This window comes from Sprattus sprattus, assembly GCF_963457725.1.
Source record: "Sprattus sprattus genome assembly, chromosome: 16".
Taxonomy (NCBI): Eukaryota; Metazoa; Chordata; class Actinopteri; order Clupeiformes; family Clupeidae; genus Sprattus; species Sprattus sprattus.
The window spans coordinates 24,688,621-24,760,709 of NC_137914.1; the positions used below are offsets into that span (position 1 = coordinate 24,688,621).

The 72,089-nt window shown below is 40.8% G+C and overlaps 1 protein-coding gene across 1 annotated transcript; it reads left to right on the top strand.

Annotated features, from left to right (window-relative positions):
• Positions 1 to 3,858: 3,858 nt before the first annotated feature.
• On the top strand, positions 3,859 to 33,902 carry tamalin (trafficking regulator and scaffold protein tamalin). The gene is made up of 8 exons (XM_080854327.1): positions 3,859 to 4,086; positions 7,716 to 7,768; positions 8,631 to 8,685; positions 12,440 to 12,542; positions 22,712 to 22,805; positions 31,981 to 32,047; positions 32,946 to 33,012; positions 33,206 to 33,902. The coding sequence occupies exons 1-8, from the start codon at positions 3,898 to 3,900 to the stop codon at positions 33,727 to 33,729; spliced, it is 1,152 nt and encodes a 383-aa protein (XP_080710453.1). The 5' UTR covers positions 3,859 to 3,897; the 3' UTR covers positions 33,730 to 33,902.
• Positions 33,903 to 72,089: the final 38,187 nt, after the last annotated feature.

Consider the following 72,089-nt stretch of genomic DNA (forward strand, 5'->3'; position numbering starts at 1 on the left):
ATGTACTACACGCACATGGATGGGCTGCAGAAGCTGTGGGTGAAGACGATGGATATCTTTCTACCTGTTCATACCATCACAGAAGCTCTGGTGGGGAAGCATGATGTCGCAGCTTCAGATCTTGCATCCCTTCTCCTCAGCACCTACATACTTACTGGATGTGACACAGTCAGCTATCTGTACAGAAGAGGAAAAAGGCGGGCCTACACAACTGCTATCAAACACCTGACAGACCTTATGCCACTGTGCAGGTACGGTGACCCTGAGGAAAGCCTGGATGTTCAGGAAGAGGTTATAACAGCAGCACGGCGATACATGGTGTCACTCTATGTCAGAAGTGACTTTGTTGGTACTCTAGATACACTGCGAACCCATCTCTTTGTGAGTATCAAAGGAGACATGCGTTGCCTTCCACCAACTGAAGATGCCTTCCTATTACACCTTCGCCGAGCCCTGCATCAGTTGGCTGTGAGTAAGCGAGCACACATGGTTCAGCCAACCTATCCAGCTGCCACTGATTTTGGGAGACAACTTGTCAATGGCAAATTGGTGGCAACCATGATGATGAAAGAGTCAAAACTTTCTGAAATCAAACACAGCACATACTGACGCTGCAAGAAAAGCATGTGTGCCCGAGGATGCTTCTGTGCAAGAGCCATGGCATTGCATGTCTGTGCACCGGGGACCCAAACAGATGTTCAAGGATTGTGCTTGAAGACAGGGACATGTAAAGCCTAATTTACACTTCTCCAATTCGGTCAGAGAGGGACACTTTGGCACGCCTTGGCAACATCTTCCCCCAGGTGTTAACACCCATCCGAGCTCTCGGAGAGCTGGTCGGAGAGGAATGCTTTTTTCTAACTTTTCGTAGAGAGTCGGAGAGAGTCGGATACCCTCTTGGCTGTGATTGGTCCACTAACGACATTATTTCCCAACGACATCATCACCCACCGAGTCAATGTCTCTCATACTACTGACACATTTACTTACATTTTATATAATAGCCTGCCTTTATTAAACTCCAGCATCAAAAGACAAATTAACTGGCTCACACAAAACAAGCACCTTTAAACGCACAAGCCCGGGCAAGGAGAGGGATAAGCATATTGGAATGTAATTATTCACAGTGGCGTTTTTTTACATTAGGGGCAGTGCCCCACCAGACCCACTAGATGGCGGTGTTGAGCAGAAGGCTCAATCCATTCCTACTTCGTGGCAAACTATATATATATTTTTATATGCAAAGTAGCGTACATATGTGTGTGAATAAACTTGACTCACAAGCATTATAGTCTTGTTTTTGAGTAATTTGATTTGTGTGTTTTACTGCCTGTGTGCTTGCCATAGACATGAATGAACGTTATGTCTATATTTCCGTTTCCTGTTTCCGGAGGGGCAAAGACCCCCGCTGCCCCACCGTTACCATAGAAACACCAATGAGCGCGAACCACACCGGCCAAAGTTAACATTGAGACTAGGGGCAATTTCAAATTTGCCCCTAGACGTTAACTGCGTAATCTACGTATTCTACGTAATGTAGACTGGGATAATGCGAAACCCGCGAGAAATCTACCCCGAGACTAAGCAAAAAAAAACATACAGTGAGAGTTAGATCAGCACATTGTCGCAGGAAGAAAAATTGGAAATAAAACGTTTGGGACCACACAGACCAGACGACTTCATTCTGAACCAGCCAGAAAAGGATAAAGACTTTCACTAGGAACACGAGGGGACAGAAGAGACTGAACGCCCTCTCCATGCTTTCTATTGAAAACACCTTAATTAATGGACTGCTGGATTTTAACGATAAAGTAATCGAGAGGTTTGCTCAAGCAAAGTACCGTCGAGCCAACTTCCTTTTTAAGTGATCGGCATTGGTGAGTCAAAACCTTTTTTTTGTTTTTTTGGAGCTGAAGGAGATCGTCTTTTTGTTTTTACAAAGTTTTGTTTAATAAATTATGGAAGTTATTGAAGCTATGTGTCTGTCTAATTTTTTTACTTTAATGCTATATTATAGTGCGTACCATGTTGGTGCTCTGAGATTCTTTGGAACGAAGAGTGCGTTTAAAATATAATGCAATATTATTATTATTATTATTATTATTATAGGCAACATCTTTGTGTCGTACTGAGCGCTAAAGCATGTGAAATGTATTTGAAATAGGATGTCTGCTCCCTACTGGCACTCCAAATGCAACCCATAGTATACCTGACTGGTCTATATACGTAGGCCTACTCAGAGCCATAGAAAGCCTACTGTTATAATAATCAGCTACCTCTATTTTTGTGACGTAATATGACGTCATATAAATTTGCCCCACAATTTCAGGCTAAAATTATTATTATTATATTATTATTGCCGCGGTAAATTACTTTCAGCACCCACAGCCGTCATAGAAGTGTATAGGGTATGTAAGTACGATCAAATCCTTCTGAATCCGACCGCCGCCTATTTTTTTTCGAGGGCGGAGAAGGTCGGAGAAGGATGCAGAAGTGTATTTCACTTTCGCTTAAGTAGGCCGTGCGCATGCGAGTGTGTGTGTGTGTGTGTGTGTGTTAGAGAAAGAGAGAGGGGGTGGTGCATTTTTTATAGTGCTGCTGTATAAACCCACTCTGCCGGTCTTGTTTGCTGTCTCCTCAGGTGGTGAGGGTGAAGGTCTGTAGTATCTGCTGTGTCCCATCCTCCTGATTATCCCACCTCACAGGGACCTGCATCTAGTTAATTAAGTTATGTTCAATCATTCTGTTCCGTTAAACTTGTAATAGTTGTCATCTGAGGCAATACAATATTTTAAGTCATTTTGCTGCATTATTTTTCTTGTGTGACACAATTCCATTGGGAGAACGGGTTATGTTGAAATAAAAAATATGCCTTGGCCATGGTGTTTAATAATGTGGACATTAACAATCATGTTAAATATTCAACTTGTCTTTCGGAATTTTGAGAGTAGCCTACAATTCTATTAAGGTTCTAGCCTGTTGATCGCCAACTAGTAGTGAAATCATCACAGATCCATTGATTTTGGTTTGATTTTTATAATTTTATCTGTGGAATGAGTACACAGTTTGGTGAAAAGAATGGCATATTGACTGATGTCATAACTTGGGGGAATAGTTGATTGCCAATTAAGTTAAGATGAAAATATTGGAAAAAATGTGTTTGCATTAAATTGATGCTAAATCATGTAGAAATGTGTTTTAAGAGTTATTTTTTCAGTGGATGTTGTCAGCACATGTGTTCTGTGTATCTGGAATGCATTTATTGACAGCCTGACCAACCCACTGAGGATTTGAGTGATTTTTTTAAATTATTTTTCGGATAAAGAATAAAGGGTACATACACTAAAATGTCCCAAAAAAGAAATCCAACAGAGCAGACCCTCCGATTATATATTCTTAGGGTCAAAATGAACAGAATTAAAACACAAATAAATGGCAGACCATGTCAGGTTCAACTCATTTTTGTGACTTCTGAAGAGCCGTATAATAAATCATTTTATAGAACGTGTCATTCTAAATAAAATGGTATACATTCAATTAATGGTATGGAATGTTCGGCACGGGCACTAAAGGGTTAATACATACATTCGCCAGTTAACACAATGCGACGCTAATTTTCTAAATGTCCTATAGCTTACATTTCCTTGAGTTGGTCAAACACGACTGCACAAAGGTTTAGCCAATTTAGTGGAATCCCGTGTGGTTTTCGAACAGCGAACGGCTACATTGAGTTGCCTTGTGACTACCAGCTCCACCTCCAGGCAATTTCCGCTGGAAGAATCTACATCAAGCTAATGGCACGCTTATCGAGTTTTTCTCCAAATCATCAGCACTGGGGTTGAATGCTACAACAATCCTCCTTGATATAAGAATACATTCACGGTTATATAAAAAAACATGACTTTCCGGAGACGGAACAGGCTGAACTCCAGTGAATCCCAGAGTGGAACTTGTGAAAACAGTGGCAGGGAAATATTTCCTTCGAAGTTGTACAGCATTGGACCTCTGGCGTTTGTTTCTAATTCCACTGACGTGTATGAGACGCTTGCATATTCTGGGGGCACCTTGCCGAGAAGTTTTCAAAATGTAAGTTCGCCTTTATTCTTTAGTCTGGTCTTTTAAAATGCCTTTACGCTTTTGAAAATGGTTATTTTTCTAATTGTTGAATCGTTCACACGTTGAAGGCATCTCAAGGCTACATTAGCCTGCTGAAGTGTGTAGGCTACGACGCTCGTCATTAAATGGTTCAAATAAGTGATACTTTCCATAGTTCGTTGTCTTACCCAAGTTCTTATCATGTTGCTCAAAACATGTCAAATGAAGTGTCCACCCATCCAATACTTTTGTAGACCACATTTATTGAATGCTGATGGCTTGGTTTTTCTCCATATAACCTATTGTGGTTGCTTTTATTGTAGAAGTCCACAACAGTTACGTTACATTGTCATCTTAGAAAAGGGTCGCCTATTTGTGTGATAGTATTAAAGTCATGGCTGATTAAAATGACAAGACATAAATAAAAGAACAAAACATAAATAAGAGATTACAAATGACAAGAAAGTATTCAAAAGTATTCGAAAGTAAGAGGGAACAGAGGAGAAGATAGAAGGCAAGTATATTAATTAATACATACAGAATAAAACATTACATTTGATACTTATAATTTATTTAGTATATCAATGCAATGGACTGTATATACATGTTGGATGCAATATTTCATGAATTATACAAGATGGTATATACATGATACATATTATATTTATAGTGGATAAAAATGTGATAAGGTCACTTTTATAACAATCAGCAGAGCAGTGAAGTAGAAAACTGTCAATGATGGCATTCATTTCTATTACCTTTAAATAGGCTGGTATGTAACTATCACAAGCAGAGTGACACCACAGTTTGGTGGGAGGGTTTCTGCAAGTAGACTGCAGCAGCATCCCACAGTGGAGATAGGAGGGGAAGAAAACAGACAAAGTGAGTGAACAGAGCTAGGTTGCCTATATGGGAGAGAAAATACACAGGCTAGTAAACAGAATATCAGTCATACACACACACACACACAGAAAAAATGTAGCACTTCTTTGTGTAGGCAGGTTGGCCTCTAGGAGGTGCACTGCCCTAGCTCACTTGTGGAGTAGCGCCACCTAGGGAATAATGTTCAATGAAAAATTCTACTGCCTCAATACCTTATGATTTAAAGTTTAAAATTGACCCCATGTTTTGGAGGCACGCCTAATTTTGTCCATAGGAGGGTGCTGTAACTGATTTCAATTTCAAATGCTGAGGAACCACTCACAGTAACATTTGGGGAAATGTGTTATGCTACATTTGCTCACATCTCATAAAGTTCAATTAGGCTTGCTCTTCAAAAACGTTACCTATGGCCAATCAAAATTCAGCATGTAATAAACATAGCACAAAAAGTAAGGACATTTGTGTTAAGTAGATTATTTCTTTGTTGCAACAATCTTTCTTGGCAATACATCTCATACCATTGGAAAGCCTGTTTATTTCCCTTTTAAATGGTGCCACATTTGTAAGGAACATGCATTTGTGGGATGAACAGCACAGCTGTTTATGTGGGTAGCGCCCAAGCAACATGTGCCCAAATTCTTTGCCAAGGCTAAACAGTTTATTCTCCTGTTGGTATTCACTCTGGTTTTGAGTTGTTTGGTGGATTGGATGATTGAACTCTCGATCAGTAACAAGGAACAAACAATACATAATGGCAATTTAATACACCATCAGTAGCCTCAGCAGCGAGGTTGTCACCAATCTGGTCACACATTGCTATGGCTTGTTATTGTAGTATCAACGGAGTGTGCACTAAAATTGTGATGAGCACATTTCTACACATATTGCGGCAATAGTGTAAAGATTAGCTTACTGTTTTAAACTGGTTGACTTAGAAGATTGTACATGCCTATCCAATCACTTAAAGATGTGTCTCGACCTAGGATCACACAAGGATGATTATGGGACGTTAAGCTGATTTATGTGCATATGATTTTATGCTGATTTGACTTGTGATCAGATTTATTAAGAGAACTTATTAACACTGTGCATACATTGTCTTTGATAAATCTGACAAAAAAAATCTCTGTACATAAATCATGGGAATCTGTGTACACATGGTCCTACAACAAGTTGTTAGCAAAGATTGATTCATTTGGCCCCTGATTTATACAAACACTCTACTGAAACGTTTCTGGGGTCCTCTTATGAAAACCAGCATTGCATGTTTCTACTATGCTAATCATGAGGGTGTGGGCATGGCATGTAGGCACAAAATGGATGTCTTTGTCCCCACAGTGTCTTGGCAGACAATCAGCTGTGTGTACCATGTGAGCAGAGAGCCTGGCTCAGATCTGGCCATCTTAAGCTTATTGCGCACTGCTTGGCCCTTGCCCGGAAGCCTTACAGACAGTACGGGTCTTTCCTCACTGTCTCAGCCTCTCACAAGTGCACAGGTCACATGTGCCACAATAAGGCTTTGTGTTAGATGGCATGAGCAACATATGTTGTGTAGGATCACACAATCAGAAACTTTAGACATAAATTAAACCATTGAATGCAGCCTTTAACAACTCTTCAAATGATGGCAGGCAGAACCAGCAGAACCAGCACAAAAGGCACTTTCTTGTAGCTTCTCTATGGTCTATTCATAAGAGTTATGTCAGATATGGCTAGATTTAAGTTTTTTTGAATCTTCTAGGGCAGTGGTTCTTAACCTTATTGGAGGTACTGATTCCTGCAAGCTTCATCAGTGCATTCACCGAACCCTTCGTAATTTGAAATGATTTCTTCAAACATAAGTATGTATTAAAACGGCCAGACACTGCTAGTGTGAACCGGGCTATACTGTGTGTGTCTTGACCCCTGCCAAACCCCTGAGAGTGACTCAACAAACCCCTGGGGTTCGATCGAACCCAGGTTAAGAACCACTGTTCTAGGGGTTTGCTCCTAATCAAGACTCTCAGTAAAGTGAATGACATTGATATTTATACAGAAACCCAAGCTTGCATTAAAGTACTGTATATAGACGTGTTGTAATACATTTATATATGCACAAACAAGGAACAAAAACAAGAAAAACAATACAGCTCACTAAACAACGACAACAAGAAAAACAATACAGCTCACTAAAAAGTCTCTAAAGTCAGATTGTGGCAACAGTCACTGGTTTTGTTTATGCAAGGGACAAAAGACTAATCTAAAAGACTAAGCCACTTAATGAAAAGATTTCATAAGATGATACATTGCAGGCATATTTTGGCCCCCCATACTTGGGTAACAAAACGCTTGTTTTTTATTATAAATTTGTATGAAGTTTATTAGTTATTAACTACCACCATGAATAGTGCATCACATTCACTTACATTCACATCTGCATCAGCCAGTGCATAATAAAGATGGGCCAATATTATGAGTAAACGAGCCTGAACTTGCAATCATTGGTTGATTGTTGGCCGATAATGAAAGCCTAATGACAGAGGTGATATAAACTGTAGATGTAGATGTATGTTCTGTATGCCAGAAAAACACATGTACACATTTAACACCAAATACACACAAAGAGCTGGATTGTTCTATGGAATTGTAAACACAGTAATCAGATATATTTTTTAAATATATATTACTTTTGAGAACATGGGGCATGGTTATAAGTAGTACTTACTCTTTTCTCTCCATATATCTCTTTCTGTCTCAAGAATGGACAGCTACAGAAATGGAGACCTTTGACACATTCATCCGAACTAATCAGGTCGGTCTCTCTGATTCTGTGTGCTTCTAGCTTCTACCTACATAAACCCCCTTGCTTACAGCTGCCCACTCCCACCAACCTATTATGTACAAATTCTACTCTGCTTATAATACGAGTATGCAAGCCTATTCACCCATAATATAAACAAATACCATCATTGACATAATGTTCTGCTTCATTGCTATGCTAATCCTAATAAAAGTAACCTTATGGGGACCCTGTTTACCCACTAAGCTATTCTATGTTACCTTGAATGCTGGCGCTCTCCATTTTCATCCACTATTAATTCTGTATATTTCATGTGCAAACCCTCTATTATGATTCATGGATCTCATGTTTATAAGCCACACATGTTCTAACATGTTTAATCCTCCGATACGTGAATGAATCCATCTGCGTGCTCCTGATTCTGTCTTCTCCTTCCTTCCCTTGTGACCCCCCCATCCCCCTCAACTTCCTTTTACTCTCTCTCTACCCGGGCTGCCCAAGCAGATGCCCTCCCCGCCCTCCCCAGCTGAGGTGGTTCTTCCTGTTAAAAGGGAGTTTTTCCTTGAGTGCTTGCTGTATGGGGTTTAGGCTCTGGCCTCTGTAAAGTGCCTAGAGACAATTTCAATTATTATTCGGGCCATGTGAATAAAATCTAACTGTTTGTCTGTCTGTTGTGTGAATCTAATCTGTAAAAACACAGAAAAAGTTTAGACATTCAACCTTGACCCGCTGCCTTCCCGCTTGCTCATATTTTCCACACTGCACACATTACATTATTGGTTAGAGACTGATGTCAGAAGCAGTTATGTTTTCTTGCATGGTGAAGCTGACACCGCAGACAGGTTATTTAGATTTCAAGTTATATCTCTTCTAGGACAAACATGGTCCTGGAGAAGAATGCAGATGAGGCATTTGGCTTTGAAATTCAGGTAAGAGAATTTCCTTGTTCCCTTTAATATTATCTGATGGTGCTGAAATATTTTGTCTTAGTTAAAAAAAGGTCCCTTATGCCTACTAACCAGTGTCTGACTTGCGTAAAACCTGAGGTCTTAATCATCCCTTTGATTGAGGGAGAGGGTTATTTAGGGCCCAGGACCTTGTGTTATTGTGAGCAATAGGAGCCACACCTTTTCCTGGTTGGCCATCATCTGACAGGAAGTTACATCAGAATGACATCAGCGATTATTCTGTGTTCAGTAGCCATTTAGTCTGTCTCAGTTCGTGAAGTTCAAGTATCTAAACATAAGGAGTACAAATGTGATGAGAATGTAAAATATGCATGTTAAATAATGTAAAATAATTTTACAGTTGTAGGAAGTACTTGTCTTCCGTCCTGTCCTATTCCTGGTATGATATTTATTTATTCCATACATATACATCATATATCAAGGTACTTTTCTGAGACATTTCCGCTGGCAATGTGTGTGGAAGCATGTTGGTGTAGTAAGGGATACCTATATATAAAGCCCAGTTTAGTGGTAGGAAATTACCTTAATATGTGTATGTGGTCAATGTGTGGAAAAACTGGAAATAAAGCTGTTGTGTTTAAGGTGTTGTACATTGTGGTTATCAGGTTGACCAATTTAAAGCACACTGATTTGTAAGGCTTCTTTGAATACAACGTGCTTATGGTTTCCCTTTTGCTTTCCGTCAGCCTTAGTGGCAGAGAAGAAACAAGTGCCCTTTGTGCATTAGGCGATTTATACATAAAGCTTGTATGCTCATTATAAATTAAGTCAGTTTTTCTTCAAATTGAAATATTTAGCCACTGATACAGTCAAGTGTGTGTTTACATGTTCCAAAGATGTGAAAAGAATAGGTGTAACCAGCTAATTGACTTCTGCCAGTGAATTGTACTTACAAATAACAATGGAGTTGCAATGTTTGCTTAGCAAGGTTATATTTCAGTTGCATTTTAATTATAGCACCCTGACTGCAGTGCTTCCCTCTAAAGGGATTCAAGAAAAGTAATGTCATCAACAGCACACACTTAAAATGCCTATGGATTCCATCAAGACATTGAATTCTTAGTTCTTTCAGATTACCTACTGGAAACAGTTATTTTAGCATGTTCTCTGCCCTGATTCTAAACATTTCTAAACAGGGTAGGAGGAGCAGTTGTCTGAACATACAAACATACATAGGGCATACAAACTAATCAGAAGGATCAAAGGTCTTAACTAACCCTGTCACCTGAATTTTCATTCAGATCGGTGTCGATTAGACTTGAGCACTGAAGGGCCATTATGTTTCCATAAGGATTATTGGGGGATTGTTTCGGTAAAGATAGTTATTTTTAGGGCTTGAGCACTGGAGGTGCTGGGCCTCCAATGTCCACCGGAGGGCATATGCACCCAAGGGCAATAGTCCAGGCAAAATAGCGTTTTACGTTTTATGATAGAATTTTTTTCAGCATAGATCATTTCTATGAGGTGTCCATAACAACATACTAAAAGTCCTAAGCAATCCAAGTTGATGAAATATGTTTAATTCTCATCAATCTGAAATGTGTGCTAATAAGGCATGGTAAAAATATGCCTCAAAATTTTAATTTTTTCCTTTACTCCTACCACAGTAAAACTTTACATAGTAAAAGTATACATAAAAAGTAACTTTTTTTGTATTACAAGTTTCTTTTGAAATTAATTTGAATATGCACATGAGCTCCACACTTATTGAATATGTCCATAGGCAGAAACACCATTCATATGTATGACAAATACATCGGCCAAATCTTCATCCTGTCATCCTACTGCCAATGGGAGATGGCAATGTTGCTTTTAGACTGGCCTCTAACCTGAAAACTGCCTGGCTTGGTAGTACCTGCCAGGGGTATGGTATTTCTGATGCAATCAGGACATATTCAATAAGTGTGACGCTCATGTGCATATTCAAATTCATTTCAAAAGAAACTTGTAATACAAAAAAAGTTACTTTTTATGTATACTTTTACTATGTAAAGTTTTACTGTGGTAGGAGTAAAGGAAAAAATTAAGCCCATTGGGTGTATTTTGGGCATATTCGATTAGTGTATAGCTCATGTGCATATTCAAATTCATTTTCAAAGAAACTTGTAATACAAAAAATGTAAATGTTCATGGGTACTTTCATTGTGTAAAGTTTTATTTTGATAGGAGTAAAGGAAAAAAATATTTTTTTGAGGTGTATTTTTGCCATGCATTATTAGCACACATCTCAGATTGATGAGAATTAAACATATTTCCTCAACTTGGATTTCTTAGGACTTTAAGTATGTTGTTCTGGACACCTCATAGAAATGATCGATGCTGAAAAAAATTCTATTACAATTTATTCCATTTTTGGCTCCAAAATGGGCTATTTTGCCTGGACTACAAAGGGCCTATTGTTTCCAAACAGATTATTTATTAGAGGTCGAACATTGAATTGAATTGACGTTCTTACTGCTTTCAGATTATTGTTGCAAAATTTCTGCTAAATAACTGCATGTGTAGCACTTTGAGATCAATGTTTGTAGATGGTTTGTAGATATAACAATGTCAAGGCATGTCAAACGACCTCAAAGTGTTGACAGCGCACTGTGGCGCAACCATTAGCCCCGACCACATTAAGGCTTTACGCTCATGGAGGGCACAGGTCCGGTATGATGTCATTTCTCCTCCACTCCCCACCTCTTCTCCCTCTCATTTCCTGTTCCACTCTTAATTGCACTATCAATTAAAGACATTAAAGCCCAAAATACATTTAAAAAAAAACAGGCCTCAGATTTCCTGGTGTAAATGCAGACAATTTGAATGCTGGCAGACTGCAGGGGCTGAAACGGAGACAGTGCATTCAGGACCAACAATAGATCCCAGGCTGGAGGAAGAGTAGGTCAGGAAACCCTGAGGTCCCTAACTACCTTTATACAACATGATACCAGAGGGGGTGAACCTGGACTAGCACCCAATGCTAAAATGACAAGCTGGAAGGCCCCAAGGTGCCCCAACTGCCAGATGGCAAAGGTTCACAAATGGCTGGGTGGACCATCTTAGGGCAATCAGAATCAATGTTCCGCGTTCCTCTCTCAGCAAGGCCAGTAGGGGTGGGAGTAGAGCCAGTGGGGCAACACATTCAGCTGTGCCCTGGGAAGAACCAGTGAGGGCAATGGTGCAAATAGGGCAGTGAAATTCATGAAAGGCAGAAGAAATAGTTTGCTCTCTGCCAGGGGCGTGCTGTGGGTGGACTGACAGATTCATCAGTGTTTTGGCGTGATTGATTATAAGTTTGATGAAATTATCTTACGATCAGGTCGCCCTAAGCCGTAGTTCACAGCTCCTGCAAAAGGGAACTAGATGTTTTTCTGGTGTTATGTTTGTGTGCCTTTGTGTGCCTTGTAGAGTTGAAGTGAATTCAAGTTTATAAAATGTAAGTGTAGTGAAGTTTATTAAATAATTTTAAGATTAAATCCAAAAAGTTACTTATTACTTTTATAATTACAACTTATTTTAGAAAAGAACAAAGCAGCAACAGAGGTGAACCCCACTGTTATGACCATGAGAGAATGAAGGATGTACACTTGCTTTCAAAGGTGTCATCTGTTGGCAATGTGCAGTGGGTTTCGAACAAGCATATATTTCTATTGATCTGTCATCATGAAAACATCTTTGTTGTTGTATAATCCAAGCAGTATGCTGCAAATAAATCATCTTTTTCATCTTGCAGACTTATGGCCTTCACCATCAGGATGAACACTCAGTGGAGATGTGTACGTTTGTTTGTAGAGTGCACGATCACAGCCCAGCCAAACTGGCAGGTCTGAAAGTTGGTGAGTACTGAGCTGGAGTGGTAGATAAAGATCAAGTTCATGTTCAAGTTTATTTATATAGCACATTTCATATGTTATACATAGACACAATGTGCTTTGAGTGCAGAGAAGACGTTCAATTATCTAAAATAAACAAACAAACAAACACACACACTAAGCAAAATAAAATATATATATATATACAGTACTGTGCAAAAGTTTTAGGCAGGTGTGAAAAAATGCTGTAAACTAAGAATGCTTTCAAAAATGGAAGTGTTAACAGTTTATTTTCATCAATTCTTCATAAATTAACAAAATGCAGTGAAGGAACAGAAGAAAATTCTAAATTAAATCAATATTTGGTGTGACCACCCTTTGCCTTCAAAATAGCATCAATTCTTCCAGATACACTTGCGCAGTTTTTGAAGGAACACGGCTGGTAAATTGTTCCAAACATCTTAGAGAACTAACCACAGATCTTCTGTGGATGTAGGCTTCCTAAAATTCTTCTGTCTCTTCATGTAAACCCAGACAGACTCGATGATGTAGAGATTAGGGCTCTGTGGGGGTCATACCATCACTTGCAGGACTTTCTGTTCTTCTTTAAGCTGAAGATAGTTGTTAATGACATTGGCTGTATGTTTGGGGTTATGTTCCTGCTGCAGAATACATTTGGTGCCAATCATACGCCTCCCTGATGGTATTGCATGATGGATTAGTATCTGCCTGTATTTCTCAGCATTGAGGACACCATTCATCCTGACCAAATCTCCAACTCCACTTGCAGAAATGCAGCCCCAAACTGGAAAGGAACCTCTACCATGCTTCACTGTTGCCTGCAGACTCTCATTATTGTACCTCTCTCCAGCCTCCAGCGAACAAACTGCCTTCTTCTACAGCCAAATATTTCTAATTTTGACTCATCAGTCCAGAGCACCTTCTGCCATGTTTCTGCACCCTAGTTTCTATGTTTACGTGCTTAGTTCAGTCACTTGGCCTTGTTTCCTTGTCGGGGTAGAGCTTTTTGGCTGCAACTCTTCCATGAAGACCACTTCTGGCCAGACTTCCCCGGACAGTAAATGTCTGTACCTGGGTACCACTGGTTTCTGCCAGTTCTGAGCTGATGCCACTGCTTGAAATCTTCCGATTTCGAAGGTAAATAAGCTTGATGTGTTTTTCATCAGCTGCATTAAGTTTCCTTGGCTGAACACTGCGTCTACGATCCTCAACGTCTTCTTCAAAAGAGCTGGAATTGCACATTTTGAAACCCCTGTCTGCTTTGAAATCTTTGTCTGGGAGAGACCCTGCTGATGCAGTATAACTACGTTGTGTCTTGTTGCTGCGCTCAGTCTTACCATGTAAATGGATAAAAAATAAACATTTATTGTTTACATTTTTCAAAGCATTCTTAGTTCATAGCATTTTTTCACACCTGCCTAAAACTTTTGCACAGTACTGTATATATACAGTGCCCTCCGCAATTATTGGCACCCTTCAGCGGGTAAAAAATCTTACCTTTTCATTGAAATAAAATTATTGAAAGAAAACATTTTAATTTTACATTAAATAAATATTATTCTCCTTAACAGGTGTGCCACAATTATTGGCACCCCTTAATTTAATGTTTGAGCAGCCTCCCTTTGCCAAGATAACAGCTCCAAGTCTTCTCCTATAATGCGTGATGAGGTTGGTGAACACATGGCACGGATCTGAGACCATTCCTACATACAATATCTCTCCAGATCCTTCAGATTCTTAGGTCGACGCTGGTAAAATAGGTTTCAGCTCTTTCCACAGATTTTCTATGGGGTTAAGGTCTGGGGACTGTGATGGCCATGGTAAAGCCTTTATTCTGCTGTCGGTGAACCATTTTTGTGTTGATTTTGAGGTGTGCTTCGGATTATTGTCCTGCTGGGAGGTCCAACCACGGCCCATTTTAAGCTTCCTAGAGGGGGCTGTTAGGTTTTCATTTAATATCTGCTGGTATGTGATGGAGTCCATGATACCAGGTATCCTAACAAGATGTCGAGGGCTTTTGGAAGTAAAACAGCCCCCCAACATCAGAGATCCGCCACCATACTTCAAAGTGGGTATGGGGTGCTCTTCTGTATGGCTATCTTTCTGTCTATGCCAAACCCACCTTTGATGTTTGTTGCCAAGAAGCCTTATTTTGGTCTCATCTGACCATATAACTCTAATATAAAAGTCTGACTTACATTTGGCAAACTGTAGGCACTTTAGTTTGTTGTTGATTGACAGCAGAGGCTTTTTTCTGACAACCCTCAAAAACAACTTATGGTGATGTAGGTGCAGTCTGATGGTAGTTCTGGAGACTTTCCGACCCTAGGACTTAACTAACCTCTGCAATTATCCAGCTGTGATCCTTGGAGATTCTTTTGCCAGTCGAACCATCCTCCTCACGGTGTGAGGGGTCAATTTACAGATAGGTCCTCTTCCAGGCTGATTCCTTACATCTCCTGTCACTTTTAACTTTTTAGCTATTGCCCTGATTGTGGAAGTGGGTATTTCCAACTGTATAGATATTTTCTTATATCCCTAAATCCGGGTTCCAGCAGCTCAACAACTTTTTGGCGCACTTTGACACTGAGTTCTTTTGTCTTTCCAGTCTTGATGAATGAAGGGTAGGGTATTTCGCCTGTGTCACCTCATATTTATACCTCTGTGCATCAGGAAGCCATGTTTGACCTCTTAAGAGTTCCTAATCAAACAGGTGAACTCAAAAATAAAAAAAATTACTGCTAATATACTTCAGTTAGATTTTAATTATAGGATTTTCTTGGGGTGCCAATAATTGTGGCACCCATGTTTTGGAGAAAAATATTTTATGTAATGTCAAAAAAATACATTCTTTCAAGAATTTTACTTCAATGAAAAGGTAAGATTTTTGTGAATATTTTGAGGGAAAGACCAAGAAGATAAACAGCAAAGATATATTTTTTCATAGCCTGATAATTAAAACAATAAAATGAAGTGTTTAAAACAAAGACCTATAGTCATGAATAGGCTGAAGAAAATAAAAAAGTTTTAATTCCCTTTTTAAAAGAGAGAACTGAGTCTCTTTCTTTATTTCCTTAACTCCAGTGGTAGGCTATTCCACAGGGTTGGGGAACAGTAACTAAAGGCACCTTGTGCAGCATTGGTGTTTATTCTTGGGGTCGTGAGAAGACATTTATTGGAAGACCTTAGGCAACGCGATGGATCACTAAAAGAAATCAAGTCCGAAATATAGAGTGGGGCAAGGCCGTTAAGTAATTTATAGACAAGACGGAGTATTTTAAACTCAATTATTTGTTGTACAGGGGGCCAGTGAAGTGATTTAAGAACAGGGGTGATATGATTGCATTTTGAAGTTCTAGTGACTATTCTAGCAGCTGCATTTTGGATAAGTTGAAGTTTGTTCAACATCTGTTTTGTAAGACCAGCATAGAGTGCGTTGCAGTAATCTAACCGACTGAGATAAATGCATGAACTAATTTTTCAGAATCCTGTAAAGTCAGGAAGCCACGGACTTTAGAAATATTTCTCAGGTGGTAAAAGGCTGTCTTAGTAATGTTAGATATATGCTTTTGAAAATTAAGATCTGCATCGAGTCACTCCTAAATTTTTAACATTATCACATGGTTTTGCCAAGAGGGAGGTTAGAATTGGTTGAAAGTGATTTCTCAGGGCCTTAGAGCCTACAACCAGAATCTCAGTCTTGGCATCATTTAGCCTTAGAAAATTTTACAACGAGTGAGGTTATTTACTGGACTAAAGATACAACAAGTGAGGTAATTTACCGGACTGGGGTCATCAGAGGAGATGGATAAAGTAAAGTTGGGTATCATCGGCATATGAATGGTAGGAGATGTTGTGTTGCCGAATTGACCCCTGAGGAACCCCATATAAGATGGGCCTTAGATCAGAAGAGAGGCTATTGATAGAAACAGAAAAGGATCTCCCGTTTAAATAGGATGAGATCCAATCGCAAGCTGCACCCTGGAGGCCAACAGAGTGCTGAAGATGTTGAAGAAGAATAGCATGATCAATTGTATCAAATGCAGCGCTTAAATCAAGGAGAACGAGAATCGATATTTTTCAAAGTCAAGTCAAAGTCAAAGTGTTTATTGTCGCATACACCAAATTGCTTCAGCACAGCGAAATTCTTAAGACTTGGCCAGCATCATCATCTACCACTGCACGCAAACTAAGATTATCGGGCCCGTACACGCTGTGATACAGCCGCGAATAATCAGCATTCCTGGTCGATCGCGGACATTCACGCCGAAATATGATTGTCGTTGGACTAGCCTACCACATGAGGTCGGAAGGATTCCCTTGCGGATTTCATCTGGCTTCACAGGTTTTACAGCAGATCAATGAAAAAACTGGATAACCATATACTCCTTGTTTTGTCTGAAGGGGCTTATTCCACACCATTTGGGCTTCCACGGCAATACTGTCGGCGACTGTCGTAAAATCCACATTTCATGCAATGTACGCAGTAAACGTCATACAGATAACAAAGTAACATATATCAAAAATAACATATAACTCTATAACACTTTAACAATAAAACATATATCATATAACATTAACATACAACAATTTAAAGGACAAGAAGGGCAAGCAGCAGTGTAAAGTGTGAAGAAGTGAGGAATCGTAAATTAAGTTAAAAATTTAAAATTGTGCAAATATATGTAGGAAGTGTATTGTATGAGTGGGGGAGCAGGGAGTAAATGGTGGTGGAGACTGTTCAGTGGATCAGTGTTGCTGATTTTGAAGCCTTATAGCCTGGGGGGAAAAGCTGTTTGTAAATCTACCAGATGGCAGCAATGAGAATATACCATAGCCTGGGTGGCTGTGGTCCTTTACAATCTTCTGTGCTTTCTAGGCATCTAGTGTTATAAATGCCTTGCATGGAGGGGAGATGGCTGCCGGTGCTGATTTTTGAAGATATGCCAAACTTCTTGAGTCTCCTCAAGAAGTATAGCCGCTTTTGGGCAGTTTTGACTGCGAGCCTGCTTGCATGGACCAGGTTAGGTTAGGACTCTCTCCACTTCAGCTCCCTTGATGTGTATGGGGTCGTGACCCCCCCTCTGCAGCCTCCTGAAATCCACTATCATCTCCTTTGTTTTGCAGACGTTGAGAGACAGGTTGTTGTCTTGGCACCAAACTACCAAGCCCCTTACCTCATCTCTATAGGAGGTCTCATCGTTGTTAGAAATGAGACCCAGGATGGTAGTGTCGTCTGCAAACTTAAGGATGATGTTTGAACTGTGTGTTGCCACACAGTCCTGCGTGTACAGGGAGTACAAGAGGAGACTGAGTACGCAGCCCAGGGGGGCCCGGTACTCAGGGTCAGTGAGGAGGAGGTGTGGTTGCCCATTCTCATTCTCTCTTGATTGTCAGTCGCAACTCAAAGGTCATTTACAACTCTGACTAGAGCAGTCTCTGTGCTATTTTTTACCCTAAACCCAGATTGAAAGGCATCAAATATGGAATTTTGAGACAGAAAGGTGCAAAGTTGCCTATAAACAACATGCTCTAGAATTTTGCCTAAGAAAGGCAAGATAGGCCTATAACTCTCATAAGCCAAGGGGTCAAGCGTAGGTTTTTTTTAGAAGTGGTGTAACAATGGCATGTTTGAGGCAACCAGGGAATGTTCCAGATAGCAGGGAGGTATTGACAATATGAAGTATGTCAGCCGCCAAGCAGCTGAAGACTTGTTTGAACAGTTTAGTAGGTACAGGGTCGAGGGAGCAAGTAGCTGAACCTAACTTTTGGACGACTTCTTCCACTTTGTGGAAAGTAACCATATTATCGGGGAGAGGTGGGCTAAGAGATTGAGGATTGAAGCCATTAGTGAAAGATGATGTGATACTGCTCCTGATAGTTGACATTTTTTCACTGAAAAATGTAGAAAACTGATTGCAGTTCTCTTCAGTGTGGAGCTCATAGGGTATCAAACGCGGAGGATTGATTAGTCTGTCAATGGTATTAAACAGGACTTTATAATTATTTGAACTATCTGATATAATCTGAGAGAAGTACTGTTGTCAAGCTTTTTTCTTTTTTCACCCTAGATAATACTTTCCTCCCATAAATGACAGCTAGGATTATCGTTGGTGCTTTTCCTGTTATTCTTTGTAGTACAATAGGTCTGTAATAAAAACAGTTTTGCTGTGATAATACCTGAATTTTAACCATGTGTCACTTGCCTACCTAGCTTACAAGCTACCAGCATTGCTTTTATGACACTTGTAGGCTTTCGTATAGGAACAGACCACTTGAGGCAAAATGACTCGAGACAAAAAATGCCATTGTTCAAAAGTTGCAACAATAACTTATTTGTTGCTTAGCCTCTTGTAATAGTCGTATAAAAACTAAAAAGTTGAGGTTGTGTGTCATTGGAAACACTGTCATGGCATAATGATCAATTCATTTTAATGACCCTCTTTCTGATATTTTGTGTCCTGAATAATTCTTATATAGAAGCCTTCAGTGAATTAAAATAGGCCATAAAAGCTGCTGACATAAAAGGCAATATATTGTTTGGCCTTGTAGTGGTGCTTAACTCACTCCAGCCCTCAGATATGTGTAGATGTAGTGCACTTGAGTGACTCCAGCCCTCAGAAGTGTGTAGATGCAGTGCACTTTACTGAATCCAGCCCTCAAAAGTGTGTAGATGTAGTGCACTTAAGTGACTCCAACCTTCAGAAGTGTGTAGATGTAGTGCACTTTACTGAATCCGGCCCTCAAAGGTGTGTAGATGTAGTGCACTTACAGCGGGTAAAATAAGTATTGAACATGTTAACATTTTTCTCAGTAAATATATTTCCAAAGGTGTTATTGACTTGACATTTTCACCAGATGTTGGTAACAACCCAGGTAATCCAAACATACAAAGAAACCAAAACAAATTTGTTCAGAAATCAAGTTATGTCTAATAAAATGAAAAGACACAGGGAAAAAGTATTGAACACGCTTACTGTTGATTATTGAATACTTTGTAGCTTCAAGACGCTTCCTTTATGGAGAAACTACTTGCATTGCTCAGATGTGAGTTTGGCCCATTCTTCCACACAAACAGTCTTCAAATCTTGAAAGTTCTGTGGGCCTCTTCTATGAACTCTGATCTTCAGTTCTTTCCATAGATTTTCAAATGGATTCAAGTCAGGTGATTGGCTGGGCTATTCTAGCAGCTTTATTTTCTTTCTCTGAAACCAATTGAGAGTGTCCTTGGCTGTTCATTGCCTTGCTGAAATGTCCACCCTTGTTTCATCTTCATCATCCTGATGGCAGCACATTTTTATCAAGGATGTCTCGGTACATTTTTCCATTCATCCTTGCTTCAATTGTGTGACGTTTGCCAGTACCCTATGCTGAAAAGCAGTCCCACACCATGATGTTCCCACCTCCAAACTTCACTGTCTCCACGAGTGGTCCTTGGCTCTTTGACAACTCTTCTGATAATTCTTTTCACTCCTCTGTCAGAAATCTTGCGAGGAGCACCTGGTCGTGGCTAGCTTATGGTGAAATGATGTTCTTTCCACTTCCTGATTATGGCCCGAACAGTGCTCACTGGAATATTCAGAAGTTTAGAAATGCGTCTGTAACCAATGCCATCAGTATGTTTTGCAACAATAAGGTTGCAAAGGTCTAGAGAAAGCTCTTAGCTTTTAACCATCATGAGATGCTTCTTGTGTGACACCTTGGTAATGAGACACCTTTTTATAGGCCATCAGTTGGGATTAATTTGCAATGACTAGGGGCCGGATTGCTTACTAAATACTGAAGGATTCCAGCTGTTTTCTTAGCTTTCCATGCCTTTTTGCACCTCCCTTTCTTCATGTGTTCAATACTTTTTTCCTGTGTTATTTCACATTAATACACATTACTTAATTTCTGAATGTATTTGTTTTTTTTCTTTGTATGTATGGATTACTTGGGTTGTTACCAACATGCGGTGAAAGTTTCATGTTAATAGCACCTTTGTAAATATATTCACTGAGAAAAATGGTGACGTGTTCAATACTTATTTCACCCGCTGTAAGTGACTCCAGCCCTCAGAAGTGTGTAGATGTAGTGCACTTAAGTGACTCCAGCCCTCAGAAGTGTGCAGATGTAGTGGCGCTTAACTGACTGCAGCCCTCAGAAGTGTGTAGATGTAACTACTTCACTTATAATAATATTCTATAAACAAACAGTTTTATATCTAGGCTTTGAAATTCCAGGTAAACAATGCTTTATATGTTATTAATAGGGCAGGGACTCGATAAAAAAATGTAATCTAATTAATTAGAGGCTTTGTAATTAATTAATCGAAATTAATCACATGTAAATATTTGACCTGAGAGCAGTGAGAAGTAATTTTTTTCACATGGATTTTTAGTATGCCATTGAATAATGACTGAATACATAAGCTTAAGCAACAAAAATATTGTTTATTTGTGTTCAAGTCCAACAGACCAGTGCAATTTTTGCCAATAAGTGTAGCAATACCATATTTAGAAATATAGTACATTTCAGAAATTCAGGTAGCCTATAGATAGGTAGACCTTCTGTAAAGAATAATACTTTGGGGTTTTTAAGTAAAACACAATACTTTCAAGTACATTCAGAACATTGGAAACCCTAACTGTTAGAAAACATCCCTCTGTTGCTTCACAAGCCATAACAGACTTTGTTGATTTACCAACAGCTGGTTTAAAAAAATTAAATTAATTTCATTGCAACTCTCTCAATAACCTTGACCAAAACAATAAAGAGTTCAACCTAAAGTGCCAGTTGCACCAACAACGTAATACATAGTTCAACATAAAGTGTACAATTTAAAATAAATAAAAACCGAACTAATGCGCGTTAGTTGGTGCTCCAGTATAATCGGTCCGTCTGAAACTCATCCAGTGAGAAACGTTCCGCGGTGCAAAAATAAATAGGATTATTATACGGCTCTTCAGAATGTTCCAAAAAGTACCGTTGATTTGAATGGGCCATCCCTACGTCATACCCATACATTAATTCCTGCTAACAGACCTCTGCGAAAGATAATCACCGCTGTCATTGGCAACGGGTTTTGTACTTCTAATTCACATCTTTCATATCATTCCGCCAGAAGTCCAGTCATTTTAACGCAACAGTAGAGAGTAATTTGAAGTCAGCAAGTAATGGGTTGCTATGCAACACCTGAAACTTCAAAGTTCTATTTGCTTGAAGAACTATTTATTTCTAAACGGGACACATGAAACGGCACCTAAATCATTAAAAAGAGATATGTTGGAGGAATGTCTTCTATCGTTTTTGGCAAGTACCCGTATAATAAGCGGGTCGGGTGTTGTTCGCCCCGTCGGGAATTATTTTTGTAGAATGACCTCCGGACAATACATTATCCCTTACTTATTATAGGGCTCTTCAGAATGTTCCAAAAAGTACCGTTGATTTGAATGGGCCATCCCAACGTTCTACCATACATTAATTCCTGCTAACAGACCGCTGCGAAAAGATTATGACCGCTGTCCTTGGCAACGGTTTTGTGCTTCTAATTCACATCTTTCATATCATTCCGCAAGAAGTTCAGTAATTTTAACTCGGGGTGTTGTTCGCCCCGTCGGGATTTATTTTTGGCTAATGATCTCCGGACAATACATTATCCCTTACTTAAAATGCGTCCATTTTTTTTAATTTTTGTGTAATTAATTCATCTTAATTAACGCGTTAAAGTCCCGGCCCTAGTTATTAATAATAATAAGAAGAAGGTAGGTTAATAAGTGATTGAAACTACATTTAAAAGAAAACAGATGTTAAACTCCGACACAAGAGGTACTCCCACTGATAAACTTGGCTGCTTTGTGAATACATTAACTGAAAACCAGTTGATTCACAATTAAATATTGTTGTTTTTCCAGAATAGTCCAGGTGTAATTTAAATTTCTGTTCAGTCCATTTATGACCAGTTGGTCAGCAGTAAGTGTTTGTGTCCGTGTCAGTTTCAACTGCTTGCAGTCATCGCATCCTCCACGAGGTGGTGATCTACACTGATGAGATAAGATATGTGTGACTGAATCATGTATCAAAAGCAAGAACGGTACCCATAAAAAGGCACACTGAACTATTATAGCGCCTATGTCTCAACTTAGTCATGGGTCTAGTTTCTTTAAAAACGACATGTATGTCATATTTGTATGCAGGGTATACCATTGCATGTGTAAACGACACCTCAGTGGGGGGTTTCCAACACAAGGAGATTGTTCAGCTGATCAGGTCTTCAGGAAACATTCTCAGGTAAGCACCCTGATTCTACCCAATCAAGACTAAATTTACTGAAGCCCAGAGCTAGCAAACATATGTGCTGGAATCTCAAGCCTTACCCGTGGAACCCCCAATCCCAATGTGAACCCTCAGCTTACTTCTGCCCTTTCCCACCAAACTATTAAGCAGAGTTTTCTACTCTGCTCATGACATACTGTATCTTATATAAGTACATACTGGAAATCAGCCTGTTTGGCTGCAATTATACAAACGAACACCATTGACAAACGAACACCATCACAGATGTCATCACTGCCATGGTTCCCTGCTTCATAGCTCCACGTATCCTGAAAATAGTAACCTTATGAACACACTATACCCACTATGTTATAATGGTAATCTTATGAACACACTATATGTACCATTATGAACAAGCTATGTAAAATGATGAACACACTTTGAATGCTGGTTAATTACATTTTAATCACATCACTCTTGTATGTACTTAAGTGATACGACATGTATGCTAATATTTTTTTTGACTGCTGTATGATTGAATTCATCTGCTTTCTTCTGCACTATACAGTTATCTGATGGCTGCTTCTTCTTCTGCAATGCAATGCCCTGTACTGTTATCCGCTGGCTTCTTATTACAGTGCATGCTATGCCCTGTACTTTTATTCCTAAGCTTCTTCTTATTAGAGATCTGCGTCTGTTCACTCACTCTATTCCATCTCTTTTTGTCTTTTTTTTCCTGTCTTTCACTCACTTTATCTATTTTTCTTTCTTTCTTTCTCTCTCCATATGTTGTGTCCTTATCAAAGACATTACTGTCTCATATGCCTTAATTCACTTATCAATCAATCCATCAGTCTATCAATCAATCAATATATCAGTCTTTAGACACCTTTTACTTTTAGTCTTTCTGTGCATGCATTTAATTGCCTAAATTGTTCTAATCTTTTACTTTATATTTATTTATATTTTTTTGTTTTGCATAGACTGGTATTTTTATTTCAGGAAAAGCAAATCTTGTTCTTCTCATACTGTTCATCTCTCTGTCTGAAATAATCTTTTTAAGATATTTAAGATAAACAATTGACTGATCGCGAAACTCCTCCCTAGAACGGCCCTTGTCCAATCATACCTTAGCAACCGCTACTAAGAGAAGAGAGTCCGACAACTTTGAGGTCTGAGCAGCATGGTTACACAGTGTGCCTATGGGACTTGTAGGTATGACATAAAGTACCCTGAGAGATTAGAGGGACACGTAGTTTTTTCCCGCTTCCCTGAAGCCCAAAACAGAGGCGCAAAGGTGCCAGCTGTCGATTAAACAGTGTGGTCACCCCACGCCCAACTCAATATATCGCAAAATACACATATGTCTGCTCCAAAGTAAATTAAGCTGCTTGCTGCCAGCTAGCTATCGCTAGGTATGATGGTTAACTATGTAGTTGAGAGAACATCCCCACACAGTTATGGTTCATGGCAACAAGTATTATTACCATCGGAACTATAAAACTTGTTTGTCCAACCAATGTGTTAATGTTTAAATCAAATTGTTAATGTTACCGTCAAAATGCGAATGTTACCGCCTGTAAAATTGCATTGATCTCGCACCATTTTATTCATTCACATTGCTCATTTTATAAAGTTGCCATTAAAATAACAAAAACGACAATGGGACACTAGATAGCTACCGCCCGAGAGTGAATACATAATAATAATACAGAATCTTTGTAGGTTATTAGCTAGCTTGAAATAGTATGACTTGAAATAGTATATACAGATCTTACCCAGTGGTGAAAGAACGTGACTAGTCAACAAGGTTGTGTTGGTTGCATTTCATGAAGAGGTTGTGGGGGTTTCTAATTTTTATTGAGACCTGTATGCTTTTGCTTCGATTATTGTTGTGTTCCCCTTCGTTGTTAATCTTAATATTTGGATATATCTTTCCACTGCATATTGCATTCCCTTTTGCCTTGATCAGGAGGATATTGCGGAGGTATTACTGCAAAAATCATGACTCACACTGACGGCTATAGCGCTTGTACCCGTACTCGCCATGTCTTTTAGGTTGAGAGTTCTGGGAATTGTGGCAGACGTAGCAACAATAACTAGGGGGCGGAGCCCTGGCGATAGGTCAATTACAAATTGTCCATTGAAACAAATGGTGGAATCTTGGCAAATTCTATAACTGTCAATTTGAACTGTCTTACTCCTCATTTATAACACGTGTAGATGAAATCAAGCATTCTGATTGGTTTTGAGTGAGCTCCGGGGTGTGCTTTAATCAGCAATAAAGGTACTGTACGACCTGTTTACATTTACCTGAGCGTTCCATATCAGTGCGCACTAAAAAATAACAGTAGATTCGAAATTGAACCAAGATGGCGGCGTGTTGGGAGCCTGTTAGTGGGAAATATTTTATGTGAATTAAGCTATCTGCACAACTTTTTATAGGTCTACATTGACTCGGTTAGTTGTTTATGTGCTACACGAATGTTGCAGAGTATTGCAAGTCTTAACTAAAGCTCTCAAATATTATTTGTAGGTGGCTGCTAAGGCTTGGACCAAAAATCCATTGAAACACATAGTAGCTAGCTAGCCTCGCTGCTAATAAGTATAACGAGTCTCTGGGCTTCTTCACTGCCGTTTTATGTAAGGTCAGCCATTCTACATAGGTAATGGATTGAGAGCAACGCTCCCATCATTACTTCATAGCAAATTACTTTAGTTATCATTTCAAGCTTGCTGGAGAAGGCACTTCCAACACCGAGCCACCAGCAGAGAGCAACAGTGGTAGGAAGCAAGATCATCAGAGACGAAGGGGACATGAGAAACGTTTTCCACGGATGCACAATTAGTGGCGATATCCAAATCAATATAAACAAATATTAACAAAGTTGAAAGTGTCCCATTGTCGTTTTTGTTATTTTAATGGCAACTTTATAAAATGAGCAATGTGAATGAATAAAATGGTGCGAGATCAATATCAATCTCCCAGCTAATCATCAACAAACCTTTGGTTCTAGGCATAGCAACAGCCACACAGGGGGACTATTTTCTCTAGGCTACTAAAATGCGTTACACAATGTTTGGTGGCTACAACTTTTTTGTGCTGAAAGGCAGCTTACTATTTATAATTTAATTTTACTTAAAATGTATAATGCCGCTGGCAACCGTGTTATTTAAGCAATAAGGTACTCGAGTCAGTACTGTATCGTCAATAATACTTTATTGAGGTGACCAGATTTTTGAGACAAAATCCAGGGACATTTTCAGTTCAGACACGTTAACACCTCCAAAACATGTAATGTTTTTGTCTTTGTAATCAAAAAAACGGGAACACTGTCTGGGCCCTTATTCTTGTATATCGCAAGGGGAGTTTCAATCAAATATTTTTTTTCTTTAAACTAATCACAAAGTGGCTGAAATGAAGAGTAGTAAAGATAACAACCTTCTGCCAGATAATAAAAAAAACAATATCAGTGATAAGAGCTTTATTGACGTCATGCTCAAGCTTCCTTGCAGTGGGCCTAACCTCTGTGTTTGGCTGATAAGTGACTGGTCTGCACGGATGGGTGACAGGTGTAGGTTTATCCAGCATAGAAAAGGCTATTGAGGCCACTGAATGCATTGAATTAATATATTCTGTGAGAAAATCAGCTGGAACTACGAACATACAAATACGGCCCATATACTCCAGGATCTTTGGAATAGCTTTGTAGGTATGTCTATACCAAAAGTGATTTAGGAAACAAACAAACTACAAAATACAATTTAAGTAAAAATGTAATTAAATCCAAGCAAAGACAAGGTGATGGAGGGAGATCTGAACAATCTAAATAATAACAAGTTCTGTGACACACTACCAGTTGAGACTTTTTTGATACAGAATACGTGAAGTTAATGTGGTAAAAACACATTTCATTAGAGTCTTTTTAAGAGACCACCACAAGACCTAAAGTCCCTTATTCTAGGCTACCTGTAATTGTCTGCCTAGGCACATGACTATTTTATAGATTTTAGCACATTCAAACCAACTGCTTAAAATTTAACAGGTGAGATTGTTGTTGTTTCCTCATCTTGAACGCAACCCACTGCCATAGCATCAGCAGTTTTAAATTAACTTGACCGTGAACAAATAAAATAATCTTCAGATTTCGAGTGTAATGTTAGCTATAGTGATACAATAGACAACTGCCAGCCTGGTCCAGGGCTATTTTAAAACGTACTGTATGTTAATGGAATATCAAAAGAAAACTTTTGTGTTCAACGAGGCTGTATCGTAAGCCTACAACACAATTAATGGAAGGGAAGAGTGTTTGCGCGTTCCCGGGGCCACCTAACCAGAGATAGCCGTGGCTGGCTACCTCATATGGTTTGTGATGAATGTACACTACCGTTCAAAAGTTTGGGGTCACCCAGACAATTTCATGTTTTCCATGAAAAACACTCACACTCAAATGAGTTGCAAAATGAATAGAAAATATAGTCAAGACATCTACAATGTTGGAAATAATGATTTTTATTTGAAATATTAATTTTGTTCTTCAAACTTTGTTTTCGTCAAAAAAGGGTCCATTTGCAGCAATTACAGCATTGGAGACCTTTGGCATTCTAGCTGTTAATTTGTTGAGGTAATCTGTAGAAATGTCACCCCACGCTTCCTGAAGCACCTCCCACAAGTTGGATTGGCTTGATGGGCACTTCTTGCGTACCATATGGCCAAGCTGCTCCCACAACAGCTCAATGGGGTTGAGATCTGGTGACCTGCGCTGGCCACTCTATTACAGACAGCATACGAGCTGCCTGCTTCTTCCCTATATAGTTCTTGCATAATTTGGAAATGCGCTTTGGGTCATTGTCCTGTTGTAGGAGGAAATTGGCTCCAATCAAGCGCTCTACACAGGGTATGACATGGCGTTGCAAAATGGAGTGATAGCCTTCCCTATTTAAAATCCCTTTTACCTTGTACAAATCTCTCACTTTACCAGCACCAAAGCAGCCCCAGACCATCACATTACCTCCACCATGCATGACAGATGGCTTCAGGCACTCTTCCAGCATCTTTTCACCTGTTCTGCGTCTCACAAATGTTCTTCTGTATGATCCAAAAACCTCAAACTTTAAATTCGTCCAGAACACTTTTTTCCAATCTTCCTCTGTCCAATGTCTGTGTTCTTTTGCCCATATCAATCTTTTCTTTTTATTGGCCAGTCTCAGATATAGCTTTTTCTTTGCCACTCAGCCTATAAGGCCAGCATCCCAGAGTCGCCTCTTCACTGTAGAAGGTGACACTGGCGTTTTGCGGGTACCATTTAAAAAGCTGCCAGTTGAGAACCTTTGAGGCGTCTATTTCTTATACTAGACACTCTAATATACTTGTCTTCTTGCTGAGTTGTGCACCTGGGCCTCCCACTTCTCTTTCTACTCTGGTTGGAGCCCGTTTCTGCTGTTCTCTGAAGAGCGTAGTACACACTGTTGTAGGAAAAGTTCAGTTTCTTCGCAATTTCTCGCATGGAATAGCCTTCATTTCTAAGAACAAAAAAAAGACTGGCGAGTTTCACATGAAAGTTATCTTTTTCGAGCCATTTTGAGAGTATAACCGAACCCACAAATGTGATGCTCCAGATACTCAACTAGCTCAAATGAATGCCAGTTTTATAGCTTCTCTCACCAGCAAAACCGTTTTCAGCTGTGCTAACATAATTGCACAAGGGTTTTCAAGGGTTTTCTAGTCATCCATGAGTCTTCTAAGGCGATTAGCAAACACAATGTACCATTAGAACACCGGAGTGATAGTTGCTGGAAATGGGCCTCTATACACCTTTGTAGATATTTCATTAAAAACCAGATATTTCCACCTAGAATAGTCATTTACCACATTAACAATGTATAGAGTGTATTTCTGATTAATTTAATGTCATCTTCTTTGAAAAAAGTAGTGCTTTTCTTTGAAAAATAAGGACATTTCTAAGTGACCCCAAACTTTTGAACGGTAGTGTAAGTCCGCACTCTTCGGATTTCAAGTTGCCAACTACCTCAAAATAGTAACCCAGACTGGTGAAACTGAAATGCCAAGTACTGTAGTTAGAATGACTGCTAATGTTAAAAAGTCAACAAAGATAGTAAGTAGAGCTGTGGCACCTGACCAACAGATAGCTGCTGCTTAACACACACATTGCTGCAAATTGTAGATCAAAGGCTACATACATATTATAGGTTAAATAATATATGACATAGATGATGGCACTAACAAGAAACACCGTTCGCTAATCTCCGATCCTAATACTATCCTGTCTTGTTGTAATCGATTTGTCAGAGCTAGCCGGCTGATCTCTCTCTAAATAAAAAAAGAAAAGAAGCTAAGGGCAAATATTCCACGCGCCGCATATTCCACCAATGAAAATACTACAAAGACGGGCATTCTAGAACATCTTTTAGCTCTGAGCTAGAGCTTGCCCCCTGTATGTTGCCATCAGTGGCGGCTCCTGAAAAAATTCTCAGGGGGGGGCAATTTTTTTGATAATGATTAAGGTGACCCATTCAGTAGGTACATTAAGTTAGCCGATTTCCTCATACAGCAATACCTTTTTGTCCACTATTGGCAGCAACCAACAGTAATATTTCCCCTCTTTCTACATAGCTTGAGTAGTTACAAGTTACAGGTGGAACGCTATGGAAGAAAGTTACATTTAGGAGCCTTCATAAGCAAACATGATGTGGCTCCACATTAAATGAACCCACTTTTTTCATTATCCACACGTCTCAAATGTTGTATGATGTAACATAACAGGACACATGATATGTCCACTAACAACATAAAGAAGGGGGCAGCATACGTCAAAGCCAACGATATTTATTGACTGATCTTGAAAGTATTGGCTTACAAAAGCAAAATAAGTCATCACTTAAAAAATTATTCCTAATTAGTTCACACTGTGAACCTATGAAAAGTGACAGTGGTACTGTATATAGAAATACAGACTGCGTTATTCTTTTGTTCCAATTTCCCTCCCTTTGTAGAAACCTGTTGGATACATTTGGTCAAGGAAGTCATAATTGTTTTTTTGGTCAATTTATCTTCATTAGTACGCTGATTAAAAAGAAGTTTATGTCAAAGAGCGGATGGAGTTGTTGTACTGAACAGGTGCCATCTTGACATGTCTAAGTCGAAGCTGTGTGACGTCCTTATTGGCTTTTACCATAGGCTTTTACGTCCATTACTTATGACACGACATGGAGGGGCGAGCCGTCCCGGAAGCCATAGAGAATGCATTGAGAGCTCTGTTTTCTGAAAAAAAAATGGATTTAACATGGGAGTCAATGGGAGAGGTCTTGGGCGATATTCATTTCGCCCAAAATCGCCCCGAGGGGGCAGGGCCATTTGAAGCACGACTTTTTCCCTGACTGCCTGGCTGTTACCTGATTGGACAATGACTTTCAAAGGCATATCAGACGGTCTAGTGGTAGAATCCGACAGAAAAAAATATGAAATTTACATTTACGTTTAGCCGTTTAGCAGACGGATTAATCCAAAGCGTTTTACAAGGAAATTTAATCAGGATTTTTTCCATAGAGCCCTTATGGACGAGCCACCCCTGGTTGGCATGAAAAAAACCTAAAAGTTTGGTCATTGTTTTCTTTCTTTCTTTTTTAAATTTGTATCCGGGACTGTTGTTGGTCACAGTGAAAACCGATACATTTCCAGGGACAGCTCCAGCCAGGGACAGGCCACCAAAAATGGGGACTGTCCCCGGAAACCGGGGACGTCTGGTCACCTTATACTATATCTTTCTCTCAATCTTAAAGCAGCATTACGGAGTTATGTTCCAAAACTAGTAAGCTAACTACCTAAAAGGCATGCAAAAACCTTGCAAACACCACCAACAGCCCAGCTGACACTGATTGAAGCTTGCCAACACACTTTCTGGTGTCTTTTGGCAGTTTAGCTGGCAATGTCATGCATGTGACAGCATTTTTATCCATTTTTGCAGGGGGTACCAGCCCGTTACACAGAACTACATAGGGCATATCCTTGATGGCTAGTGGGAAAGACACAGGTGTTTATTTATCCTTTACATGACCATACGCTATCATAATGAATTTGAGGATGGTACCAAAACTAATATCCAATAAAACCATACCTCAAAAAGCGTTTAATTGTTACATAGTGTTACTTTAAAGGCACCCAGTGCAACTTTCGAGGCTTAAAAATAAACATTCAATTTATAGTCTTTTTTTACACATAGTAAGTTTCAATAACTCCATACGATTACATATCGACATTCAAGGAGCAAAGATAAGACGTCGTTGTGTGGTGAGAACTGATAGAAAATCGATAACAACAACAATCGCTGTCATTTTCTTTATTTTTTGTAACCTACAATAAATAAAGCAGGATTCCAGTCAATGGAAAAATGGCCTCTCCCCACCGGCGATTGTTGTTGTTTACGATTTTCTATCAGTTCTCACCACACAACGACGTCTCATCTTTGCTCCTTGAATGTCGATATGTAATGGTATGGAGTTATTGAAACTTACTACGTGTAAAAAAGACTAGAAATTGAATGTTTATTTTTCACTGAATGTTTATATAAAGTTGCACTGGGTGCCTTTAATATCTATCTTCCCCAATCCGTATTTCATTTCCTCACACTCATCTCACTCTATCAATTACTCGATCTTTCTATTTCTTAGTTTTTTTCTTTAATACCTATATAACTCTCTCCGTATCACTTCATCACTCTCACTGTATCACTGGCTGTCTGTTTGTGTATTTATTTATATCTATCTTCATATCTAACATTTCAATCTGTTTCATTTTTTTAGACTTTCTTTCACTCTTTATTTTTCTTTAGCGGCCATCTCAACTACCATACAAATACCAAAGATAAGGGGAACATGACTTTCTCTCCCTCTCTATCTATGTATCTTTCTCCATTTGTTCATATCTCTCTATGTCCGTCTTCATCACCTTCCCCATCTCAACAACCCTCACACCCCTTTGCTTTTCCTCACCTTCCCCTCTCTCTATGCCTTAAATATATTTTCAACTTTTAATTGTTTTACTTTCTATTTGTTTTAAATTTCTTTTTCTTTGCAAGCACTGGTATTTCCGTCAGGAAATTCACATGTTGTTGTTGTATCAAATGTTCTAAACCCCTGCTAGAATTGAATTCACTTTTTGTGGGTTCTGCAGACTTGAGACGCTCTACAGTGATTCAATACGAAAGGCTGAGCTCGGTGCTAGACTGCAATACTTGAGGGTGAGTTTTTTTTTATCTCATTAATACATTTTTTTTACTCATAAATTCAAACCACTTACACACAATTGTTTTTTCTTTTGGGAAATGGTTGAACTCTTATTACCCTTAGCCCAGCTGCATTTCCAGTTTTCTGAATGTAGAGCCACCTGCATGCTCCCACCTTCATTTTAATGACACAAGCAGAAATGTATTCTTACCCATTGTCAGATTTCTGATTTTATTTCTTTGCTCTGTGATCTGATTTCTGATCCTAATTTGACAAGTTCAAGCACACATGATGTATTTATCAGAAGGACTACTGTGTGCTCATTGTTATTTTCCCCTTCCCATTGAATGGAGACTGGTCCTGTACCGCATGCCTAGCCCTACTGTAGAAGTAGACTACTGTTTCAAATTTTGGACATTTTTTGAAAGAAGTCACCATAAAAGAGTTGATCAGAAATGTAGATTAGACATTGTTTACATTTTAAATGAGTATTGTGGCTGGAAATGGACAATGTCTACATACAATTTAGTTTCTGCAACCATCGCCCTGTTCTGTTCCAATGCCACATGAGATACTCCTAAATTATTATGTTTAAAGACCACTGTTAACATAAATATTAAATCCTAAAAACGTTGATCAGAAATGTAGACAGTGGTTGTTTCTGAAATTAAGGCTACACATTAGCTAGAAACTTAATATATCTGACATTAGCTAGACACTTAAGATATCTCACATTAGCCTTCACAGAACAGGGCACATAGGCTACAACCTGGATAGGAAGTCGGCCAACTTCCTTAAGATGTCTCCCAGTTAGCTGGCAGCTTAATGTACAGTAATAGTACCGATAAGCCATTTCTATGAGTGGCCAATAAAAGGAAATTAATAAAATGTGCTTGTGTATATTTCCTACAGCAAACCTTGCATGAGAAGTGGGATGAATACCGTTCCCTGATGGTGCAGGAACAAAGACTAACCCACGGTGAGGACAGTACCAGCACTCATAGTGACGACAATCATAACATCCCTATTCAGAGCACTCTCACATGTATGGGGATGTTTTTTTGTGTCTTCTGAATACCTTTTTTGTATTTGCCTTCACAATAAATTTAGCTATGTGCCAAAAGTTCACTATTCCACTTTCCTTCATAGCCTCTCTCTCACTCTCTTCTCAGGCATAGTAATGAATGATGCAGCTATCTATGAGTCCCTGGAGTCAGCAGGAGTGTATGGGAGTCTTGGTCGTCCCAGTCCTGTTACCCTTCGTGCTCAACATCTCTGGCACGGGAGCACCTGCAGCAGTGTCAGCCACCTGAGCGCTGCCACAGATGAAGACTCTGTGTACCAGAACTGTCTGGACCAGGGCATGCCCTCCATATCTCACTCTGAGACCTTTTGCAAACTGTCTCTGCAGCTCTCTGCCCAGTGTCTCTTTCGTCCAGCCAGGGAGCTTCTTGCTTCAGCCCGAAGTTCACTCACACGCAGTGCTTCACTCACACGCAGTGCTTCACTCACACGTAGTACCAGCACACGTAGTTACTTGCGAGAGTCAGGGAACACTGCTTGTTCATCAGGCAGTAAGCAAGGACGGTTTGGCATAATGCTGCCCAATCCCAAACAGATGAGCTTTCCCAGGAGACTATTGAAGTTCATCCCTGGTTTAAACCATGCACTGGAAGAGGAGGAAAGCAAACTATGAGTAAATCAGGCTTTGGTTAATAAAGGCAGTCACGGTAGTTCATGTCGAGGGACTGTTTGGATCAGAATCTGGTTCTAGTCACACCAAACCTTATAAATACTGTTTGTCAGTGTGTTTAAATGTATTTATTTTATTGCATTTTATAGTATTTTACAGGTTTTTCTAGTAATTATGTTCGTCATCAACACCAAATTCATAAGAGAAGGATGTGATTGCCACTTTAATATACATTTTGTGCTTTTCTTACTTTTTGTTACAGATGCAATTTTTGTGGTGATGCTAGAATTCTATAAAAAAAGTACAAATCAGTTATTTTTATTGATTAAATTCTGTTTAAAATAAATAAGCGTACGCATTTCTTTTTAGACATGTTATCATGTTGAGTAAAGTTATTTTCATGGATTATAAACACTGCACGAAAAGCAAGATTATCGGGCCCGTAAACGCTGTGATACAGCCGCGAATGATCACCATTCCTGGCTGATCGCGGACATTCCCCCGAAATATCCGTCTGCCGCATACGAACGGAAATTCCCGGGAAGGAACCTGCGAGTGGAGGGGGGCCGATATGTTTAGCATTCTCACCTCCCGCTGACAGAGGTGCGAAATGCTCTTATTAGCATATTGACTGTCAGCAGTCTAGCCACACACACCCTGCTGCAGCCATTGGTTGAAAACGAGAAGGAATTGAATTAAAACATCTTGTGATGAGACGGAATGAGATTCTGTCTATAGGTCAGCTTTCAACTGACAAAACGTATCCCCTCCCATTAACAGCCATTGCCCCATAAAAACGAAATTAAAATGTACACGATAATAATTTAATTAATATTCTGTCTTTGGGGTTTGCTCCGGGGTTATCACATTTCTTGATTTGCTCACCGTTTTCAGAGTTCTGTCTTTAGGGTTTTGATTTCGGGGATTTCACGATTCTTGCTTTGCCTTTCATTTTCAGAGTTCGGGGGTTGCAATGTACTTTCGAGGCTGTTCCACTCATATTCCGAAGCTTCCTCTCTGTAATGTTCTTGAGATTCACTTTTGGCATGTGATTATACAGAGTCGGGCTTACTCTGATATCGAGATAGTCATTTCGCAACTTGGGACATGTTTGCCACTCGTAAATATCTAACCTGTGACTTTTCAGGTAGATTTTACGCGAGCTTCGCGAGATTTGAACCTGCCCTCTTCAGGTTAGTGGTACTTTGTACCTAATAGTGCTGTTGCTAACCGCTTAGCCACCTTTGCTGGTAAAGTTTTAGCTCGTCGGTGCGACCAAGTACCTGGTTTATCATTCCTCCCTCCTCTGGGGTATTTCTCTTCTGTTACTGGAGCGTGCGAATCGGGAATTGTTTAGTGGACTTATGTGACATTTTAATTATGTTCACGTAAAGGCGCCCGAGGCAACATTAGAAACTTTAGACTCGAGTCAGAAACAGAAACAGATTTATTGTCACGTAGGTATGCGCCTACCTGAAATAATAAACGTTCAATTTCTAGTCTTTTTTACACGTAGTAAGTTTCAATAACACCATACCATTACATATCGACATTCATAGTGGTGTAGTGGTCCCTGGAGAAGTGGGTATACTCTTTATTTATTCATACAGCACAGGATAAACACCCTGTTTTGAGAAGTGGGTATACCCAATGCTGACTGAAAAATAAGTGGGTATACTCCGTATACCTGCGTATACACTGGACTACACCACTGGACATTCAAGGAGCAAAGATGCGACGTCGTTGTGTGGTGAGAACTGATTAAAAAAAAAATCGCCTGCCTTCTGTTTTCCACGGTAGATCGCATATTATGCTAGAAATGGCTTAGCATGGGTGGGATGGGGAAAGATAACACCTTTCCATCCAGACGCAAATTTAGCTAATCGGAATCTGTAAGTGGTTTCCAGATATATATAGTTGATCTCTCTTATTTGAGAGGTTGTTGTGTTCAATTCAGGTCAATTCAATTAACATAACAAAACCTAGGCCTGGCCAAGGGGAAGGGGTGGGGGGGCTTTCACACCAATGTGGGCTTCTACGGCAATACACAGGGTCGGAGACTGTCGTAAATCCCACATTTCATGCAGTGAAATGTCCAACAGCTTCGAGTGTGCTCAACCTCTTGTCCTGCAGCACAGTATTTGTGTTGATGTTGTATTGCACAACAAATGATTGGAGGAAAATGAAGGAGGTAATGCACAAGTCATGCACTTGGTGTGGTTGGTGCATAGGACATGAAACATATAACATACTAACAAAATAGCAAAATAGTTAGCGCTACAGTCATCAAAAGCTTGTTTGAAGTAGAGATGGGCATTTCACCCCCTTCCTGCACGCATTTACACCAGTAGCGAAGCGTGACGCATTATTTTCTTCTTCATGTACTCACCATGATAATTAGGTGTTTAATATAAATCCGTGTATCATTCGTTCATTTGTTTTTCCGATTTAGACGAGAATTGAAAAAAATGAAAGCAACGTTTGATTTCTCGTTTTTCCCTTTTCAAAACCAAAACCAGAAATCGGATTACGGTTCGTTTTCTCGTTTTTTCCATTCTGCACCCCCAAACGGAAAATGGAAAATGAAACATTCAAATAACAAATCCACACTGCTTTTTTTTGTGGGACCCGGCCCGTCTCGCCCGCTCTGTCGGGGAGGTGGAGCAAGAGCGCACGCGAGGACCCGAAAGATGGTGAACTATGGGCGAAGCCAGAGGAAACTCTGGTGGAGGCCCGTAGCGGTCCTGACGTGCAACTCGGTCGTCCGACCTGGGTGGGCCTAGAAGCTCGTAGAGTCCGTTGATGGTGCATCTTTCTCGGACACATATTTTTGACATCCCTGTGCCTGTGGAGGTTGAAAACAAGGGCCTAGAAGCTCGTAGAGAGTCCGTTGATGGTGCACTGTCCTCGGACACATTATGTTCACATCCTGGTGCCTGTGGAGGATGGAACCAGGGGTGTAGCTGCTCAGGGCCAGTCCGCTGATGGTCTACTATTCTCGGACACCTGTTGCTCTCATCCTGATCCCTCTGGAGGATGGAACCAGGGGTGTAGCTGCTCATGGCCAGTCCGCTGATGGTGTACTATTCTCGGACACCTGTTCCCATGGTTAACCAGTTTGGACTTAGAAATATTTTGAAACATGACAACCAATACGGCCAGGATTTGTTATTCGAATGTTTCATTTTCCATTTTCCGTTTGGGGGTGCAGAATGGAAAAAACGAGAAAACGAACCGTAATCCGATTTCTGGTTTTGGTTTTGAAAAGGGAAAAACGAGAAATCAAACGTTGTTTTCATTTTTTCAATTCTCGTCTAAATCGGAAAAACAAATGAACGAATGATACACGGATTAATATAATATCAGTTTCATTGTTGAAAAATCACTTATTATAAAACAAAGACAATTCCAAATATAGCTGGAAGCAGCGATGTGGTGGCCAAGCAGGTCAGATGACCCAGAAGAAGCCTTCGATACACTCAGAAGAGGCTTTTGATATACTCAGCAGAGGCTGGATTCGAACCGATGAGGCTGCCAACGACACGACACCAATCATCAACACACTTTCCTAGTGAGTTTTGTCGGTGATGGAAATCAGAGTTCAGTTACTGTGTCAAAATAGAAGCAGTTTTTCATGTGGCAATGGTTGTAAAATGTGGACCAAGTTCAAACTGTTTAAACAGCTGTAATTCAGTCCTATTTTGACAAGTCGAGGTGATTGTGGTCTGAAGATATTCTGTGCCAAATTTGATGAATATTTAATATTCACCCAAAACGTTATATTCATTCATTCAAAATGGTGGCCAAATAAATTCAGCCACATTAATTTGATTGATTGACTGTAACTAACAAACGGTTGTGAAAATCAAAACGTCACGGGATAACCTTTGTGAGGCTTGGTCTGAAGATGATGTGTGGGAATTTTGAAGAAGATTAGACAAAAATTGTAGGAGGAGTAGCAAAAAAAACCTTTTCCTTAACATTGGACTTAGCAGAGAATCTATGTAACTGTTTATTATGTCATAGGGTGCGTTGAACTTGTCTTGATCCAGGGAATCCAACGATACCTCATTTGGGAAAATGCGGCAAAAGTAACATGTGTAAACACTTCTTCAACTTTGACCCATTGGTGGCGCTAGAGGGTTGGAGTGGGAGACATGAAACTTGGTGAAATTGATGAGGGGACTGGTCCCAATAAGTGTGCCAAATTTCACAACTTTTGACCATGCGGTTCTAGGGGCTGCCATAGACTCCCATGGCAAAAGAAGATGATGCGTAAATATGGCTGCAAGCAGCGACGTGGTGGCCAAGCAGGTCAAATGACCCAGAAGAAGCCTTCGATACACTTAGAAGAGGCTTTTAATATACTCAGCAGAGGCTGTATTCGAACCGATGAGGCTGCCAAAGACATGACACCAATCACCAACTCACTTACCTAGTGAGCTATTTGTCAGTGATGGAAATCACAGAGTTCAGTTACTGTGTCAAATTAGAAGCGTTTTTTTACCGTGGCAATGGTTGTAAAATTTGGACCAAGTTCAAACAGTTTAAACAGCTGTAATTCAGTCCTATTTTGACAAGTCGAGGTGATTGCGGTCTGAAGATAATCTGTGCCAAATTTGGTGAAAATTTGATATTCACCAAAAACTTTATATTCATTCAGTCAAAATGGCAGCCACATCAATTTGATTGACTGTAACTAACAAACGGTTGCCAAATTCAAAACGACAGGGGATAACTTTTGTGAGGCTTGGTCTGAAGATGATGTGTGGCAATTTTGAAGAATATTCGACAAGAATTGTAGCCTGGATACCAGCCCAAACCCCGCCCACAACATTTTTGGTCAGGGAGATTTGGTCTGGCTCTGGGCTAATTGGGAGAGAGTTTCATCGGTCGGATAAAACCGGACCAATCAAATTGTCAGGGCGGGCTTTATACGTTAATGGACAGATACCAACGCTTGAGTTGAATTAACCGGTAGATTCGAACTCCGACCAAGATGGCCGCGTCTCGGGTGCTTAGTGGGGAATATTTTATGTGAATTAAGCTATCTACACGACTTTTTAATGTCTACATTGACTCGGTTAGTTGTGCATGTGCAACACGAATGTTGCAGAGTATTGTTTGTCTTAACTAAAGCTCTCTAGACCATTATTGTTAGATCATTGCTAACGCGTACACAAAAAACCCATTGAAACAAACTGTAGCTTGTAGCCTTAATGCTAATTAATTAACGTGAGCAGGCATATCTCAACAGCCATTGACAGCGCATTCATTTTGAAAGAGGAACAGAGAAACGCGATCGAGGCATTTGTCGATTGAAAAGATGTTTTTGCCGTCCTTCCTACGGGATCAGGTAAAAGTTTAATCTATCAGATGGTAAAACTACGTTGCTCTGATTGGTTCTAGGTATCCAATTCAGCGAATAGGCGTTTTCTTTCCTGGTTCGTTGAAACACGCCCCATAATCACAGCCCAATGGTTCGGTATCAGACTCATATTCTGACTAGAATCATGAGTATGACATCGTCAGGCTACAAGAATTGTAGGAGTAGCAAAAAAAAAAAAAACGCTTTTCCTTAACATTCAAAATAGCAGAGCATCTATATAACTGGGTATGATGTCATATAGTGCGTTGAACTCGTCTTGATCCAGGGAATCCAACAATACCTCAAGGTGTCCCCTATTGCCCACCAAGATCACTTCGTTCCTAGAGTGAAGTTCTCCTTGTAATTCCAAGAATATCAAAAAGCACAATAGGAGGCAGAGCCTTCTGCTATCGAGCCCCCCTCCTGTGGAATAATCTTCCTGCTTCCATCCCAGATGCAGACACCCTTTCCATATTCAAATTGAGACTAAATTCATTCCTCTTTAGTGCATCCCATATTAATGGATAATGCATCAAAAACCTGTCACCTGTCGCAACATGCTTCACTTTTTCTTGCTGGCCATGTTGTTGTGTGTTGCATCAGTTGGCTACAGGCAGCACATGTTGTACTGTGAAGGAGGGCCTGTGAATCCCGGGAACAGCATGCGATGCGTGTTGCGGCCATTGGCAGCCAGTTGGGTACTGTTGTGAATCTTGCCACCCTTGCTATCCTAACTAAAATTGGCATGTACCATAACTAAACATTACTCATCAAAGCTAAACATAAACAAAATGCTAATACTGATCAAGTTCCCATAATACCTACTGTTATCTCCTTATCTGTTTATCAAACTGATATCAATTTACCAAATTTCGTGACCTTTGCTCCCAAATGCTGATCGCTGTTGAAAGATTCCTCCTCATCACCATATCCATAACATATACGAGTATTGGAGGTCAAGCTCTACTCACTCAATGTGTCCCTTTCTTCCCCTTCTAGTTAAGACCATCCTTACTGTGTGATCTACCCACTCCACCACACTGCCATGCATTTCATTCCCCCGTTTTTTTTTTTTTTGTTGCCACTATCAACATAGTTTTCTGTTCCATTACTCTACTTACCCTTGTAATAATAACCTTACGAGAACAATGTATACCCACTAAACTGTTCTACAATACTTGAATTCTCTCTCCCCACCTTATCATCTACCAATTTTGTATGCATCATGTTTATAACCTGTTATGTATTGTGTACATTTACCGCATGTATGCTTTGTACATTTACCACATGTATGCTCATCATTACACGTGTATGATTCCATCTGCAACGTTTCAGATTGTTTCCCCTCTCCTTCTGCCACAACGATATGACATTTTAAAACTTTCAGGTTACCATAATCACCATCAAATATAAGGCTGGCTACTTAATTCAAATTGGAATATAATCACAGGAAATATTTCATTAAAATGTCTCTATCGGGGCCCCCCTTATGTGCCGTGGTTCTGCTTAATGTTTCTTCAAGGAGTTTTTTCTTGCCCCTGTCGCCATTGTGCTTGCTCTAAAGGGGTCCAGGCACTGGGTTCTGTAAAGTGCCTTTAGACAATTGTATTGTTTTGCCACAATATAAATAAAATTGAACTGAATGTCTCAAGTAGTTTTATTCTTACGGTGCGGGCTTCCCCTGGTGTCCTCTAGGAGTCACCACTGGTACACACACACACACACACACACAATTACAAAGGGTACCTCATTCCCACTCACACCCTTTATTGTGGCATACAACACGATTTCGCACGGATCCACTTTGACGAGGGTAGAAAGCTGTTCAGAACGCGTGACTTTTCGAGTTTCAGATTTTATTATATAGAACTTAGGGTTTACACAATAAACACGATCACGACCACGGTCAAAAACTGTGTCCTTCTACACCCGCCAACTCATTCAAACAACCCACCACCTGTTACCTGTAAGTAAAGGTGAATCACCAAAAAGGGCGGGGCTTAGACACCCAATCAGTGCCCAACACTAAGCACCCTGTGACACAGGCTACACCAAACATCACATCAGAGTCTAGATCGCGATACTTACAATATTCCAAAATAACAGAAATGACCAAACAATATAAATATCACAAATAATAAATCATAAGCAGCAGAAATGGCTCAAACATCCCGGCCCCTAATTGTCCATATCATCAAATTGACAATTATACAATGATAAACATGGAGCATTTCGTAATTCTTAAATGTTAAGAGTTCATACATTTTACATGATAAAGTCCAATGAAAAATGGTTCATTCTTCTTCGAAAAAAGGTTTTCAAAATCCAAAAATAATGGGCCTCATTCTCGACCTTTTTCTGTAATTCTTCAGAAATGTTTCTTACACGACTTCGCAAAAACAACGTAAGAGAAACGCTTCCGCTGCATTCCCGCACTCTTGAAAATGTGTTCCTAAGCAGCCGAAGTCTTCTCAGCTGGGTTCCTTCCGATTAGTTTCTTAGGTTGATGCGCGTTCTCGTGAAAGTGGATTTGCATACATACACGCCCTGCCAGCTCCTTATTAGGAGACGCAATTTTAGAAACGTGTGCTGTCGCAATCTCCCGAATCCACCTCGTAACAGGTGTTCATTATTTATTAAGGTGGAGATATTGTATTACGTTGAACGTCCGAAGTCCGTAAAGCACATTTAATTAGTCACTTTTTTTTTTTTAATCGAAATAGTCACCATAGGTGTGAAGACCGGTCTCTAGTAGGAGTATAAATTAAAATGAATTCATACTTCAGCACTTGGAGATTGGGTTTAGTGTATATTTATTTTATTCACTTACATTTGCAGTGTTCATGTCGTTCACATTCAGTCACTTAGCAGACGCAGCTTTTGTCCAAAGTGACGTAGCCTACAAGGGAGAGAACAGTCAAGCTACGAGCCATGTAGACCTAGTGTAACAATAAATACTACCTCGTATAATTATGACTATAAATGTGAAACGTAATTGTTAATGATACAAATATTCTCGTATTTATTATTATCATAATTATTTTAATCCGAGGATGTCTGTAGAGCTGACGTGAACGCAATCACCAACGGGTTCTCATAAATTCAACCGTTAACCCTTTTACTGTAATACGGAGTTTTTTCAAATGTCAACATTCAACGCGATTCCTCAAATAACCACAAGATGGCCCGTGGAATCCCATTTGAGAAGATTCCGGTAGAGTTACGACTGCTATTTCGAGTTCTGAAAGTTGTCTGAAGTTCAGAAGAAAGCACAGAAGAAAAAAATAACGAGAATGCAAATGTTTTCATAAATGTTTCCGAAGTGGAGTTCCTTCTGAAATCCTTCGGAAAGTCTTCCCAACTGCTGTCGAGAATGAGGCCCAATGTTCTTTTCCTGTAAAGTGTAAAGAAAAGATTAAGTGTCAATGTCAACGTAAGGGTCAGTCAGAGTCAAGTCAAGTCACACCTCTGGAGAAGGCATAGATAGTGACAGGCCTCTCCAGGATGTTGCTCCTTGTTCTGACTCGTCTGACATGTCCGCAAGTGAATAAGACGCCGTACTTTTCCATCACACTCCGGCCCCTCTTTGCTTCTATTGGGCCAGAGTAATCAATGCCCACGTAGGTGAAGGGAGGGTGGTCCAGCAGTGTGCGGCTGAGAAGCAAGTCGGACATCTTCTGCACACTAGGGGGAGTGTGCCAACGTCTGCAGAATATGCAATTTTTCATGATTGTTCTGGTGGCAGAATTGGCTTTTATGACCAAGTATTTTTGGCAAAGTTTTGAAAGCAACTTGTTTCTGCCGCCATGGCCTACTGAACTGTGGATGTGATGGAGGAGCAGTCTGGTCAGATTGAGGTCTTTGGGTAGAATGGCCAGATGCTTGGATTCTTGTGGTATTGCCATCCTACTCAGTCTTCCACCTACTCTCAGTACTCCATCCTGGAGGTAAGGGTTGAGTGTTAAAAGTTTGTCCTTAGTTTTAACAATCTTTCCTGCTTTCAGTGCTGAGATCTCCTCCCGGAACAGCGCAAGAGGGTCTCTTCAGCAGGTGCGAGATCTTCAACAGACAGATGTTCCTGTGTCTGTACCTTTGGGTCTTTTCCAGATACCGCAGACTGTTTGTGAGCGAGTGCTGCAGCCTTCTGATGCGGACATCTTCTGATGTTTAGGCTGGTCAACTGGTTCAGACCACTGATCCATGTCTCCCATCTCTTGGCAACGGCGGGCGGAATCTCTGAGTCCCGTCCATAGCTTCTTCTGCAGAGTTCTTGCATTATCCTCTTTGCTGGAAGGACCATAGGTGCAAGAAATCCGAGAGGATCGAAAACAAAGTTAGCGACTGAGAATATGCCCCGCCGTGTGGAAGGCTGTTGTTTAAGAGAGAGATTAAAACAAAAGGTGTCTGACGCAACGTTCAACTGCACACCAAGAGCGCGCTCTAATGGCAGTTCACTCTTCTCCAGGTTGACATTTGCAATTTCTTTTAAGGCTCTGTCTTCAAAGGACAGTTCGGGTTGCTCCTCACAAGCCTTTTTCGGGAAGTCCAGGTTGTACTGCTTGACCGGCAGTTCCTCTAATCTTGCCACAGAGATTCTGTTGGAAAAGACACATGGTCGGCCACGTTCATCAGTAAGTGCACCACCACTCAATGGTCCGTTGATGATCCATCCTAAGTGGGTCTTGACAGCATAAGGCCCATCTCCTTGGCTGTGAATGATTCTCCAAGGCTCCAGTGCCCATGGGGCATTGGCTCCGATAAGCAGACCTATATCTGCTTTAATGGCTGCAAGTTGAACGTCTTTTAAGTATGGCCACTTCTGCAAGTCCTTCTGTGCAACAATGTTCTCATGGCTCACTGGGATTCTGGATTGCGTGAATACTTCAGGTAAGTGCATAAAGTCTGTTCCATCAATGCTGCTCACCTCTAATCCATTCACATGGTAAGTATTCACAACTCTTTCTTGTCCCATTGTTCGTAGTAGGATCTCAGTTCTTCTGCCCTCAACATGCAGATCTTCCATCAGCTTCTCTGTGAAGAAGCATGCATTGCTTCAAGGATCGAGGAATGCGTAGGTTTCTATGAATTGGTTGCTTTTCACACTCTTTACCTTCACAGGCACAATGGCAAGCTTACAGTCAGACACACCGGCCCCAGTATGCTTCGTAGCCAATGCAACCGCAACTGAATTACCTCTGGTTTTGGTGATGGTGGACTGCTCCACTTGGCCACTATGGCTAGTGTGGCCCTGATATGCAGAAGGCCTTTGGATTGAGGCTTGTTGTATATGGATATGCAGAATTGTCGGGTGTTTTTTCTGACATGTTTGGCAGGTCAGACGTTTCTTGCATGCGCTGCTTGTGTGACCTTTAATAAGACAAGCAAAGCACATTCCATTTTCTTTTAAGAACTGAACCTTTTCTTTATTTTGCTTTGCTGCAATCTGGTGGCAGGAGTCCATGAAGTGGTCTCCTTTGCAGAAGATGCATGGCTTTGTGAACGCCACTCTTGAGAGGTTCTCTGGTTGTCCAGTTCTCTCCTCACTCAGCGGCGCATGAGTTACTAATGGAGTAATTGTGGTTACTTTTCCTGCTCACAGTCCTCCTCTGTTCAGGTGTTTTTATGCTTCTAGCAGGTGACTGTTGGAGAGAGCCGAACACTGGGTCTAACAACATTCTCGACTGCCTTTCAACAAATTCCACCACATGATAAAATCTTGCTCTTCTCTGTGTGTCTTCCTGTATGTTCCATGCTTTGACTCTCCATCTTCCCTGTAGCTTAAATGGTAATTTTGACAGGATCAGCTTTAAGTTGGATGGGGTGTCAAGCTCAGACATCTCCGACAAATCTCTGGCTACGTTACAACAGCTTCTTAAATACAGGGCATAGCTGTGCAGCTCTTTTCCGTCCTCAGCTCTAATGATATTCCATGCCAGGGCCTTCTCAATGTAGGCATTTGTGAGGCGATACGGATCTCCAAAGTGAGCATTCAGCAGACGCTTAGCTTCTACGTATCCATAATTTGCATCCATATGTAAACAGCTACGAACAAGCTCTCTTGGCTGACCAGATGTGTATTGCTCCAGGAAATAAAGACGGTCAAGGTCACTGTCTGTCTTTCTTTCCACACAATGTTCAAAAGCCTGAATAAATGGACGGTAGTTTAAAAGATCGCCATTAAAAACAGGTATTTCTCTTATTGGCAGAGAGGCTTGTCTTTGTTGTTGAACGATTACATTTGCAAGATAATTCTGTATGTGGCAGTCCAGGTTGCAGATCGAGAGGGGGGGTCACATGTTCATGTTCTATCTGATAACGAATCCTTGCTGGCTGGTCCACATTAACGGTGGTTGAAGTCTGTGCTTGTGCTTGAACCTTTAATCCAGTATTGAGATAAATTGTTTTCGGTGCCTCTTCAATCATTCTCTGGAGAGGTGTTTTAGGAACAGCACCCAATCATGTGAATTCAGCTGGAGATTTCTCCACATAGCTTTCCAAATATGCATTCATTCCGTCACCTGGAATATGTGATGTAAAGTCACTAGTGGATTGAAGGTGAACACTTGAATCGTAACTTTCTAAAACTTTCAATTTGGCATCAGCTGCAGCCATTTTAGTTTGAAGATCGATCATCTCCATCCTGGTTTGGAGTTGTGCTTGCTCAAGTTCGAGAGCATGCTTTTGCTGCAGCCCTGCTGCACTGGCCGCAAGGGCTGCTTTCTCCGCAGCTGCTTGTGCGCGCATGGATGAGAGAAAGGTGGAGGAGGCCTTTGATCCAATCTTAGACGCACTGTCTCCGGGAGTAATTTCACTTTGCAGAGCGGTTTCTATTTGTAAATCCAATCGTTGCGGTTCTACTTTAGAATGTGTCCACTCATCCATATGATTTACGTAGCATTCAAACTCATTTCTTTTAGGTTCATACCATTCAGTTTGATCCGTCTCCTTTTCTTCCTCGGACATCAAAGCTTGAACGGATGCGTGCGCCTCCTTAAATCCACTCATTGCACATTTTAACGCAGCAATGCTTTCGCTTATTATTTCAACACTTGAGTGTCCATCAAAAATAACCTTTGTTTCCTTCGTTTTTCTGGTGCCTATTCCCAGCTTTGCACGTCGGGACGCAATTAATTCCTTTAGTTGCTTCATTTTTCCAATCCACGTCTTTTTTCCAGGTTAAAGTTCCACAGTTAGATTTAACTCCATTTTAGTTATTATTTCTCCGTAACAAACGTTTTACTCACGGACTGCTGTAGGATGCGTCAAACAATCCTTCCTTTGTTTGCGAAAGTTTCCTTGGCTCAAATCCACAGACTGACACGGAGGCTTGTTGATTGATTCGGACAGTTTTTGACTTATATTGTGGCATCCAACGCGATTTCGCACGGATCCACTTTGACGAGGGCAGAAAGCTGTTCAGAACGCTTGACTTTTCGAGTTTCAGATTTTATTATATAGAACTTAGGGTTTACACAATAAACACGATCACGACCACGGTCAAAAACTGTGTCCTTCTACACCCGCCAACTCATTCAAACAACCCACCACCTGTTACCTGTAAGTAAAGGTGAATCACCAAAAAGGGCGGGGCTTAGACACCCAATCAGTGCCCAACACTAATTCAATTCAATTCAATTCAATTTTATTTGTATAGCGCCATAACAATACAATTGCCTCTCGGCGCTTAACAGAGCCCAGAGCCTGAACCCCCTTAGTGCATGCACAACGGCAACAGGGGCAAGAAAAAACTCCCTGTTAGGCAGGAAGAAACCTTAAGCAGAACCACGGCACATAAGGGGGGACCCATCTGCTTGAGGTCGGCCGGGTGGAGACAGGAAGGTGGGACGGGGGGAAGGGGGGAAGGGGAAGGGTAGTGTGGCAGAAGGGGAAAGGAAGCAACAGGGGCAATACACAGCCAGCATTTGGTCACTGGACATATGTGTACATACATCTGGTGGTAAATACATGATACAGACAAGACCAGATTACTGTGGCAATAGGGTTACTGTTACAGGGGTAGGGGATGTAGGGACAGAGAAACATTTCGGTGGAGGCAATAATGTATATTGTACATAAATGCTAGCATAGGGTATTGGGTAGAGTAGGTGTACGGCAATGCAGTGGCAGTGGGTGCGGTTGGCCGAGGGTTTCTCTAGGTAGACCAGGTAGAGAGACTACGTGCAGAGTGGTGGGGGTGGGGAGGGAAAGTTCCACATCCATCAGCGATTGGAACACGCCTGGCTCCGGGGAGGCAGTGGACCTTGCAGGGGCCGCTTGTTGAAGGGGGGGGTGTGGACATCTCGGACCATGGAGCTGCCGATGACCAGAGTGGGGGTCGTCACATCCAGCGGGAGAAGTCGTCAAGGGGATGATGACTGAGTTGAGGGCCCAGGATGGGGAGCAGGGCGGCGTGGGCGATGCTGGTGTTGCTCTGGAGCCGGTCTGCAGGGGCGTTTCGGGGCGGGCTGAGGAGGGGAGTGATCAGGCCCAGGAGGCTCCTCCTGATCCATCTAACAAACAGGAAATGACGAATCAGTCTGCAGGTCTGTCAGTCGGGAATCAGCACGAACAAACACACAGATGAATCATTTCACCAACCAGGGACATGTCACCTGTGTGTCGGTTTGCCTGTTGCATATTGCAATACTTAGATATGTTTAGTTTTTCTGGCATTGAACATTTTGTTTTTTGTTGTGATCTGTTTGCCGGGGCCGTACATGCATCCACTCGGCAAACAGGAAACACATTTGATGTTGCGGTACTAAATTACAAGTAGTAATTTAATTTGTTTTTTGTTGTGATCTGTTTGCCGGGGCCGTACATGCATCCACTCGGCAAACAGGAAACACATTTGATGTTGCGGTACTAAATTACAAGTAGTAATTTAATTTGTTTTTTGTTGTGATCTGTTTGCCGGGGCCGTACATGCATCCACTCGGCAAACAGGAAACACATATGATGTTGCGGTACTAAATTACAAGTAGTAATTTAATTTGTTTTTTGTTGTGATCTGTTTGCCGGGGCCGTACATGCATCCACTCGGCAAACAGGAAACACATTTGATGTTGCGGTACTAAATGCAAGTAATATTTGAATTTGTGTTCGGATATGTCTGGGTGGCTGGTACAGCAGGTGATTGGTTTGTTGGCGCGGTTACTTTTGGCTATATGATGCACTAAAGAGGAATGTCTTAAGTCTTGATTTGAATATAGGCACGGTGTCTGCAGCTCTGATGGAGGCAGGGAGATTGTTCCAGAGGAGAGGGGCTTGGTAGCTAAATGCTCTCCCTCCTATTGTGGTCTTTGATATTCTTGGAATTACCAGGAGGCCTGCACTCTGGGAACGGAGCAGCCTTGGAGGGCAATAGGGGACGACTAATTCCTTGAGGTAGTTTGGAGCCAGATCGTTTAGGGCTTTATATGTTAGCAGGAGTACTTTGAAGTCGATTCTACTTTTAACGGGGAGCCAGTGCAAAGAAGCGAGTACCGGTGAGGTGTGTTCATATTTTTTAGTTCTGGTGAGTGTACGAGCAGCAGCGTTCTGTATAAGTTGGAGGCTCTTTATTGTGTTGATGCTGCATCCGGACAGGAGAGCATTACAATAATCGAGGCGGGAAGTAATAAATGCGTGGATTAGTTTTTCTGCATCTTGGAGGGATAGGACCTTTCTAATTTTGGCAATATTGCGTTTTATGTGTGAGTCAAGTAGGAGGTCTTGGTTGATAGTTACACCAAGGTTTTTGATGTTAGTGTTGGGTGTTGGGAAGCCATTGAGTGTGGGTAAATGGGTAGATAGTGTAGTTCTCAGTTGATCGGGGCCTACAAGCATAACCTCAGTTTTATCAGAGTTGAGGAGCAGGAAGTTGCTAGTCATCCAAGATTTTACATCATGGAGGCAAGCTTCTATCTTGGGTAGATGTACAATTTCATCAGGTTTCATTGATAGGTAGAGTTGGGTGTCGTCAGCATAGCAATGGAAGTTAATGCCATGTTTCCTTATGACAGCACCTAAGGGTAGCATATAGAGGGAAAAAAGCAGTGGTCCAAGGACAGAGCCTTGTGGGACACCGTAGCTTACTCTGGTGTGATTTGACGACTTCTCATGGACATGAACAAATTGATGGCGATCAGAGAGGTAAGATCTAAGCCAAGATAGGGCACAACCTTTGATGCCAACGTGATGTTCAAGTCTCTGTAACAGGATCAGATGATCTATAGTGTCGAAAGCAGCACTAAGGTCTAGGAGAACTAATATTGAGGTGCACCCATGATCAGATGCGATTAGTAGGTCATTTAAGACTTTGACTAAGGCCGTTTCAGTACTGTGGTGGGCCCTAAAACCGGATTGGAGGGTTTCTTCAATTTTATTTTGTTGTAGAAAAGAAGTAAGTCGCTTAGCAACTAGTTTTTCAAGTATTTTTGACAAAAAAAGGAAGGTTAGATATGGGTCTATAGTTAGCGAGATTATCGGGATCAAGGTTAGGTTTTTTAAGAGATGGTTTTATCACTGCTATTTTGAAAGATTGTGGGACGTAGCCTGAGATAAGTGAGTTATTCATTACATTGAGCAATGTCTCACTTAGTAAGGGAAGTGCATGTTTAAGTAATTTTGTGGGGATAGGATCTAGTAGGCACGTTGATGATTTAGATGAGAGGATCAAGGAGTTTAATTCAGGGAGGTCGGTGGGTGCGAAGAATTCAAGGATAGCACCCGGTTGAAGTGGTGTTACCTTGGCGCATGTTGGAAGGGGTGTAGGGTCACAGAGGGGGAGAAAGCTTTGGATTTGTTCTCTTATTTTAAGGATTTTATTATTGAAAAAGGTCATGAAATCATTACCACTAAAGATGATGGGAACCGAATGTTCGATTGTGTTATGGTTTTTTGTTAGCCTAGAAATAGTGTTAAATAAGAACTTTGGGTTGTTTTTATTACTATCAATCAATGAAGAATAGTAAGCTGATTTCGCCTCAGAGAGTACACGTTTATATCTTAGGAGACTATCCTTCCACGCCATGAGAAATACCTCAAGTTTGGTGGAGTACCATTTTTTTTCTAGTTTTCGTGTGGTTCGTTTGAGTGAACGAGTCTGATCAGTGTACCATGGGGCTAGTTTTTTCAGTTTTCTTAATCTCTTTTTCAGTGGTGCAACAGCGTCGAGGGTTGAATGCAACGCATGCGTGACGCCTTCAGTAAATAGGTCGATATAAGGTGGGGAAGTGCATATGCCATTTACTTTGCCAGCGGTAGGAGCTGAAGTGAGGGCGACGGGTAGTTTTGATATAAATTCCGCAGTAGTCCTGTCGGATAAACAACGGCTGTAGAAGTGTGTAATTTCCGATGTTGGACGGAGTTCTAATTTCATATTAAATGTAATTAGGTGGTGGTCCGAGAGGGTAGTATTTTGGGGTAGAGCTATAGACAAGTTTACGCGTCATACCCTGGGCGCCGCCATTACCCTACACCAATGCATTTCATTTCCGCCGGAAGTGGTTTCACAGCGGTTGCCAATGTAAACAGACGCTTTGACAGCCAACTGTCAGATCGCTATCGTAAGCTAATAATGTCCATACAATGGCAACACAGTTTAAATGATCTTACTGGAGATGGCATTACTATCCCCCACCCGAATTCAGTGCAGAACTGGGTGGATAACATGGCGACGTGGCCAAACATAACGTACAGTAAGATTTGCGCCTATTTCGTGGACTCCATAGCAACGGATGGGAAAGCGATGGACAGTCTGAAAGCCTCCGAGGCATATCAATATTTGCATAGCGACAAAGTCGGTTGTGTCATGTCATACAAACATGATCGTTTCGTTTATTTGAAAGCAAATGTAGAGCCTAGTCAATCTTTGAATAACGCGTGGCATAATGCTTGGGTGCTGGTAACTGAAGCTGGAGAAGTCAAAACGGCTGGATGTACGTGTGTCGCTGGACCAGGGAGATCTTGTTCCCATGCAGCTGCGATCCTGTGGAAGGTAACTCATTATTTGACCATTGTACTCTAGCCTATATGCCTATATGTCTTTTTTATTCATATTAGTAAATTCTATTATAGTATATTTTTTAAATATATATTTATTTATTTATATAGTATCCGAACTACATCATAGAGGTTAGAGTGTGCAAGTGTGTGTACCAAGATCATAATAATAACACATTTTCTATTACTGAAATCCCAGTGCAAACTATATCATATGGCATGTTTGCAGTGAACTCATTATTATAATATCATTATCAATGCACTGTTTTTACTATAATCTTTCTAGGTAGAAAATGCTGTGAGACAGGGGAAAACCGGGCTTGCCTGCACAGACGGACAGAACCAGTGGAATGCTGGGTCTAAAAGAAATGCTGGTCAGAGGAAGATGAAGAATGTATGCTTCAAGCGACACAATAGGAAGGACCTCTACCAGCTGCCATCAACTGCACAGCCATCCTCTACCACTCCAGAACCAGCACAGGAGGTGAGACTCTTTGGAAATCATGCAGAGTGGAGGAAGAACGCACTTGCCTCACCAATGGCAGAACTTTTCAATTGCCCTGGGAATAGCCTCCTACAACTCTGCCTTAATGCTGATACCTCCAACATCACCGATCCAATACCATGCCCACACCTCCATCTCCTAACCCATGATGAGCACCACACACCACTGGCTTGTGTAAAATGCAGAACCTTCTACAATCAATACATTGATATGTCCACACCCCAGCTTGAGGAGATTGAGAAGGTTACAAAAGCACAGAGCAAAGAACAGGTCTGGCACGATGCACGGAGAGTGCGAATTACAGCAAGCACGGCTAAAAAGGTGCCCATTCGCTTAACCACGGCGCCTGAGAAGTTTTTGTCAGAGCACTTACATCCATCCTTCCGTGGCAATGCCGCAACTCGTCAAGGAGCAGAGGGGGAGGAACTTGCAAGGGACTATTTGGAAACTCTGGGCAACAACATCGAAACCAAAGGGTTAGTGGTGTGCAAAAAGGAACCGTGGCTTGCAGCATCACCCGATGGAGTGATAAACAAAGACACTCTTTTAGAAATCAAAACACCTGTGATGGGAAAAAAGTCAATTAAAGAATTTTTGGCAACAAAGAGCTGTGAAATCACAACTGTGGCAAATGGCGATAGGGTAGAATACCATATTGCCTGCAATGGTCCAAAAGGCTACTACATGCAGGTTCAACTTGGGATGCACTATACAGGGCTTCAGCACGCCAAGTTGGTCATCTGGAACAAAACTGAGCACCTAGAAATAGAAGTACCCTATGACCAAGGCTTTGTTCAGGAGCAAATCACAAGGCTGCGCACATTCTACTTTTCCCACATGCTCCCAAAAAACGTTGATTATTTTGTCGAGGGAAGGTTACAGTTCTGCAGTAAATACCTCAGCATTTTAAAACCAAAAAAATTAAATTAAAAAAAAAACTGCCTTATGTTGGTGCCCAAGGGTGCCAGCAGATGTCTGTTGTTTACATAATGTAATATAATGATGAATTTAATGTTGAATATAATACAAAGTTGAAAATAAAGGTTGATGTATTTTCATTTCATTATTGCACTGAACTTCGATCATGATGCCCCATCTTCTTTAGAGTGTTACAATTTCTTTTAACACAATTCGTTCATAGTAAACTCATACATTAATAACACTGGATGAATTAATTGTTTTGAGGAAATGAAACAAATGGCTTCAACATGGCAGCAAGATCATGTATTTAATCCTTACATGTATTAAAAAGTGAAATACAAAACAAGCCCACACAATAACATCAATAACAATATTATTTACAACATTAACCAATACTAGTATTCACACAGGGACACAAGGCAAGATTCTAAACCTCATGAGGCATTCTGATCAGTGGACTTCTTAGGTTAACTAGGCCAGCACAGATGGTCAAGATGTTGTCCAGTTTAGGTGCCATGCTGATGGGAACGGTCTGGGATAAAATCTTAAAGACCTTCAGTCTCTGGATTGCTCTTTCCACATGTATGCGGACATTGGCTACTCGCCTGGTTCGTGTTATCTCCTCATTTGTCAACTGATTGTGCCTGTTGGTGAATGCAGGGATGTTCAAACTGACCTTTCTTTCATTAAGCAGGTCCTGAATGGTGAACCCACGGTCCGCCATGACCTCATCACCAGCCCTTAGATAGTCAAGAAACCCACTGTCCATGGTGATAAACTTATCGCTGCTTCTGCCAGCATATGCGTCAGATATAAACATGATTAGTCCATTAGGGGCCACAGCGACAAGATATTTCACAGTGTTGCGTGATTTATACTGACTGAAAGTGTCACTCCTTGAATCTGGGTTTGTGGCTCTCTGCATGGCACTTTCGGCACAGTCATTGATGCAGGTGGTTCGAGGGTAGTTCCTCTTAAACGGTAAGGGCATGGTGGCACGAATGGTTTCTCTTGGAAGCCAGGGGATCAAGACTTTGAATTGTTCACCCATCACGCCAATCCAGTGACTAATCACAATGCTCGCTATGGATGTAGACACATTGAAACGGTGAGAAATATCTCCTAATATAAGATTTAGTTTTAGCTTCATCAAGGTCATCAGGATTTGGTCAACAACAGGAAGGGTAATTGATGGCTTAGCGAAAGGCAACAACGCCGTCACCATGGTGAAAAATTGAACCATGCGCACTCCTGTATACAGCCGAGACCTAGAATCATCCATGACTGTGGTGCTAGTCACAGTAGGATCCTCGCATTGTGTGGCCTTATCTACTTTAACAGACTGTGTTGCTGAAAAGTATCTGTGGTCAGTCAGTGACGGATCCTCCCACTGGGTCTGGGCATCTCGAAATTTTGGTGTGGCAGGCTCGGCCTCACAGACAGGCTGACACGTTTCGGGAGCATCTAAAAAGGGGAAGAAAACACATAGATGGAGCAAAATTAATGCAGGCATAGTAGAGTCCTCTCACTAAAAACTTCACAGTCGCATAAATTGTACTACAACATTACACTCACTCTCTCTCTCTCTCTCTCTCACACTCACACTCACACTCACACTCACACTCACACACACACACACACACACAGCACTGTATCTCACAACCCAACGTACGTACAAGCAATGATGTAACGTTAGCTCTACTGTCTATGAACATTATAGTAACGCGACCTATTATCCCGCGGGCCACCAAAAAATCCGCTTAACACATATGTTTTTATGAATATAAATACGGTTTAATGAGTCAACCTTACATATTTCAGAAGTGACAGGTGTGTAGACAATGCACGAAGTCTTGTTTGACTCTCAGCAGGAACATTTCTGACCGTATTTTCCAATTTGTTTTGTACAGTCGCGAAACGGCAACAAAGTTGGCGACGACCTATTATCCCGCATTGATTTAAAATGCCGTTGGAAATAAAGCTCAACAAGAAAAAGAATTTACACCGAACGTCGCGAAATCATAATTCTACTATATGTATCAGGCTGGTTTGTACACGCAGTATTACAACACTATCTTATACACTTCAATACGCTGTATATGTGCCATTTTTGCTACAAAGCTAATTTAAATACCCTTTTTGGGCAGGGACTTAAGTTTTCGAAATCCGCGATCCTGGATGACACCAAAATCAATATTAAGTAACGTGTACCAGCGCTTGCGGGATAATAGGTCGGGCTACGATAGCCTAGCTATGGTGAACATAGTTTGTCCCATCTCTAAAACAACCAGCTGTTTTAGCAAAACACCGGTAGCAATGTAAGTGTATGATAACTTCTTCACAGTTAACAGTATTGCCAGTTTCATAGCTAAAGTTGCTGAACTTACCATCAGATTGAAGTCTACGCTTCTTTGGGGAGGCAGTGGTCCGCCCGGTGACTCGGCTCCTCTTTGGCTGGGTAAAGCGTGTGTATCCCAACCACAACTCTGGAAAGGGGTTATTTCTCGTTGGTCTCTTGTCCACAAAATGATGTGAACACACAAAAACGGTGCAGGGTGGATTTTTTAAATTCAATGCCTTCAGCCAGGCCCGCGATTCCGAGTCGGCATCAGGCTTGCGAAAAAACTGAAACAACGGAGGACATAAACATTGTCTCTTCGTGGCTGGTTTGTGGTCAAAACACTCTCTATTTAACCACTCGTTCAGGTGTTTCCTTGAGTTGGTACAGCCAACTACTGCACACGTAGTTCCCGAACCACTTTTCCTAGATACATTTTCCATTCTTTTGGAAACTTTGTCTCTGCGTCGATATCGGCGATGCCTAGCAACATAAACCTGAGCCCGCCAGAACGGAAGTGGAATGCATACACGGAAGCAGTTAAGGAAATAGAGCGGAAACGGGTCAATAACTTGTCTATAGGGCGGTCAATTTCTAGGCCATGTGTTAATACAAGGTCAATGGTGTGATTATGGTAGTGAGTTGGTGTGTTTACATGCTGTGAGAACCCGATAGAGTCTATCAGTGATTGGAATGCAATTGTAAGGCTATTATTTTCATTATCCATGTGGATATTAAAATCTCCCACTATCAGGATTTTATCCGAATTAACAATCAGGGTGGATAGGAAATCGGAAAATTCGGATAAGAATTCAGTGTAGGGACCTGGTGGTCTATATAGTGTCACAAGAGTGACCGGGTTAGTGGCTTTTGAGTTGGGATGCATAAGATGAAGTACGAGGACTTCAAATGATGCAAATTTAAATTTAGGTCTTGGGGAAATGCATAGATTAGCGAGGGAAATAACACACAGGCTACACCAAACATCACATCAGAGTCTAGATCGCGATACTTACAATATTCCAAAATAACAGAAATGACCAAACAATATAAATATCACAAATAATAAATCATAAGCAGCAGAAATGGCTCCAACACCCTTTTTTGGTTAGCTGATTTTGAGAAATTAAACTTTGCTTCTGGCTATGCAGCGTAAGTTTCTTGGTTGCTATGGCTGTCTAGTTACTATGCTAGCTAACTAGCTAAGGAAACATTTAAATAACCTTTAAATAACGGTTTAAATGGCAGTTCCATTTGGAAGCAATCATAGCTAGTTATCTAGCTAATGTTACTGTCTCCAAAATTGAACTTATAAAATTAGAATAGGAGAATGAACAAACCATCAGAGTGCCTGGCCAGCTTCATATTAGCATAGATGAATATTCACACATACGCTAAGCATAAATCCAGCTCATGAGCAGCTGCCAACTGTTAATTGTTCCCTAAGCTAAAGATAGCTGTCATAATATAGTTTAAAAGCTACAATAGGTAGAAACCCTCTGGGTGCCTATGCAGCTTCATAAAAAATTATTGCTTTATTTAGGGTGACCAGACGTCCTCTTTTGCCCGCACATATCCTCTTTTTGAGACCTAAAAAATGCGTCAGGCAGGGATTCCAAAATCGTCAGGGATTTTGCCTTGTTGGATATTTGTGTTCCTTTTTCTGGGTCTTTCATGCAGGAGTTAATACACTCCCCCTCCCCCTGCTCACTTCCACTCGCTTTGTATTCACATGGTCATGGTGCCGCATGCTATACCAGCGGTGTAACTATAGACAGTGCAGGAAGTGCGGTTGCACTTGCACTGGCGCCCGTGGGCAAAGCGGGCCCACCGACATACGTTTCTCAGAAGTATTAGTCTCTCAGTGTCACTATGTAAACATGCCTGTGATCAAATATTAATTATAATATAGTAAAAGAGTTCCTTATGCTATACAGTATATGCCCTAGAAATGACAAACCTTCCTCTGTCATGGTTTTTATTATTTTGGGGGAGGGAAATAGTCAGTAGCAATCTATCTCACAGTTATAGGCATATCCTACATAAACTATGTGTGGCAGAGTGGGCTACGCCTCCTCAGTCCATCCCCAGAGGTAATATTGAACACTGATTACTGGGCGGGCTAGTATTTTGATATATATAGCTCAGCATAGGTAGCAGCGTTCACTGAGCGACGATAGTCAAATGAGCTCGAGCAACTTCCAGTTATGATTTTTCAAAATTAAAGTCCCTTAAAAGCCCTGTGTTTCTTTAACTGTCAGAAATAATAATTTCATAGTAACATCAAAATGGGTTAAAAACGATTCACTGATGTTACTAAAGTATGATGTTCTTGTTTAAATATAGGGAACACTGACTAAACAGGCAATTTTGCAAATATTGTAGTAAGAAATGGTAAAACACACCACAATCTGCTGATACAAGGATTATGTTTTCATTAAAGTTGGTTGAACTTGTCAGAACATTGTAAAGAAAGGGTAAAAATGTTTAGCAGCAATTATTCTGGTCATTCACTGTGTAAAAACACTTGACACAGATCACACAGGTGAAAAAGGATCATCTCCAATGCCAGGGTATTGCCATGTGACACATATCAAACTTTGCTGATGAAACTAAAGATTGTGTCTCAATAAAAGGGGGGTGAAATATGTTCAGGACACTCCAAACATTAAATAAAATGTGAGAAGTAGTTGAGATTTACGTCCCTGAATGCTCCACAATACTTTAAACATAGGCCTACACTTAGGCGAAAATGCGTTATTTTCAATGGCAGGGTCATGTGGCACGTTTCACACTTTGTTGAAGAAACTAAATATTGTGTCTCAATAAAAGGGGGTTGGAATATGTTCAGGACACTCCAAACATCACATTAAATGTGTGAAGTAGTTGAGATTTACGTCCCTAAATGCTCCACCATGCTTTAAACATAGGCCTACAAACAGGCGAAAATGCATTATCTTTAATGGTAGGGCCATATGACACATATCACACTTTGCTGAAGAAACTAAAGATTGTGTCTCAATAAAAGTGGGGTGGAATATGTTCAGGACACTCCAAACAGTAAATAAGATGTGAGAAGTAGTTGAGATTTACGTCCCTGAATGCTCCACAGTACTTTAAACATAGGCCTACAAACAGGCGAAAATGCATTATCTTCAATGGCAGGGCCATATGACACATATCACACTTTGCTGAATAAACTAAAGATTGTGTCTCAATAAAAGTGGGGTGGAATATGTCCAGGACACTCCAAACATTAAATAAAATGTGAGAAGTAGTTGAGAATTACATCAATGAATGATCCACCATGCTTTAAACATTGGCCTAAACACAGGCAAAAATGCATTATTTTCATTTGCAGGACCATATGACACATATCACACTATGCTGATAAAACTGAAGATTGTGTCTCAATGAAAGTGGGGTGGAATATGTTCAGGACACTCCAAACATTAAATAAAATGTGAGAAGTAGTTGAGATTTACATCCCTGAACGCTTCACCATGCTTTAAACTTTGGCCTACACACAGGCGAAAATGCATTATTTTCAATTGCAGGACCATATGACACATATCACACTATGCTGATAAAACTAAAGATTGTGTCTCAATGAAAGTGGGGTGGAATATGTTCAGGACACTCCAAACATTAAATTAAATGTGAGAAGTAGTTGAGATTTACGTCCCTGAATGCTTCACCATGTGTGGGTAGAAGGGAGAGAGTGATAGTGAGAGAGGAGATAGGTGTGGAAAGGTGGGAGAGAGTGATGGGGAGAGAGGAGAGAGGTGTGGGAAGAAGGGAGAGAGTGATAATGAGAGAGGAGATAGGTGTGGAAAAGTGGGAGAGAGTGATGGGGAGAGAGGAGAGGGGTGAGGGAAGAAGGGAGAGAGTGATAGTAAGAGAGGAGTGGAGGAGAGAGGTGTGGAAAGACAGGAGAGAGTGATGGGGAGAAAGGAGAGAAGTTTGGAGGAGAGGTATGGGGAGAAGGGAGAGAGTGATAGGGAGAGAGGTGTGCAGTTGATTACAGACTGCAGGGGGCAAAACATGAAATTCAGTTAGATGAGAAACTATATGGCGTAGAGGAGCCTTATGTATTTAATGTTGCACCTTTAAAGAACACTGAACATAAAAAGTTTAAAGGGAAAAAATCACAGTGCCTCAATTACAATAGGATAGCACTGGCAATGTATTCTCTGTCAAAGGGTAAAGAAAACGAAAGTTTTACATCCAATTTCTGGACTGAGGTTGCTAAAGCTATTAATTGGCCCTGACCAAAGACCAAAAGCTCAAAATCGTAGTGTGAAGCTACTTAGTACAATTTGGAGATGTAATAGGGGTGCTATTCAACAGTTGGTGAAGAGTATACATGGTCCAAAAAAAAAAATAACACTAAGATTTCTTTAACCACCACCAGAGACACTTCAGGCATACAATCTGAGGCTGGTCAATCATTAGATGACACGGAATCACTATTAGTAGATATGAGGACAGCTAGTCCATTGAGTACAATGTCTTTGGCAAGTCAGTCAAGTAGGTGTTATTGAATCAAAACCAGTAGATTTGACAGTCCACTACCAGGCACGAAATCAGAAGTACTTAATGATGCAGTTGATATGAATAGGTGTTTAATTACTGAGAGTTCTCTAAAAAGTATCTTAACAGAAGAGGCATAATTTCAAACATTTGTAATGGGTACTCCTAAAGATACACAATTTGTTCTCACTGATGAGGAGTGGACTTGGGTTCAAAAGGGTTCAAAAGGGAAAGGGGGGCAGACACTTCAAGGGATATAAATGGGAGGGTCTTTTTGCAGAGAAATTAAAAGACTCAAATCCAAACTGTGTACTTATGTTCAGAAGTCATTCATTTAGCACAGCAAAAATTAGACAAAGAAACACCCCATTCCTTACTATCAATGGCTATTGTGCAAATAGGTCATGCAATATGCAAGTTAAAATAACGACCACTGATTCAAAGAAGCAACAGTTTTATGTGTCATATAAAGGAAAAATAGAACATTTAGGGGACAAACTGAAAGCCAGGCCATTTAGAATGCTAGAGAGAAGGTCAATAGCTGAATCATTACAAAGTACAACTGCATATACACTTTCCAATAACTTATTAGGAAGGGCAAATGTAAAGTCGTTGACATCATACAACAGGAGTGGGATAGGCACTAGTTCATCTATTCTCAGAAAAATTAAATGGGAAGGACACCAGAGCTCATTCAATAACAGTGATGAGGTAATATCGATACAGATAATAAAGACCAAATTGTGTAATGAGGATGTACTTAACAAGCACATTAAAGGTTTTATACAACTAATTCAGGTGAGTCCTTTAAACTAGTGCTGTCAAACGATTAAAATATTTAATCGCATTTTTGCCATAGTTAACTCAAAATTAATCGCGATCGCAAATTTGTATCTATTCTAAATGTCCCTTTAATTATTTTTTTCCATCATTTTTATTTTATTTTAATGCTCTTATCAACATGGTAAAGTGGATTGGCTTGCTTTAAGCAATGTTTTATTTGATTGAAAAACAACATTGCCAAACAGGGCGGTACAAAATAAAATTATAAAGTGCACATTTAAGATAAACAAGGACTCAGCCTATAGTGCAGTTAAACCATGGCTTAATATTAGTTTTTTTTCAAATTTGCTGTGAACATAGAAGTCAGGCCTCTTATTTCAAAAACAATAAACCGTAACAGTTAGGTTACCAATAAAAGGTAAGCCAACTACTTCTGTGCTTTCAACCAGCTGCCTGTTGACATTTTCAGACAACAGTGAAGCTCGCTTCTTTTGCACAACACAACTTTTAAAGGTAAACTTTCTATTCAGAAGCTTTTTATCATCTATTTCGCCGTATCGCGCTCATCATTCACTCAAACGTGACGATAGCCTACTACACAGTTTGGGAGGGCAAAAAGAACGTTCATCTAAAAAAAAAAACGCGTTAATCGCGCAATAAAAAAATGTACGGTGTTAAAATGGGTTCGCGTTAACGCCATTAATAACGCGTTAAACTGACAGCACTACTTTAAACGTTATTTGTTTTACAGAGGGTGGGATCAGGTTGTGGCATGATATGACCCAATCCACCTGTGCGTTTTGGGATGCAACTGGAGGATTTGTTTTTACCAAACTTACAACCAAAAGAATTCTTTATTATGAAATTGTTTTGGCAACACCTTCAGCACCATTTCTGTCTACACGAGTAGCTTTTATGATTACAGAGCAACACAATCAAAGATCTTTAGAGCATTTTGAGAACAATTAGGGAATATGAATGAACAATATTTAAAAGCAACTCGCAGCCCATACAAATTAATAGTGACCGATCAGTTGTCTTACTGAATGCATCTCTAAAAGTTTTTAATAATGAAACCATGGACATGGATTTAAAGCGTTGTTGGAGAATCGTAACTGGCCTGGCCAAAGATGTCCTGAAATTAACTTTATTGAGAACATGTAAGAGTCACTTAATGCGACAAGCAAGTGAGGTGTGCAAAAAACAATACACCACTAAAGACAGCAGGTATATGATAGGCATGTACATATTTAGTGTATTTTTAAATTCCAAAAATATGCAAGACATAAGTGCTCATATTTATGAAGTCTGCATAGTCCTTGGAAGTGAGTACAGCTCCATTGCAGTTGAGGAAAGTATTAGTAAAATCAAAACTAGTGTCCTAAGTTTAAATGACAGTGAAAATTTTGAAAAAGCTGAAGATAATGTGCTTGACAGCTATGAGGACATTTCAGGAAACAAAAAAAATCGCCATTTTTTAAATGTTTTCAACAAATTCGTTCCCAAGCCAAATTAAACATAACTGAACAAGGTGTAAAAAATATGCATTATGGTCCAATGTTACTAGAAAAACGTTTTAATAACTTTTTACCTGTAATTCCACTTGAGTGACCTCGTGTCAGGGAACCTATCCAGATATTTCCCTGAATATGTGTGTAAAACATTACACACCAACAAATCCACATCAATTTCTGAAGCCACATTTAAAAACACCAAAAGATTATTTTTAAACAGTGAGAAAAACAGAATCGACAGATGCATTGAGGAGTTGTATGTTTTGTATAAAGCTAGGGAAAGAGAGTTTTGTGAAAAGCTGAAGATACAAATAAACAAATATAAACGCAACATAAATGTAGAAGCTGAGGAGACTTGGCCAAAGAAGCTTTCAACACCCAAGCATTTAAAAAGATCTTTTCAAAGAGCACCAAATAGACAATCCAATATATTTAGTTTGAATAAAAGCAATGCAAAGGTCACAGGTAGCAATGGATTATTTGATAAGGATATATATATATATTTTTTTAATATATGGCGTTTTCCCAATAAATTTCAAAATTGCTGGTTTAATGCCACTGTCCAGGCATTTCTTAATCTGTACAGTGTCCATTCTACACTTGGGTCTGTGGAGGCAGATAGGATAGCAAGAGTTACACGGATGGGAAGTAACATCTCCTAGTTACTCCATTTTGCAGCAAATAACAAAGGACAAATTAGCACTGACAATTTAAAGAACACATTATTAGAACTCCAGACTGCAGTTCCAGCACTAAACTTTTGTAAACAAAATGATCCATCAGATTGCATCGTCCCCTTTATGTCCTGGTTAGACCTCCTGGGTATTAAAACCATAGTAAATGTAATACATAAGTACTGCTGTACTGAGTGTGGTGAGATATACGTGGATGAAATCCAAAGTAACTCAGTCATTATGATTCAAATTACAGTAAATGAGGATCTTTCCAGTCTTTTTCAAAAAGAAATATGTCAGGTAGTTGATAAGGCATGTATCAAGTGTGCCTTGATCAAGTGTGTCAAACATACCGAATGGGTTTCAGTCCCAGATATTTTAGTCGTTGAGGTCCCTAGAGCTATTGCTATAATAATGTTTCAAGAGCGTATATTACTCCTTCCCCAACTCTTAGTACCCCTGTTAGGTGTGACAGTGAGAAAACATACAATTTATTAAATATTAAATGTCATTCAGGTAAGATGGCAACATCAGGTCATTACTGGACAGTGCTTTTTAAAAATAAATGTAAAATTTCTGCCAATGACCTGAATATAAGTGCATACTGTATAACCAAAGTGTTGAGGACACATCTGGGGTATTTCATGTTTACGAGCTATGCCATACATCTTTGGGTGTTACAAGTAGCAAACAGTCAGAATCCTCTACAGTTCAAAGGCCACCTAGCCATTCTACCATGTCAGATCAGGCACTGGGAATTTTGTAATTTTTTAAATGTTGCTCAGCATTTGAAAAATGGTATGATCGGTTAATTCTCGCCAATAATAAGTCAAACCACAAAACATTTTCATCTATGTTATTTTGACAAAATCAGTTCAGCAAAATGGGCACCTTTACCACAACCAGTATCTATCCCAGCAGCTCTGAATGTTATTGAAGCATTTGTTAATGAAAACATTCATGAACATTGGCTTGCAAATGACTTAATGTATGTTCATATGTTAGATCTGTATTCGTGTAATTTATTTGACACAGAAGCCGAACAAATTACAAAAGTAGCAAAGTCCTAATCGTAAAATGTAATATCTCGACATCAGAAGGAATAACACAGCATCTACAAACTTAAGGCATGTCTACAAAATATCAGAATTGTGGTACCTGTGGAGCCAAGAAATCATTGTCTTCTCTTATATCTCATCTTCCCCAAACATTACTTCTTCTTACAGAATGTAACGACATTAGTAAAGAGGATATTGCCTTACATTCTGTGTTAAAAAAAATACACATATTCTCTGTCGACAGTTTTATGTTTCAAAGAAAAGACACCATTTTCCATAGCCTGAAGATGTCATACTCATAATTCTAGTCAGAATATGAGTCTGATACTGAACCATTGGGCTGTGATTATGGGGCGTGTTTCAACGAAACAGGAAAGAAAATGCCTCTTCGCTGAATTGGATACCTAGAACCAATCAGAGCAACGTAGTATTACCATCTGATAGATTAAACTTTTACCTGATCCCGTAGGAAGGACGGCAAAAACATCTTTTCAATCGACAAATGCCTTGATCGCGTTTCTCTGTTCCTCTTTCAAAATGAATGCGCTGTCAATATCTGTTGAGATATGCCTGCTCACGTTACTTAATTAGCACTCAAGGCTAGAAGCTACCATTTGTTTCAATGTTTTTTTTGTCTACGAGTTAGCATAACCTATCAATAATGGTCTAGAGTGCTTCAGTTAAGACCTACAATCCTAGGCAACATTCGTGTTGCACATACACAACTAACCGAGTCAATATAGACATTAAAAAGTCGTGTAGATTCTTAATTCACATAAAATATTCCCCACTAAGCACCCGAGACGCGGCCATCTTGGTCGGAGTTCGAATCTACCGGTTAATTCAACTCAAGCGTTGGTTGATCATCTGTCCATCGTCGTATAAAGCCCGCCCTTACAATTTGATTGGTGGTCAGATTGCTTTCTCAACTTTTTCGAAAACTGAATCTCTCCCAACTAGCTCAAGTCCAGACTGAATCTCCCAGACCAAAAATGTTGTGGGCGGAGTTCAGGCTGGTATCCAGGCTACATTTTCCACCCTTTTCCAAAAAACTATAGATGGCTGGTTCGTCAATAATAACACCAACGTTAAATACTCCTCTGATATGGCATGGAAAATTATTTCATCATCAAACTTTTGTATTCAAGCCTTTGAATGCCAAAAAGAGGAAGGCATAAACATTTGTTATTTCCAAAAAATTGACCATAAATGTGATTATAATTGCTTAGAAGTAAATACATTTCCAGTCCCCGCTAATAACGTGTCTAATCAAAAGCATCCACTTCGCTTAATGGAGGAGGATATGCAAATTATAAAAAGTGGGCAATGGCTAAATGATCAAATTATAGACTGTTATCTTCAACTTCTTAAAGACAATGTTTGTGATTATAACAGTGTGTTAATGATATCTTCCCTGTTCATTAGTCAACAGTTACAGAGTCTATATTGTGACCATATTGAAGTTGTTCTTAATGCTCCCCGAAAAGAAAAGAAATGACCAAGTTCATACAGGAAACGGGAGAGACGCCCCTAATTAGTGACAACGCAACCTATCCAATCACTTTGCTCCCATAAGCCCGCGCTAGTTTAAATTCTCCGGTCTCCAGGCCAGATTCACCCAGCTCTTGAGCTATGAAGCCGCTTATTTGCGTTTCTCTTTTCGTAAGTGTAGTACTAGTTGTCGTCTTACCTATGTCGGTGATCCAGGAGACCGATGATTCCGCCTCCGCCGGGGAGTCAGAAGACATTGAAATGTCGCCACTTTTGATTGCAGGCTCATCGCCTAACCCCGGAAGATTTCCCGGCACGGGCTCGCCGCAGCCAGCGGCTTGCGCTCAAACAACCAACGATCGGTGATTGGCCCGTGTCTAAGATCCTGGAGGACCTCTTCCATCGTGGGATTTCCCCCCCACCAGCGATGTCCCATGAGGAGCTGTTCCGCTTTTTCATGTTCTCCTCTGATCCTGTTTCCCCCTCCTCTCCACAACCAACACCGAGGAAAGCCAAGGCGAAAAGGAAGCACTCTACCCCGGCAGCGAAGAGACGCAGAGCGGAAGAACCGGAGGACCTCGTCCTTCAAGCCATACTGGACATGAAGGAATCCCTCGTCTCGCTTAACAGCCGCATCTCCACCCTGGAAAGCACTTCAGTCCCCGGGGCCGCAGCTGCTCCAAGTGTCAAATGCCGCTTCCGGGAACCAGCGGGCCTTCTGTTGATATCCAGCCTCGCAGGACCTATGCGTCAGCTGTGCCAATGGCTGCCTCAGGAGTACCCTTCCTTCCCTCTGCAGCAGCCGTTACACACGCGCTTCGCAGCCAGATAATCGCAGGTAATGATGTCAATTTTGTTAAGATTTTGTTGTGCCGTAATGATGTACCTAGTGGTCGCCTAGTGGAGTGCGGGGATGTTTCTGTTCTACTTAAAGAGCGCGACGCCAGGCTCTCTAAAAGCCTTACTTTGGCCGAATTCTGCGTAGCATTCGGAGTATACAGAGACATCATTTGCAAAGAGTTTCCTAAGAGGCGCCAGGAACTGGACACCTATTTAGCGATCATTTCTGACCTTGCGCTTAATTATGGGGGGTCCTTATTCTACGAATAAGTCGTTCTCCTGCAAAGCTGCCATGTACATCCAAAAGTTCAATCATCGTATGGACTGGTCGTCTCTGGATTTGGAACTCTTTAGTAGACACTTCACTGGTCACCGCCAGCTCTCCTGTTCCATCTGTGGTTCCTTCGATCACCAGGCTAATCTTTGCGAAAGATCCGTTCAGTCCTACTCGTCGTTCCCTGGGTTTAAGCCCATCAGCGCTCCCTTCCTCAACCAAGGAAGAGCTATCCCAAGCCGACCACCAGTGTGTATTAATTTCAACGAATCGGTCTGTCCTATTTGAAATGCAAATTTCTACACTGTTGTAGTAGTTGTGGTGATAGTCATCCCAGAGCTGTTTGTCCCTGCAGGAAGAAAGCGGGTCCATCAAACAACAAACGAACATGATTAAACATCCTTCAACCCCAATCAACGTGCCTGAGCTGTCCGATCATCTCACCTTACACCCCAACAGATGTTTTTTCAACTTTCTTATTACTGGTTTAATTCAGGGTTTTTTAGCTGGTCTAAATCTGTTTCCTACTACATCGTATGTGTGCAAGAATTTACAGTCTGCCATGAGAGAGCCTGACATTGTGGATGGCCTTATCAAGAGAGAGGTCGACAAGGGGTATTTGATCGGTCCATTTCGCAAGTCACCTTTCAAGATTTTCCGCATTAATCCAATTGGAGTCGCCACACGCAAATATTCGGGCAAGGAAAGGGTTATTATCAATCTATCCGCACCCCACAATAATGAAAATGTTCCAAGTATAAACAGTCTGATTCCCCCTGAGATGTTTTCTCTATGTTATGCTTCAGTAGATAGCGCCATTCAGTTTATCAAAACCGCAGGCAAAGGAGCATGGCTGGGGAAAGCCGACATTACAGACGCATTTAAAACTATGCCTCTCCACCCCTCCCAATTGCATCTTTTCGGGGTTAGATCCAGATCCAAATTATATTTCGCTGTACGTTTAACCTTCGGATGTCGTAGCAGCCCGAACATTTTCGATTCATTGTCGGAGGCTTTATGTTGGATACTTCTTAACAATTACAGGCTTCCTTTTGTTCTTCATTTATTGGACGATTTTTTAGTGGTGGATTTTCCTAACTCCCCTCCAGCTAGGTCTATTTCTACCTTAAAAAGAGTCTTTGCTCTTCTTGGTGTACCGCTCTCTGCAGAAAAGACTTCAGGCCCCTGCACTTCGCTAGAGTTCCTAGGGATTCTGTTGGATAGCGTTTCTATGCAGGCTTCCCTTCCCGAGGATAAATTACTTTGTATAAGGGGAATGATTCAGTCTTTTCAGTCCGCCGTTTCCCTATCGAAAAGAGACCTCCCCGCAAACAGGGAACGTCCCCAGGACGTTAACAGGACATTCGCAAGGTCCCTAATCGTCCCCAATTGGTCCCCGCCACAACGTTCGCTAGAGGACGTTACCAGAACGTTTTTGACGTTCGTAGCAAGTCTACGTTTGGTCCTTCTGTGACGTTCGCATGAGTCTTAAATCGGACTTTTAGGGAACCTTATAAATTGGTCTGTCAGCACACCTCCCCAGGACGTCATTTAAAAACGTCCCCATAACCTTTACCTGCAGGTCCTCTGCGTAACGTTCGCATGAGCCTTAAAACGGACTATTAAGGAACGTTATAATTTGGTCACTTAGCACACGTCCCCAGGACGTCATTTAAAAACGTCCCGTAACCTTTACCTGCAGGTCCTCTGCGTGACGTTCGCATGAGCCTTAAAACGGACTATTAAGGAACGTTATAATTTGGTCACTCAGCACACGTCCCCAGGACGTCATTTAAAAACGTCCCGTAACCTTTACCTGCAGGTCCTCTGCGTGACGTTCGCATGAGCCTTAAAACGGACTATTAAGGAACGTTATAATTTGGTCACTCAGCACACGTCCCCAGGACGTCATTTAATGACGTCCCGTAACCTTTACCTGCAGGTCCTCTGCGTGACGTTCGCATGAGCCTTAAAATGGACTATTAAGGAACGTTATAATTTGGTAACTCAGCACACATCCCCAGGACGTCATTTAAAAACGTCCCGTAACCTTTACCTGCAGGTCCTCTGCGTGACGTTCGCATGAGCCTTAAAACGGACTATTAAGGAACGTTATAATTTGGTAACTCAGCACACATCCCCAGGACGTCATTTAAAAACGTCCCGTAACCTTTACCTGCAGGTCCTCTGCGTGACGTTCGCATGAGCCTTAAAACGGACTATTAAGGAACGTTATAATTTGGTCACTCAGCACACGTCCCCAGGACGTCATTTAATGACGTCCCGTAACCTTTACCTGCAGGTCCTCTGCGTGACGTTCGCATGAGCCTTAAAACGGACTATTAAGGAACGTTATAATTTGGTAACTCAGCACACATCCCCAGGACGTCATTTAAAAACGTCCCGTAACCTTTACCTGCAGGTCCTCTGCGTGACGTTCGCATGAGCCTTAAAACGGACTTTTAGGGACCGTTCTTATTTGGTCCTCTGATGGTCCTCTCTGAACCAGAAGTTCCGCTAGAGAAAAATGATTTTCATTTGCCCGACATTTTAATGATAAGCCGGCCAAATATCTAGCCTATTTCTGCTTCTAAATTAGCCCATTGAAGAAAACTGACGGCCTGCATAGCTTAAATAATAACATAATCAGGTAGTTTAGAATGCAACATGTTTATTTTCCTAAGTTTACAATGGGAAACAAAAACATTTATGTCTGATGCGCGTCAATAAGTGGCCTTTAAGCGCAACCTGCTGTGGCGTTAAAATGAGCGCCGCAACATGGTCATTGCTCTGTTCAATGAGAGCAGAGATTCTTAAATTATTCGACCCTCTTGTGAATCCTTTGCACATTTTACTGTGACTATCAATTACCTCGCACCTGAGCCAAGAGAACTTGTCACTCCATAACGACATAAACGCCCGACATTTCAGCTTTTTCTTTGGTGATGCTGTTCGAACATCTAGGGCTTCAGGTATTCAGTGTTTGGAAAGTTCACTTTCTACATGAACTTGCTCAGTTCATTGTTGATAATTCATAATTTTGAACTACGTTCACAGCTCCAATTTTCAATATGAGGCGAGTGCTATAATTTTTCAAAATCTCTGTCTGCAATACCGCTCTCGGCTCTTCCGCGCGCTCACGCACGGTAATAAAAGGAAACGCGCAACACTGCAGGTATTACAGGTTCATCCTCGTCAGAAGGTTTACCCTCATCAGATGTTTTTGGCCTCTGAAAAAAAGCTTTTAAGGCTAGTCTGCTTGGCCATGTTGGATCCTTCTCACTCAGTTCGCTCCTTGTTTGAAACCGAGGGTTTGCGCTTTAAAATGCAGCATATGCGTGTTGTTAAATAACTTTCTAACGGCAGATTAGCCTGTTCCTTTTAAACATAATAAGGGCAGTGCACGTTTGCTTTATAGGCCTTACGTAATATTAGGATTGTTGTCAAAATTGTGTTTGCGAGACGGGATTTTTAAAGAAATTCCAATCAGACAATTTGACCGGTGAGCTCTTCGTTCTGTTGCAGCATCTTTGAAGGCCTATGGAAAGCTCAATATGTTAAAGCTAGACACTTGGTCACCTTCCTATGTATGCATTGTATTGGAATCATGCAGACATTACATTTATAGCACAGATCAGTACAGAAGCATTCATATTTATTTTATTTCATCATTCTTAGTTTGGCTAGTTATTCTGCCTCCCTGCCCGCACGTCCGTGATGTGCCATGCCCATGGATGTTAATTAAAAAAGGAATCATTACGGAAAACCCTCAATGCGTAGTGACTGAGATTGCTACAATATGCTTTTCCTCAAACCCTCGGAAAAAAAGACTAAGTTTGTTGGCTGTCTCACACTGTGATAAACCTGTTAAAGTGGCACTATATTAATCAGACAGTGTTAGGACAGTAGGTAGCGATCTCGTTTAGTAATAGGAAGGTTTACGGTTCAATTCCCATGCCCGCAATCAAGTTTGTAATCGTGTGTGTCTGTGTCTATGCATATCATATGAAATGTGTAATATAAATGAACTTGAACTTGTGTGTGTGTGCGCACTGTAAGCAAAATGACGGCTCCGCGATCTATTATTATTTTATTTTCTTCATTTAGCTCAGCAAAAACGGTCGTGCCTGCTACGTCCGCGGTGCATCCTTGAATAACGTACCCAGGACGTCTAAAATAGGTTTTGTAGATGTCACCACAATGCCCTCAGGACGTTCTTGCAACTTCCTGCAGAACGTCCCCAGGACCTATAGAAACACGTTCCCCAGACGTAACCACAATGCCCTCGGGAGGTGCTTGCAACGTCCTGCATAACGTCCCCAGGACCTATAGAAAACGTTTCCCAGTTGTCACCGCAACGTCCTCGGGACGGTCTTGGAACGTCGTGCAAAACGTCCTAAAGTTGTCACGGGAACCATACACATTTACGTTTTTAGAACGTTCAGAGAGACCATTACGGGACGTCTAGGGGACGTCATTTTGCTTACAGGGCTGTTGTCCCTCTTAGGCCATCTCAATTACGCTATGCGTATCATCCCACAAGGTCGTCATTACTAGAACTGGCGAAATCCGTTCCAAATTTATATGATGATGTGGTCTTGGATGAAGGGTGCCGATCAGATCTCCAGTTTTGGTGTACACTTTTAAACTATTGGATGGGATATCTTTTTTCTATAATGATGTTGTTGAATCCTCGCATGAGCTTTCCTTTTCCACGGATGCCGCTCCGTCTGTCGGCTTCGGGGGCATTCTAGGTAATCAGTGGTTCGCTGCTCCTTGGCCTCAGGAAATCACATCCCTACCTGATTTCGTTAAGTCTTCAGCGCTTTTCGAAATTTACCCTGTCGCCCAACTCACATTGTAGCGTTGGAAGGCGTTGATGCATCAGGGTTAACGCATCCCCATTCACTTTGCATGAGGTGACGTCATCCTTTGCCGAACTGAGTTGTGGCTCCGTTTGGTTCGCGTGCGTTGCGTTTCATGCTTTGCTTGCGGCAAGAGTTGAAGAAGGTTGAACTTTTCGAGAGGCAATGCATGCGTCAGCCAATCATATTGCCTTTTATGCATAACTGACAGCACAGGTGCTAGCCAATCATATCCCGTATATGCTCACGTCTACAGAGCGGCAAACTCAAAAAAAAAAAAAGATGGCTGCCAAACTCCGTAGATGGTCGTATTTGTACCTACAAGTTGGTTGTTTGACTTTTTTTTGGTGAGATTTTTTAAAAGTTACCGAGAAATAGACACTGTACAATGTAAAAACCCCTTTATTGTAACTGAAAAATACGTATCATAGGATTTGCGAGGTCTCTGAGCACCCTGTCTAATGATAGCATGCTACTACTGAAAGGGGAAAAGCTTGCTAGTGACTTGATTGGTTTGATGACCTGTCAATCTCACTATAACGTCTCCGGTATCAACAGAACCCCATGCGCCAGACTCCTCCTCTGCCTTCCGTTGGATCAACACATTCCAACGCATCAATGTGAGTCGGGCGTGTAGCTGTGGCTTGCATTTTGTGGGGCGATGGGTGGCGTTCTAAAAGGATTTCCGTCCTTTGCGACAATATTGCAGCCGTCCATATAATTAATAAAGGCCGTTCATCTATTCCTTTAATTAATAGACTTATCAGGCGTCTAAGTTGGACATGCATTATTAAGAATTTTATCATTACGGCTACCTACATTCCCGGCCTCGCCATCGATAAAGCTGATGCATTATCTCGCTTTGAATTTCAGAGATTCCGCAGGTTATGTCCAGACGCGGACGTGTCCAGCCTGGAATGCCCTCCATTCAAGGATATGATCCTAGATTAAATACTTTGTCGACCTATCTCTCTTCAGCTGCGCACTATATGAGGTTGGGGATGGCCAAATCAACACTGAATTCTTATGACATTGCTTGGTCTCACTTCACCTCCTTCTGTGCTGCTTTTTTCACGCCTGTTTTGCCAGTAAACATTCCGATTATAAGCTCCTTCATTGTGCATTGTTTTAATTCCAGAAAGAATGTCCCTCTACTATTAAATCTACACTAGCAGGTATTCAATCTCACCTTCGCTGCAAGGATCCTTCTGTTA

Coding starts and splice junctions, on each gene's coding strand:
- tamalin (XM_080854327.1), top strand. CDS start 3,898: ATGACTTTCCGGAGACGGAACAGGCTGAACTCCAGTGAATCCCAGAGT. Junction 12,543..22,711: donor ACTGGCAGGTCTGAAAGTTG/GTGAGTACTGAG, acceptor ATTTGTATGCAG/GGTATACCATTGCATGTGTA. Junction 22,806..31,980: donor TCTTCAGGAAACATTCTCAG/GTAAGCACCCTG, acceptor TGGGTTCTGCAG/ACTTGAGACGCTCTACAGTG.